Source organism: Aptenodytes patagonicus, chromosome 3 (assembly GCF_965638725.1).
Source record: "Aptenodytes patagonicus chromosome 3, bAptPat1.pri.cur, whole genome shotgun sequence".
NCBI lineage: Eukaryota > Metazoa > Chordata > Aves > Sphenisciformes > Spheniscidae > Aptenodytes > Aptenodytes patagonicus.
The window spans coordinates 85,059,404-85,130,938 of record NC_134951.1 but is presented as its reverse complement, the minus strand read 5'-3'; the positions used below and the strand labels follow the sequence as shown (position 1 = coordinate 85,130,938).

Here is a 71,535-nt window from a genome sequence, read left to right as displayed (position 1 = left end):
GGGGGACAGCCAGCCCCGTGTCCTGGCCGTGACCTGGCCGGGCGCAAGCGCCTCAGAAAGACATGGAGGACGCAAGCAGTCTATGCAGGTGATGTCTCCAGGCTACAGCCACAGTGACCACGGGACTTACCGAGCTGGCGGTTGCATCCAGGTCAACGTGTTTAATAAGCACAGTCTGACATTAATCATGTTGCCCTGTTTCAGTCAGTCAGGGTGCTGCACGTGGCCCTCGCATAGTTAATCCCCTTGTGCTGCTATAGGAAAGGGAACACGTGCTTGACACCAACGGTGCAACCCTCGGGTACAATTAAACATCAGGAACTACTCAAACATTTGTAGGGTTTCCTTTTTATGCACATCTGTTTGTTGACCTTTGGGAGAGAGACTCTTTCGTGGCCAGTTTTCAGTGGTAAGAAGCTGCTGTCACAAAAAGCCGCTGTCACAGCTGGCGCGATACCAAAGATGGAGCTGGGAGATTGAACTGTTGCTGGAAGGGGTTCGCCCTAGTCCGCATGGGGCAATGCGGGGAAGTTTGCTCTGCTGTCACCCTTGTTTTATCTGTTCAGTGGGTAAATAAAGGACTTCAATCTTCGCAGCTGCAAGCTCAGCAGCTTTCTCCACCACATCATTCACTTGAAGATAAAAACGATTGTGGAGAGTCCCAGATCTCTGGTGCAAGCTGTTATTTGATTTATTTATTGGCACAGGGTTCTAAAACAGGGTAGGTGCTTTTTTGCAGATAGGAGGAGACACAATTCCCTGGCTTTGAAGGCTGACAGCAAATATGTAGCGTACATAAAGAACACTAATACAGAAACAGAGAGACAGAAAGAAAGCTTGCAACATGAGATTAAGTGGTTGCTTATGGTTGTTATACAAGTCTTGGTTGTTTGAACACAGAGATGCATATGTACACATATGTATTCCTTATGCATGCACCTCTGTACTAAAGATGTCATATGTACAAACAGCAAAATGGAGGCTTGAAGATTTATGCAATGGGAATTAAGAAAAATCCAGCATTTCCTGGCCAAGGTACCAGATCTAACCATGGCTCTAAATTATTACAGTGCTCAAAATAGTACAAAGGGCTGCAATATAATCACTGCAGAAAGCAGTCAGGGTGCAAGGGACAGAACAAGCACCACTCTAAAGAGCAAAAATGTCTTCCATTGCCCCATGAATAGCGTCTGCATCTGAAAGAGCAGATCCCTGCTCTGCAAGCAGAGTAGTGCGTGGTGGAAGGCATGCAGAGTACCAGCCAACTGCAGGCACCAATTAATGAGTTACCTTTGATGAAGCTCCCGCTCTGCAGACAGTCCCTTTTTGCAATGGTGAGTTTACCATGACTGACTCACCTGCATGATCTCAACCAGCTCCTCTACTAAGCCCTTTTATAACTCAGTGCATTGATTGCCTTCTTTTTAACCCTTGCTACAGCCCCTCAAGAGTGAAGGGTGCTCTCCTGCCTCTTGCTCTTGAAGGGGTTGCTGTGGTGGATGTGGACTTTTCCTAATACCAGAGCATCTTGGCAAGGGTTTCTTCTGGCCTTTACTTTGTGTTGTCACCTTTTTAAGAAACCATCTGAGACTTGTGTGTGCTCTTTGATTTAAAAAATGCAAGAAATAATATTATATCGAGAGATGTAAAAATTAAATGGGTGCCCTGTTTCTCATCTAAGTGGACTGGTGGTGTATAAGAGGTGTTTGAGGGTATTTCTAGAGGGCCATGACACTAGCTGCAATCACTGAGAAGGCCTTCTGAGTTATGGGCTATTATTTAAGACTTTGGACCATGTAATTGTTTCCTTTCTTCCTGAGATTAAAGATAGAAAAAGCAATACTGTCTCTTTAGACAGAAGTAATGGACATTCAAAGCCTTTTCTGCCACTTGGGCAGAAAAGCCAGATGTTTTAGTCACTAGATCCTGTAAGTGGGTGAGAAGAGATGCTGTGCTGCCCCATCAAAATGCCACAGTCATGGCACAGCCACATCCTCTGCCTTGCCTGTGGTGGGCAGCAGGCGGGACACTGCTGGCCATTTGCAGCAGGTGGACTAAATGGCTGCACCCGAGTTAATGATGGCAAATCCTAAGGTAAAATTGCAGCCATACAAATTTGTCTGTCCCTTTTTTGTGGTTTTCTCAAGTGAAAGCCTTAGAGGGGCCTCTGGGGTTGTGGCTTTTGCCTAAGAGCAAATGCGCATTTATTGCACTGACTTAATATTCAAGCCACGTTTGCTCTTGCTCCCCCACTGCCCTCCTCCTTCCCCGTAGGCTGAAGTCATGCATCAAGCAGTGACTCCCAGTGCCTGACACCAGCGAGCACCTTGCACTGACTCAGCCAGGAGCAGCTCCAACTCAAACTCTGGAGCAGAAGGGGGTAATGGCACGGAGGGTGAGAGGCACTCCTCCAGCACCACCCAGCACTTCTGCCTTTCTTCAGCCAAGCACTCTGCTTCCTCCTCTTTTGAAGTAAATCCCTGGTTGCCAGTGAAGTCAGAGGGAGCTGTGCCTTTGGCCTCAGCCGGGGAACAGGAGTTGGCCCACGGCCTGCCTGGACCCTCTGCTTTCTGGTTGCACTCCTGGACCTGCAAAGCTGCCACCCTAAATTTTAGCCAAAGGTAAATTTACTTGGCCCTCCAGTAGCTTAGCTTCACATTGACATCTGACATGTCCTTGCTGATACCGGCTGACACCCAGCCTGGCCACCACTGGCCCCCTGAACCTCTTCCTCACCACCTCCCCTCTCTGTCCTTCCACATCCCTCCCACAAGCAGCAGAGCCCGCGCTGCCCACCGGACCTGCAGCCCAGGGCCAGCTGGGGCTCAGCCCTTGCGCGAGCACACCTGCCTGTTTTCCAGACCGTTTTAAGGATCTGACCTTTCCTCTCTGCTCTCATTCCAAGATTTTCCTCCAGGCCCTTGTCACCTGGAGTCTGGATCACCGCTGCGCCCCTGGCCCCAGCAGCTGTAGCCTTGCCTCCTGCAAGTTCCCACGGAAAAGTCCTTGTACTGGCTTGCCAATGGGGCTGCCTCACCCCTCTTTGGAGCTCACACCACTGTATTGACAAAGGCCGGTAATGACTTGGCTGTGTGTTGGTGCTCTGCTAATGCTGACCTCCATCTTTGTTGTGCCAAAGGGCCAAGTTTTCCTGCCAGCTAAGTAGCTTCCCTCATGTTCACCATTTTATTTCCTCTCTTGCATCTCTTTCAGGGAAGGAGAAACAAAGGCGGAGAAGGAGTGCCCATGACAAGGTGGCCTTGCCCTGCCGCAGAGCTCCCCACACTAGAGGTCCTCCCTGCTGAATACGGGGAGGCGCGAGGTGAGCTGCGTTTCACTGCTCACAGTGCAACGTTCAGCGGTGCCCTGCTCCTTCATCTTGACATATATGAGGTCTGTATGGAACTGTATGATCCTCTCTTTACAGCATGTCCCAGTGTGGTTTTGCGGGGACTGCATTTTCTCCCTTGCCCCACATTCATCCCACCCTGCATACAGTGCATGCTCTGGACCTCACGATACAGGGGCAGCCCTACAGCAGCACAGCCCTTTTCCCTAACTACACTGTGGCTGCAGCACCCACCCCTGGTCCTGGCACAGTATTCACAGAGACTATCAATCACTCCTGCCTCATCTCAGCACCATTTCTAGCGTGACAGAGTCACTAGCTCTGCAAGCAAATCACCGCAATACATTACCAGCATCGAGTTGGTTTCCCTCTGCAGGAAAATGTAGACTCAGGTGCCCAAGGCAGCACTGTTCTCCTGGACTCCCCATTTCCCTCTTGCATTTTACCTTGCTGCCTCATGTTCTCCTTATCCATCATGCATTTCTGCACTTCGCCCTTACCTCAGTTCCTCCAGCCATCTCCATCTATCCTGCTCTTGTAATGGCTGTATAATAACATTACTGAAGGATTTGTTTTCTTTTGCAGGTAACCTGTCCATAGTCCAGCTGAGTCAAATTTAAGCCTGACAATAAGGACTTGGTGAAAACCTAGAGAAAAAGACCTAGAGGAAGAAGAGGTCTCCTGAGTCATGATCAACAATCTACCATCAGTCCTCAGACATTTCTGTGAGCTTCAGTGGAGGTTAAATGCTCGTTGCAGATGCGCCTTTCTATAACAGAGTAGAAGATTGCATGGTTTACAAGATATTAAATGCATCTCACTCTGTATTACCTATTAACATTAGAGTCACTTCTAACGGTTCCTACAGATTTTTTAACAGTTGTATAGGACTTTTCCATAAGGACTCAAGTAATAGTTTAAGGACAGGGAAAAGAAAAAGAAGCTAATGAAGTAAATATAGACTGTAATTTTTTTACAGTTTCTTACAGTACAGTATTTTTAATAAAAAAAATATTGCCCTGGAGAAAGTAACCTTCCATTTGGCACAAAATACAACTCTGGGCAACAACCAGATCTGCATACATTTGCTTTCTCTTGCACAATGTCTTATGCCGCCTTCCTCCCTCCTCTAGAAAATGCACAATGAAATACAAGCAAATATATGTATTTTATTTTTGTTGTGAAACACTTCTTCTCATGAAAGAAAGGAAGCCTTGAGAGTGTTTCAGACTGTCTTTTATAGTTCCTGTAGCTATAACTAAAATGTGTTTTCAACATACATCACAGTGATATAACTATTTTCACATTTTGTACAGTGCCTTATTGTTCCTCCTACAGAAAAGTCCTATAGGATCCAATAGGAAATAACTCTTACATCCAGCTTCAAAGGCTACATTCTCATTTATAGCGAGAAAAGAAAAACATGAGAGCAGATGATGGCAAAGGAAGCTGGGGGCTGCAGACTCGGGCCATTTGAGAGTTCTGCCTCTGTGCAACACGCACATTTTGGTGAGGCTATGAAACCATTTCATCATGGGCTGCCAACAGAACTGCATCTGCCAGTCAGACCAGATTTACCCAGCTGGGTCACTGGAAGCCAGGGTGCAAATACCCAGGTTGTGCTGCATAGACTTTGACATGCGGCTGGTGGAGCCTGGCTGGTTTTCCACCCCTGTGATGGCAGAAAGGGTTGGCATCTCAGATGTTGCAAAGAAGGAGAAGCAGATGTCGTTAAGTGGTCTCTCAGGTCAGCTTTGCTCTACTATCCCACCCAGGGACCCCGTGCCCTCCAGCTGAGTGATAAGGGAGACATGTTTTGAGAAGGCTGGCTGTGGTGGTGCAAACATCCTCTGGCTGCTCCTCCGGCTGCAGGGGTAAAGTCTAACCGCAGCCAGACACAGTCGTAACGAGAAAGAGGAGCGCAGAGGCAGAACAGCCTGGGCTTGGGATGGAGGAGCTGCCTGGCTGACTCCTCTGACAGGGACTTATGGCATGACTGTCCCATGAAACTAAAGCACAGCACTGCCTGGAAATGTATGACCACAGGGTGAACCGGGGAGAGCTGTCAGCAGCAAGAATGGCAAGAGGAGATGGGGCTGTTTGACTTGGCTCTGGGATTGGTAAACCGAAGGGTATGTCAGTAAATGTAAAAATGTCACTCTAATAATAGTAACTGACATTGCTGCTCCTTCTTTCATCAGAAATCCCAAACACTCAGTGGGGTGATAGGAAGAAGATTGTTTAACCCACCAGGGGCAGGTGGACACCTCTGAAACAACAGCATGGGAAGTCTGGGCACAGGAACACGTAAGACATGAGTGCAGAACCCTCAAGAAAACCCCAGAAACACTGGGCTCACCTTCATTTTCAGCAACCAGCAGCAGGAGAGTTTGAGCCATGCAAAAAGACAGAATGCAGTTTTAGGTCTAGCCAAAAAGGCAGCTGTTCCCGGTGCATCAGATTTTAGATCAGATTCACACAGAGTCTGTTTGGAGGAAAAGGATCAGGAATATTATTAGTGCTTTCTGTGGGGCAGTAAGAACACAACCTTCTCCAAGCCTGCCGTGACATGGAGCAGTATTTTGCTGTCGCTGGTGGATGAAATTGCACATCAGCAGAATGATGATCAGCTGTCCTAAGGGTTTTGTTTTCTTGCCTTTTAGACCTTATTGATCCTCTTCACAAAATCAAGCTCTCAGGCTTGACCGCTGCCCATGGTGAAAGCTACGCTATGGAAATGACAAAAGTGGCTCTGTGAAAGCCCTGTTCTGAAATGATGCCCGTGCACTACTTTACCAGCAAGTGCCACTCACGCCCACTGAGCAGCCAGGATGCCTGGGAGTGCTGAGAACCTGCTGCTCCTGCTGGAGCTCACTCGCAGGAGCTCTGGGACAGGGACAGTGACATTGACAGGGCGGCATGCCGTGGCACAGCTGCTCCCTGTCTCCTGGCCTGCAGCACACGCTGCACTTCGCTGACGCTGACGTGGAGGCAAAAGCTTTCTGAGCAACCCCCCTTTGCTATACCCCCGAGGGAAGCCTCCCTGCACTATGGATGCTCAGCACTTCTAAAAACAAATGCACAGCTGGCAAAGTACATACACAGACATGCACTTTTTTCCTCAGTCTGGGCCTATGGATGTATCAGGTCCAATAGATGTGCCACTTTGTTTGGTTTTGTTTGAAAAGAGCTTGGAGACCAACTAGCATGCACTTATTAGAGATGCCCATACTTCTGGCTATGTGTCAGTGCTAAGATGCAGAGCTAATATCCTGGCAGTAAGCATAGAGACAGCTTGCACCTCTGAGAGATATCCTTAGACAGCAAGGAGTTTATGTGCTGTTTGCACTTGAAAGGATTCTCTTTGCAACCACAAATAGAAGCCTGCATGTATATAAAGGGCTGAGAAGTTGCTGTGTGATTCTGCAATGATGAAAGACGCTAGGCCAGCATGCTCTGAAGTTTGCCAGCCAAATGCAGACAGGGCTTTTTCTCCCTTTGTTCCTGCTCCCCACATATCTTGCACCGAGTGATTTATTTATTAAGAATATTACGTTTCATTCAGCTTAGTATAAACCCAGAGAGTGCTGAAAAAGGGGAAGGCAATACATGAGTAACTTCTGGCTGCTGCCCTCTGTTGCATCTGCAGCTTGCTGTTAGGACAAACACGTATAAGCAGAAAAGCTGTGTGAGCAAAGAGGCAAACAATAAAGTTCTATTAGAGAAAAAGCATCACCACTGTGTACTGGAAGGTACATTGAAATCAATGCTAATAGCTTCCTTGGAAAGACTTTACAAGGTAAATGTTCCTGAGAAGTGCCTAGCAGATAGGTGTTCTGACTCACAGGAGGAGGCTGTAGCGTTCATGACTCCCAGCTACTTACTGATACCACTCGGATGAGACAAGCAGAGGTTTCTTATTTTTTGAGCTAGAGAAAGATGTCAGTTCCAGTGTTTTCAGTGCTCATAATTTAATTCTGACTCTTACAATATTCTTTTTTCCCCTTAAAGTCTTTTCACTTGGAGTCCTGTGAGTGTATCAGAATCAGGGCTTTCATTTCTTGCAAGGAGGAAGCTTGCAGTTCTCATGTTTTATGGGGGAAATCTTTAAAATATGGCCCAAAAGCTCAAAAAAAGTGCCCAAAACCAAACACACACACACAAAAAATCAAGTAAAACCCAACAAATACCTTCATCTGGCAAGGCTGAAGCTATATACACACATCTTTTTGTCTGCTTGAAGCAACTGACGGAGCTCTAATCTGTACATCATAGTCACTCTGGTTCAGAATAGCAAAACTATTTTAATTTGTAGAAAAGATGACTCCAAACCTTTGCTTCAGCCCATCGTCCCATAGAACATCTAGGCACAATTTGAGGTTTTGTCTCCTGCGCTTCCCCTCCAACCTGCTGAGGTTTCCCTGGTGCTGACCTGTGACAGCCTGGTTCTCCCCCTTGCTGCTGTGGTATTGCTCCTGCTGCTGCCTCCCAGCCGGCCGCGCTGGCAGCCGTGTCCGGGGATGGTCCTCCCCAAGAGGAGTGGAAGGCTTCCAAGGCTGGAAGAGGAGTGCCAAGCCTGGCAGAGCAACAGGCAAGGACAAAATGCCAAGGAGCCCAAACTCCTCCCAGGCATCCAACACTAGCGCTCTGATTGCCATCTTTTAAAAAGTCCTGCACTATTAAACTCTTGGTAACCAAGGCATCTGATGGAGGGACATCAAAGATGTCACCACTATGTGCCTTTTAACTCTTAAAGGTTCCCTAAAACATGACATAAACATCCCTCTAAGTGCAGCAGTGAAGTTTTCTTTAGTCATATTGTAGGACCAGAGGGACTCCAGACTTCACATTTTTATTATCTTACTTTCATGCAGCATTAATTTTGTGTAGAAGAGAGGTGCTGGAAAGAAGCACAACAGTGCTGCTGCATAAAATGAAAAGATGTTTTTGTATGCTGGGAGCAGGCTTAGTACAACAAAACCAGCTCTGGTGTACAGCAACCACAGCTCCTGGTGCACTGAAAGTTTGGGTATGCTAAAAAATGGGGGTGCTGACACACTGGTCTGCACCATTCCAGCACAAAACTTGCTCTCCGCTTAGGTCTTTCACGTCAAGGGGATTATGTTATCCTCAGGGACGAGAATGGACCCAGCCCTGTCTCCCAGTGCTCTGGGCAGGGCAGTGACAGCTTCCCTGGCTAATCATCACCAACCTTTAATTTTCTTTCCTCGGTGGCACGATGCATCATACCCCACTGCTCAGAATAAAATTGTTTCCAATGGATTAAGGCAGTTAGTTAGACATCGCACCTAACGGCAGAGGACTGTGCTCTCTCCCTTCCCAGCACCAGCAGAACTTTGCGTTGTGAGCTAGAAACATGTCTGCTATCAAGGACTAAGGAAGCAATTCAGGAATACCTGTAAAATTCAGGAGCCTGCACATAATGCAGCCACAGAGGGCTTAGCCTCCTCCCCAGAGTGAGGTATGCCAAGCCACATCACCTGCTGCTGGTGGATGGACAGCAATGGCAAAAGGCAGTGGAGTCCAACTCTGGCCGTTGGACTCTACAGTTTGGGAGCAGGAGTTGTAGTAATACCATTTACCCTTTAGCTGCTACCTGTTGAACTGCTGGCTGATGCCAATGACTGTCATCCAGAAAAAAATGATACCAGTGAATTGCTCAGTTAGTGTTAACGAGCCTTGAGTAATCTAAATTTTCAGGATAATTAGGCTGCCCCCATCTTTGGGCTTGTACCACAGCATTCTGCCTCTACAGCACTGAAATATAGTCTTGTCCTGTGTTAACCCCGAGCTGCCCAGCTTATTCTGCAAAGGCATCAATAGTGCGGCACCAGAAGAAACTCTGACTCCCATTTAGATAGCGCTATTTCCCTAAATTATGGTCCCCAGGGCTGTACCCAGATTATTAAACAAATAGATCAAGGACTGCTCACTGGCACTGAGGACAGGTGGCCCAACGTAGCCCATATCTGCCTGGCTAAACTCTCCTTTCCAGGAAAAGGGCATGGCTGCCTCCAAACTGCCTGTTGGGAATGATCTGGGACATCCATATCCTAAGTCATACCTTGGGTAGATCCATAAGTCTAAGAAAACTATTCACATGAGCACTCAGATTATGCCTCCTTTTTTCTAACAGACCTCTTGAATCCAAATCTCCTTTCATAATGGTGTAAACCAATACTATAAAGCATGAACACAGGAAACAATGAATAAAGCCCTGTTCTCCTGTGGCATAAGCAAGTTTCTCTTCTCTAGGCATCTAGGGAAAAGATGATTTTTTTCATTTTGTTTTCTTCTCCATTTTTCAGTTTTGCAATTAGTAAAATCATTAGTATTATCCAAACGCAATTCACAGAATGCTTTCAGATTAACGATGACTGATTGGATATGTATCCACCCTAAGCTCTTGGCCTTGCTTTCCTTTACATGCCAGCATAAATCAGTGAAATCGCTATATAAAACCAGTGTGAGATCAGAAACAAGTCTATGTGCAGTGGCCATTATTAAAAGGAAAAAAAAAAGTGCTCCCTTCCCATTATATCACATAGCATTGTTTGCCAAACAACATGCCATGTTGCCTTCAGGCACATGATTAATGCCAATGCAGTCCCAATAAAGCTTACAAAGCGCACAGCCCCAGTCTCCCTGGAGAGTTAGCAACAACAACGAGCAAAGCCTAAACGATGCTGTTCTTCATTTCTCAGTCACCAGGGACTTCCAGCCTTTTCCTCATTTCTGAGTATTAATCTTTATTTCTTTTTCAGAGTAATGACATTTCTCAGCATATTTATATTTTTATCAGCTGGCTACATCCAGAAGACACTGAGCATTCATTTCAGCTGTCTTGTTGAAAGGATTTTGCCTTGGAGTGCCACCTCCATTTCCCTTTTTCCAATTTGCTTATTCTTTTATTTGCATATTGTTTTCTAATTTGTTGCGGTCTGGGTTTTCTCTGCTATAAATACCAACCCCCAGCTCCTTTGCTGGGGCAAAGGGCTTTCTTTCAAAGTTATCTAAGGTGTCTTTTATGTGCAGCACTAGGTGCAAGTCCCTTTGTGACCGGGGTAGTGGCTAGTTAGGGCTAGAACCAGCTAGAACATCAGTTTTCAATACAGGGAGGAACAACAGTAAGCCTAGATTTATACTAACACATGGCCAAATCCAAATGATTTTACCCAGGCAGAACCCCCAGGGGCCAAATTCTCATTTACACGAAAACCTCTTTATACCAGTCTGGCAGTGGAAAGAGACATTACAGCGGCTACAGATATTTAAGGGCCATTTCCAGTGCCAGAACATTGTAAATCCTTCATTGAAGGATCAGCTCCCAACTCCCATGCATTTGGCCTGACTCTGAAGTTACAGTGTTGACCCGCTGTGGCTTTTATTCCTGGACACTTTACAACGTCAATCAAGGCACTTCACCAACCAGGCATTTCACTGCCTGTTCAGAGGCAGCCATTTGCAGTGATTGTATGTGGGTGCAACAGTAACATCTCTAAAGTCTGTAGGCCAAGAAGTCAAAAATACCCTTTGATCCTCCAGGGGCGATTTTTGGTATGCAAAAAAATGTAGCTGCTCGCCCTAACATCTAGCAGCACCCTAGGATTTCAGGAACCGCAGTCTCCCCAGTGGCCACACATTGCCCTTCCCAGCGGTGGGGGGAAGGCAGGCGTGGAGGTGCAGGGTGTGTGCTGCTGGCACGCTGCGGGACCCGTCCCAAACCTCCAGCCTCAGGCCGCTGGGATGGATAGAGCTGATGGGCAGAGTATGTATGTTTACTTTATTCATCTGTGCCTGCTTCTGTTTTCTGAGATAGATAGATAGATAGATAGATAGATAGATAGATAGATAGATAGATAGATAAACAGTATGTGTGTGTGTGCATTAATAGCATGCTTTCTTTGAGTGAATGAAATATGCTTTCGTTAACAATCGACTAAATCGAGTGTGGCTATTCTTTCTTTTACTCATTCTTGAACATGCTTATTAGAAAACCCTTGCTGATCAGGCTTCTAATAAAAACTCCTAGCTGCAGTTTCCTGGGGAGCATTGCATACGCACTGGAGAATGATGGGGAATCAGGCACTGAAATCTTTGGTGGTATAGCTCTGGGGGAATAAATTCAAATTCAGTATGTTTTGTACTGTCAGCAAGATCTGACATGATGCAAGACACTAAAAGTGTAGTCAAGTCTAATGTTTTAGGGCATTAGTTGAGCATGTGCAGGTGGTGAGACAAACAGGTAGCATCATTTCACTGGATGTATGAATTTTAAAGGAGTGTGAGTAAAGAGAACTGCTCCTTTTTACTGCACCATCCACTGTCTATCCCTGGAGGCAGAAAACAAGATGTGATGAGCCAAGAGTCTGATCTGGGGTGGCAGATCCATCTTTACCATGGGAAAACAGATACTTCACTATGAAATGACATCATCTTTAATAGCGTGGGATCTGTCACTGGCAGTTGTAAACAGAGACTGATTTACAAGCCAAGCAGCCTTCTCAGACAACAAGACTTGATTCAAATTTGCAATCCTAGACCTCTGTAGAAGAGATCTTAAAGTACCCTGACTTTATGTAACTCCTTCTTTTAAAGTTACCGAGCAAAGAATTTCTCCAGGCTCAGCAAATCTTCTGACCCTCTCACTTGGCGATTTCTAATCTAACAAAAGTTACTTGGGAAAATCTCCCTGATGCTGGGGTCTTTAAAATGAAGGCTGACGTGCAGGTGGGGGCCAGTTCTGCAGCACCTAAGGCTCCTGCTCATTTCATGCTATGTCATACGTAGGGCTCTAGCACGCCCCTGTAACACATTGTGACTAATTTTGGACCCTGAGTACAGATTTGAGTTCCAGCAGTTGAAGCCCATGCCATGAGCCTCACGCCTCCCTGGGGCTGGGGACACGGCTTGTGCCTTCACAGCCCCTGCGACACAGCCTGTTTCCTGCTGCAGGGCTTTGCATGCCAGGCTGTGCTGATGTGATCTGCCAGCCCTAATCTCCTTCCTGTATAGTCACGAAGGGGGAGAGCGACAGAGGTGCTGCCTTGCAATTGCAAGGGCCGTCCTGCAAATCACCCTACAAGCCAGCCCGCTCCTTAGGGGCCACCAAGAGCCATGGCCCTTTGCACCGGAGATGTCTGATGTGTCCCCCACTGTGGTGCCCTATCCGGTGCTATCTCACAGAGCACATAAGGTGGTGCTCAAGACAAATGTGTTACAGCATCTCTCTGCGAATGTGGTTGTGTGCAGATATGAGAAAATTGTCATCATAAGGCAAGCTGCCTGTTATATCAATGCCTTCTAGTACTAGAGCCTTCCAACTGAGCAATCGTAACAGCGTAGGAGTGGCTTTATTTGGCTTAGCTTAGGTGCCTCCAAATCTGACATAAAATAAAACAGCATAGGCCTTCTCATATTAAAATAGCTTATATTACTAGACTGCTATAAACTTACACCTGAAATTATAGCAAACATATTTATGTGCCAGTATCTTACTTCCACGCAAGACAGTAGCATTTCAAAGAGAGACTCAAAATCAGCTCCTGTAAATTTTAGAGACTGTTCCCATGAAAGGGTTTATTAAATAAACCCTAAGAACAAAAAGGAGGCAGATGACCCTTTATGGAAGAGTATTACTGATGATCTTTACCCTGTAGGAGGATGACAGTGGAAAGCTTAAGCAGTACTAGCGCTGCAGTTGAATTTTGAAACACTGCCACCTTATGTCAGCTTAGCAAGGAGGCACAATTCAGGCCAGCCTCCCAGTGCCCTTGGTAGACATTCCTCTGGTGTTTGCCTGGCAGCATATGGCACAGCAGCCTCGCTCCCAGAGGCACTGTTGTCCACGTTATTGTTGTTATTTTTTAACTGAAAATCATTAATAATGTCCATACAGTTTTATGAACACAGAGCCAGCGCGCACCCTCCCTTTGCAGGTTAAGCATCCAGAAAAAAATGAGCTATAAAGCCAGATACTGGTATTTGCTATTTCATATTGGTATCTGTGTTGCATTGGATACATTGGCATCTCTTGAGAAGGTGTGAGGCACTAGAGGATCATTCGTCCTTCTTTCTGACTCTGCAGAAAGGCTTCAGGGGAAAGCTGGACATTGACGGACACTCCCAGGGTGCCAAGGCCATGACTCCAAAGGAGGGGTGCCCCCACAGCTGCCTCTGTTGTCACATCCTGCAGCGGGGCTTGCTTTATTTTCCACTACTCCTGAGCAAGAACTGAAGTTTCTCTCTTCCATATCAGAGACAAGCAGTGAGTGACTTCTGGCATGGTTATTGGTTTTAATATAGAGCAGAGAGTTAAAATGGGTGCTGTGTTTTTGCAGTCAATAGGAATGTTTCTGTATATAATACTTTGTTTATCCAACTCTTCTGTGAAAGGACTTTTTTTTGTACCTGACCCATGTTGAGCAGTGGTTACATTGCAGGCTGAAGAGCAGGATTGAGACTCTATGTCTCTATTGCTGGCTAAAACTTCAACAGAAAGCAACCAAACTCCTTAGGAAGAACAGAGCTTGGGGATCTGCATCCAGTGGGAGCTGGGTCCGTCCAGACTGCTGCAATGGGAGCATCAGCCCTATCAGCAAAGTCGGTGCTGAGGTTCCCCTCCCAGGAAGACCTGGGGACTGGCCTGAGGTGCCCTCTTCATACAAGATCCTGTCTGAAAACAAGCCACTTGGGTTTTGGACAGTTTTCAGCCTGTTTAGCTTTCAGAGCCAGCTCACAACACAATCACTCTAGTGGCGGTTCAAGGTGATCAGAGAGGGAAGAAAAGGTATGAACCAGGGACAGAAAGGAACATTTTCTCCGTTATCTTCTCTGGGTGGTGTCTTCTCTGATTTTTTGTGCTTGTTTGTACCAGGTTTGTTGTGTTTCAATGCAGATGAAGTGGAAGTCCCAGTACTTAGATTTGGTATGCCAGGGCACCCAAAAAAGTGAGAGTGAGACACCTAAGTAGTTCCTCTGTACAAGGGAAGTCTGCTGATGCTGGCTGGACCTGCCCTGAGGACAGAGAAGGCTACACAGTCATGCACTACCTGCTGCAGTGTTTGAGTGTGCATGCATGGGCTGAATTAAGTGGGCCTGTGGAAAGGGCTAGAGGTCCCCCAGCATCCTCTCCTGCCGTCCCCCGAGTCGGTCTGTATATGCTCATCTTATACATATATGTATGTGTATTATTCACACACACAGGGGTTGCAGAATCAGCCCCTATTTGGATATACAGTAAGGTGCCCCGTTCAGTAAAAACGCCTAAGTGTGGGTTTAACTTCATGCTCTTAACACTAGGCGTAATGTCAGTTTATGCTCACTTTAGGAGGCATAATTCTCTCTTCACCTCGAGTAGTCACCTGCTTGATCCCCTCTTCCAGCCTCTCTGAGACAGTCTGGCACCTACAGAGCCTGCAAACACATTGCACAAGGCACCGAGCCTTGAAGTGTTCCTTTGGCTCCTGTGAGCCCTCGGCGGGACGACTCCTGACACTGGTCAGCTTGCTCCCCAGGCCCTGGGGAGTGCAGCCGTGCCCTGGCGCCAGCTGGCTGTAGGTAAGTGGTAAGGGGCTTGTAGGACACAGGAGGGGAATCCAAAGTGAAACGGGACAAGTGTCGATAAATAAAACCTGGAGGAGCCATGAGATGGCACTGGGGAACTGCACAGCACACGGCAGAGCAGGCAGATTAAGGACCTAATTAAAACAAAACCCAGGCCCTGGCCCAGACCTAGCAGCCCCACCTAGGCAACTAGCCCAGGCTCCAAGTATATATAAACAGGCTTGAAAGTTTTGTCAACAGTCTGGAGGTGTGGATTAAGGGCAAAGCAGCATCTCAATGCTGAATAGAGAGGTGTTTAAAATCTGCCTTAAGTTATGGAGGTGCTTACACGCTTCCCAGAACAGGTGCCAGGGACAGCCTCAGCCCCTGGGAGGTTGCCTTTTCCAGTCGCCACTCACCCTTCAGAGGGTCCTCATGGACAAAACTCCCTCATTCTCAGTTTGATGGAGAATCCTGCATGGAAAAGTAGGAAAGGTGGAAGGTGGGAGCCAGCTGGCCAGTCTCAGGCCAGCTTAAAATGTCAGGGAACCACATCCTCCAGTAGCAAATATTTCAGACCTAGAGACAAGAATTTCTGCCATGGAAAACCAAAGAATAATCTGCCCATCTGCCCGTGGGGAAAGTCTTTTCCAAATTCTAGTCTGTTAGTAGCTGCCTTAGGTCATGTAGCACAGTGATTTATATTTCCCATTACCGTATCAAATGTAACAGTTTTCATTATCTACCTAAATGGTTAACTCTTCTTGACATTCAGCCTCTATTATGGGACAGATCCTGATACATTGTAGCTGCTTTGGGCCATTCTGTTCATCTCCAGTACCCAGAAATCTGGATTATCCTGCTAGATGTGGCATTTCCAGGTGGAATAGATGCAACTGCCCTTCCCATCCCTCCATGCTAGGGTTGCTTGTGCCCTCTGTACAGCTTTCAGGGATTTCTGCAAGAAATAAACTTGTCTGATGCAGTCATTCTCTGCTGTCTTTTTGACAGTAGATTGTCAGAGAAAGCAGAACCAAAATGAAGACCTAACTTCCAGAATGGTGGTTTGCAGATATCCATGCTTGAAATCATACGGCTGGATATGTAGGTATAGTTAATACCTTTGCCTGAACAAACAGGTTTTCCTGCTGCAATGAGACAAGTCTCCCATGCAGGTATCTAGAAGTTCCTTTTGCACAGTGGAAACGTCTGGTAGTAGGTGGATTAAATAAGCCAGAAACTGAGCTGGGAGGAGAGGAAGGAGACAAGGATAGGAAGGAAGCAAAGCTAGCAATTAGGCCCAGAGAGCTGTTACCATGCAGGCTGAAGTGGGAGGAGAGGGAGTGAAACATTGTTTGTTTGGGTTGTCACGAAGAAGAGAAAATAGAAGCCATGGCAAAGAGGGAAGAACAATATAGATGAGTTCAAGTACTCTTTGAATCTGCATACCAGTTTTGAGACTGAAAAAGCTCACACCAGACCAGGACCTCTCTATGAACTCATCACAGTGCCATCCTATTTTCTGAAGGCAGGAGAAGAGTGATGATCCCCACTTCAAAGCAAGATAAGTCCTGGCACCTCGGAGGCTCCCCGACACAAGCATATCCACATGCACACACAAGCAAACAATGAGCACACACATGCACACAGCATGACAGGAGAATGTTCAGAATTCCATTTAGCATCTCAAGAAACCTAGGGATTACAGACTGGACTGTGAAAATAAATCTGTGCAGACTGCACTGCTATTGAAAATCTATGCCCACCAGCCGCTTGGTAGCCATCTGTCCTTGCCACTGAATACCAAGCAGGAGTGCTCCATATATGCTTGCCCAATTGCAATTCTGCTCACCTTAAGTTTGGGAGAAGTAGCAAACACCATCAGAATGACAAGCTGACAGCATCAATACTGCAACAATATGCTGCGGGAGAAGGAAAAGGAGAGAAAGAAAGGGCATTTCCAAAAGAGATCAAGACGTGATGCTGACATTATCACACCCCAGGGAGAGGGCTGAAACCATCGAACTTATTTCAATTTAAAACCTTAGGTTCATTCAGATTTCCATTCCCAAAGGTAAGCAGCCAATTTCCTTTCTCGATGAATAATTCAGCCTTGCTGTGTATTTACTATTTCATATGTCATCTCCACCTTAGTGTGTAACAGTTCATTTTGGACAATATCTCCTCAACGTTCTGGAAAATATCTTTCTCTTTCCTATTACAAAACATTTGCAAATTTCTTCAGTTTCTAGATCAAAGCTATTGGAGGGAGTCCAGGAAAAGTGGGGTTTTTTTAGCCTGTGGCTGTATATCAATCAGTAGGTCACCAAAGGTTTCTGGATCAAATGTTAACACTGCTTAGGGAGATGTCCATAAGTTACTGAACATTTCAGCACAGGAAGGAGGAAGCAAAGACTGACTCAAATCAAATCCAGGATTTCTTGTTTTCAGTAAGACAGAACCAAATCCTTTCACAACTTTGCCAAAACCCATGATTGAAGGCACATGGAAACACATGTCGTAGCTTAATGTAGCTGTCCCTGAAGTCCACGAAGACATCCTTGTCAGGTTTTTGTGGTCTTTGGCTCAGACACAAAATGCAGACAAAGTGCTGATCAGAAAAGGACTGTGCAGAACTCAGTAGAGAAATGAAACCCTATCGGGGCAGGCTGATAGGTTAGAGATCAAGCTAAACTGGGTGTGATCTTTTCCAAAATGCAAGTTGGAAGGAAGTTTTTTATTCCTAGAGAAAAAAGCTCTGAAAATTTTGGAGCCAGGTCCAAATTACCTCAAAATTTGGGAGATATTTGGGTTTGGGACTCTGTCTCATATTAATCCTAAGTATAAATAAGGGGAGAACTGAGAGAAGGAGTCCTTTCAGTAATCTAGTCACTGATGCTGAGCACAAGCTAAAGGAAACTGGAAATCTGAACCAGATCCCAAACTTTGTGTTCAAGCTTGAAATTAAATTTCTCTCCCATTAAGTTCTAGCTCTTCCGAGTGTGAAATAAACCACATTAACTGAGCCAAGAAAATCAAAAGGAGACATCCTTCTCATGCCAGGCTGGTGCTGATGGGATGAGAAGCTGCTTGCATAAGACAAGCTTGCTTTATACTCCCTGCAACCGATAAAATAAAGGCCTAGCTATACTAGCATTTTAGATTATAATGGAGGTATAATTTGCAAAGGTCTAGTCGAAGGCTGTGTCTTTCTCTCTTCTTATACCAGGACTACGACAGCCTTATAGAAACCGATCTGGAACTTGTTGGAAGCTCCATTTATGACCTGGACCAAAGTGCCTCCCCCCCCCCGCCCAGTTCATAGAAGTTCAGATAAGGATCTGCTATTTCTGTCTTTAAGCCTAGAGCTGACTGCTGTCAGTCTCATCAAATGTGTAACATGCTCGAGAACTTGTACAGGGCAGAATTTTGCCAGAGGGCAGAATCCAGCCCCGGGTATAAAAGCTCAAAAAATCCAGGGCGGAGAAAAGCAGGCCTCGCAGTGAGGCATCCCTGAAAGCAGTAATAAAAAGGTAATCTTCCTTCCTTCCCATAAAATAAAGCAACAAATGGTATTTGCAGTGCTGACAGAACTTGCTGTTTGCTGAGGGTGAGATATAGCCATTGGCTGTTTATCTAATGCAGATAAATAAGCAGATATCAGAGTAAAGGTCAATGAAGTATTTGTCCTATCCCTAAATTACACAAGAGTGTGTCATCATGTGGATCATAGCTCAGCACAGCTACCCTGGCTTGTGTTTTAGGAGAGCTCGTTCCTTTCATCCCAGAAGTGAACATTCCTGCTTTTGACATGTAAAGGGGTATCAAACAAATTTCAGGAGGCACCTCCCAGAGAGAGAGCTCCCTAACGTTGTCATGGGAAAAGGGCTGCTGGCCAAAACAACAACTGTGTCAGCAGCACACGTACATATTCAGAAAGTACATTTTATTAATCCATGATTTTGTAGTCAGAGAATGTCAGACAGCAAACACAGAAAACCCCTCCACATACTTTACCCAAATACGTGGCCCAGCATAGTCCGGGAGGAGAGAAGGAGTGAGGAGGGAGGAGTTTTACGTGACTGAAAGAGCTTTTTTTCAGTGTGTGGCCGTACTAAATATGAGAAACATGAGTAAGAGCCATGGGAGAATGTGAGGAAATCCCTTTGGAGCAGTTAGAGGTCAAACCCTGTTTCCTTAGACACAAATCTAAATAGAGGGTGCGCACTAGTGAACCTGAGCACAGATGTGGTCCAGTGGCTCCGTACTGGCTGGGATGAACATGGCTGGACACAAATGCCAGTGCACCACTCGCACCTCTCTGAGACAGTTCTCCTGGGCTCCTACGATACATTGGTTTTTGCTTCCTCACATTGCAGCAAAGTCTTCCTGGGGAATCACTACATTGAATAGGATATGGAAATGATGATTCCTACTCTTTATTTGACAACTGCCGTAGTGCCCTGAGGCCCCAGCTGCGGCTGGAGCTCCGCCATGCAAGGCATCATGCCACGTGGAGCAAACACCCTTCCTGGCTTTCAGCATCGCTCTCTGCCCCAAGGAAGAGTCATTCCCAGGGGATCCTCTGCAGCCCCATGCTCCCCCTGCTCAAGGCAAGAGCCTTTAGGTGGGCTCAGGACTCCAGCACAAGCTCTGCTCCAGGAGATGTGTCCATGAGCCCATCTTCTGGCTTTGCCTCACTCTGTTCAGCATCTCTGACTTCCCAGGCTCTCAGCAAAAAATAAACATAACTGCTTCATGCTTCTGTGACTTCACACAGCAAAATTCCTCCTGCAGCTGGCTCTGTGCCCTGTATTACATCACTAGAAGGTGGAATAATACAAGGCTAGGTCTATCTTCATACATTGTAAAGACATTTGGGACAATAATGTTTTCCAAGCCTCCTTCACTCATTTTCGGGAGGCAGGAACTACAAGCCTTGGAAAACCAGATGCTCAGGCATATAATTCAGGCACAAGGCTGGTGCAGTGAATCAAAGACAATGCGGGAAAGGATCTTGACTCTCATTACCATGAATGAGAGAAAGCTGAAACCTGTGGCTCAAGCCCCTCAAGAATTTATGCTCTGATATAACTGAAACCTCCCAGGAGATGTTGGGTCAAGATAGAAGAAATAGACAATTTATGGCATTCCTAACATATCCATCTCCTCCCCCAGTGTGTAGCTGGCATTTACGTTAGCAGTGGATTTTACTCAGACAAATTACTTTTCCTGCAAGCTGCTATGATGATTCCTGTTTCTTTGCATGAGAAATAAGAATACATACAACAACAGAGAAGTCAGATGGGATGGAGTAGGAACTGGAGAAAACTTCATCTAAAAATGATGTGTATCCACAGCAGCAAGTTATCACAGACCAGTAACTTCAGCTAGGGAGAAAAATGGTAGAGCATTTACATGGTGCCAGCTGAACAGATGTAGTTGTTCAAAGAACCAACATTTACAAGACACGCCAGAACTGTTACAAAAACATCTTCTAAGGACCAACATCTTCTCCCCCGAGACAGAAGATGAGACATCACTTGTTACTTTCTTTTTGAAAAGGTCCTGCCACAGAAACATCCACATTTCAGAGGGGTGCTGGTGGCCTGACGCCAGCAAGATCCGCAGATGTCAGGTGACATCCGCGTGGTGGATGCACTAAGGTGCTGGGTTCTTCCAGCGGGTAGGATGCTCTGCGTGTGCTGTGGTTAAGAAAACACTACTGTCACCAGAAAACAGCTTTCCAAAATGGGAAGCTTGCCCTTGCTGCCTGTCTGGCCCAAACCCAGACTTTGAAAGTTATCACAAGCCACAGCGTTTCTTCCTCAGCTTCGGTGTAAAAGATCTGCACTCCGCCCCAACTATCTGCCTAGATTATTCAAATCACTTACAGTGCCCAAGAGTGACCAGCATCCCAAAGTTGGCCTTGTTGCACCCCAGTGACACCTCTTGCAGGCACACGTGAGAGCAAGGCATCACTCAGTCCCCAAAGCGGAAGGCCATGCCCCCCAGGCAATCAGAAACGGGTCCCTCATACAGCAGAGCAGAAAATAACCCACTAGAAAATCACAGCCTTCTGTTTTACCAATTAACACTTCCTGATTTAGCTGCTCCAAGACAATTGCTGAGTTATTTGTGGGGTTTTTTTTTCCTCCTCCACTGTGGCAGCTGCTACTTCTTTGCTTTTTCCGAGTCTGCTTTCTGGCCACCGTTCGGCAGCTGGCCAGCCAGGGAGCAGGGGGACGCTGGAGTAGCAGGTTACATGTGCTTTCCCACAGCCTCACTTCTGAGGAATTACTAACATTGACTAAATAGAAACACTTTGTGAATTTGACAGACATATATGCTGAACGTGCTTTCACAAAAGCTAGAAAAATTGGGTCCCAGGAATTTTACAACTTTCTCTTAATTAGTCAAATTGCATGAAATAAGATTTAGATTTCATTTCAAGCTTTATCTCTTTGCGCATAAAGATATAATTTATTCAGTACGATCAAAAAATATCTTTAAACTTGCTAATTTTCTATAAACCTTTCAGAAAGCAAGAGCTAGCAGATCTGTGAAGGACATTCTGTTTAAGGCATTTATGTTTAATAAGAGATAGATGCAGCAGCATTTTTGTCCTTAATAAATGTAATGTTATTAGAGGTTTTTCAGTTTACTAGGATACTAATGAGGGTTTATTTGAATGATGATATATTTATGATTTCTGTATTTGACAATCAGCTTTGAAAATGAAGTGGTGGTTAGAAGAGATGCGTAATTATGTGCATCTACAGGGGGAGATCCGTGTGTTTTATACATAGACGAGACAAGCCTTGCCTTTAAAAGCAGCTGCTGGCCCCAGCCGGGGCATCACTAGAACTAAAGTTTGGGAGCATTTTTAGGAGCATTTGAGGAACTGTCCTTTAGGGGTGACGCTGATGATTCCTGATTCCAACCATAGTGGCCAGATGTCTGGAACTACTGGAAGCCCAGTTTAAATGACCTGTTTTCTATGAGCCTTATTTTTTGGATGGGTGGATCAAATTAATCATATTATTAAAACAATGGCGAGGAAACCGATGACTGCAAGCACAGGGCATTGGTCCAGGGAGAATTAGATAATTAATTGCAGTTGCTATAAACTGACTTGGGCACACCTGCTAAACTGGAGAAGCCAAAGCAATATTTATTTTGACACATTTTTGTGGGAGGATGCTTGGAAAGCTAAGGATATCGTAACATTACTAGTTTATGTAGTTTTAAGTCTGAATTGTCCACAAATGATTGAATTTCACTGAGCTGTTAATACATGAGACTTACATGTATCCAATTAGGGCTATTAAAAGCAAGAATGTGGTGGATAATGTTTCCAATGTTAATTAATTGAAATAGTATCAGTTGGAGAATGCCTCCCCAGAAGCTGCCTCAACCAGCCCCTACCAGCTATGATTTATAGCCACTTGGCCTGGTGGTGTGGAAATTTTAAAGACTGAATAGCTGCTGCAAGCTTATTCTTTAGCAGTGAAATTAGGCTATAATTCTATACAATTCGTTAGGAATGAAATAAAGAAATATTTTTCTTTTAATAATGATGTTGTTTTAGAATGTTGTAAGGATTTGCAAGTTGAAGCCCAAAGGATTTCTGTGATGATTACTTGAAGCAAGCAGGGGGCAGCCTCTCGAAGTTTATTAATTTCAGTGGTTACTGTGAAGAAAAAAGTCACCAAGGAAAAAAAGAAAGGTTCACAAATCTGGAATGTACTTTTTCAGCATGAGCTGGGGCAGGGGCGGGGGTTTCCTATGTTTTGCCAAATACGAAGAACATGTATTAAGAGTCTATAAATTGGGAAATACTTGAAAAAGCCTGAAACAGGAAAAGAGTCTCATTATAGGATGGTGTGGTGAGGGGCGGGTTTCCTTTCAACCCTATGAAAGTTTTGAGGCAAAACCACCAAGACATCCAGGGGGTGCTCTCTGAATAAAATTCTCATTTTAGCTCAGTTTTGAGCTATAGGATTTGCTTATTTTTAAAGATTTTTAGATAGCAGCACCTGCTGTATACATTTATGGTTAAGAAGAACCTTTTCTGGAAATGCAGATGAAAACTATTAGACAAAGTTCTATGTGTAAAATGCATCAGCCACAAAAGACAAACTTGTAATGGATTCAGTTTATAATACGTCATCTGCCTAATGAAAGGGGATTAGGATCATTATTCAGCCAAATATAAATGGATAGGGAAATAAATCATTTACTTAGTTGATAATAGCTAAGATAACGTGCTAAAGTTTTACAACTTAAGAATAAAAGATCTCTTTCTAATTTTATTATTTAAATAATTTTAAAATAATTATACTCACACAGTTTTATTATCTGCCATGGTGTTGCAGCACATAATTAAAGAACTATTTGCATTTTGGCAACCCTCACACTTTATCCAAACACAGTTCTTGCTGTTGGGACAGGAAGACCCTGTCTGTGTCATTCTGGACTTTTTACCTCTACGTGTGTGATTCATGAGATGCTGGTATTTATGCACAACCGGACATTTCTGGTCAGTCTGAAACCAGCATCTATAAGACTGAGGATGAATTCAATGCCTCCCTTTAAGTGTATAGCAGGAAGATACAAACACGGCTATCCAGCTTCACTTTGGCGTGCTGGGTTTAGAGTGACAACTAAAAGGTAAGCCCTGCAAGCTAAGAGAAAAACAATTATCAGAAGAATTAATTAGAAGAATTCTGGTCCACCGTGTGTGATGTGCCCCAAAAAAACTGGCAAAGAAAAACACCCAAGTAAAGGTATAATTAGCATGTGGGTATTTACTGTTTAAAATACAACAAAGGCCGACAGAAAGGTTCAGCAACTACTGTTAGCTTTCATTTAAAATTTTAGTAAGCCCTAAGTGAATTGTACCTGCATGATTTAACTTGCAATATTAACAATTGATTGACTAGAAATCTTTCTAGCAACAGAAATGAATAATAACATGACACTAGCAAAATCTGATTACTGTTACAGGACCAAAGTTGTTACCAACAAGATTAAAGATTGAAGATGTATTAAAATTTCTTTCCAAAGAAAGGCTGCCTATCAGTATGTAATCCTGTTATCGGTCCAGCCAGGAGGGTCTCTCCCAACCCTGAGAGAATACTCTAATTCTGCAGAAATACAGGTTGGGAATATTTAGAGGTGAGATATTCAGCTAATGTCAGTGAATTTCATTGTAGGCATGTAAGTTACCCAGAAAGGTTATAGGAAGCCTTTTTCCTAGTTAGGAAGGAAAATGGAAACGCACTGGTTTTATAAGTTTACTAGAATTCCTTTTGGTTAGTCATGAAGACAAGATAATATGAAAATATAGTGATTTATATTTTGTGGAAGCCATTTGTAGAGCAACAAGGTATTAATTGCCTTGACTAAAAGTTACTTGGAAAGGGATAATGTAAAATAGAGAAAGCAGGGCCTAAACAGCATATTTGGGAGGAGGGCTCTTTTAAACCCTCCTAAGGGTGACACTTCTAGACTGCCCACCACAACACTGCTGCCTGGCCGTGTTGGGGTAACCCAGGTAAACAACTGCTTTGCTGATAGCAATAAAGAAAGTTACCTCTATATTTCAGTTTCAATGAATCCCTGAGGTTTCTGTAATAATTTTAACATGATAGGTCAGAAATGAAGCTGGCAAAGGCAAGAGTTGTTAATTAGCTGGTTTTTAATCTGAGGATAATCCAGTGCTATCTTTGTTAATGTCTCCAACAGAGAAAGCTTCGATCTCCTGCCTCTGGACTTCTGAGTGATTTGTGTCGGGAATTTTTTAAGTATCTACAAATTGTTTATTCGGACCCAGGGCCTTCTCCCATCAGTATGAACCATGAGCATCATTTCAGTTATCCCATTAGAAGAAGATCACAACTGGAAGCCTAGGCCCAAGAGCTTAAATCTTGTTACAAGACTTTTAATATAATTCTAGTGTTGACAGGCTGTAGGAAAATCTCCTTAAAAGTCTCCTTTTACAATCTCGGGAGAACTGACATTTTTGTTACTACTAACAAAAATACTCTGAGCCCTTGCACAGAGGAAATGTACCCAAGCATGCACAAGGTGCAGGCCACAGTGTAAAGCATCCTGAGCTGTGGAGTTTTCTCCCATGAGAAACAAGAGCGGGCTTGCACTATGTACCCTCAAAACAGGATGCAGATTCTCTTTTTGAACGTATGCAGCAGAAACCACCTAGGAGATCATCCAAAACAACCTTGCATGAGCTCCCAAAGGAGGGATTGAAAACAGCCTTTTTCTGTCTTAATCAGCGTGAATCTCCTCGATGTACAAGGTGCTTAAACACTGCTGTAAAAGATGCGTTACAAAATATAGAGTTAGGCATGCTAGACCAATCGTAGCTTCTGCACAACTAACTCTCACTACTGCTTCAGGAAGTAAATCCACTGGATTTATACTTTTATAGGATTTCCATTAAGTCCTGTGCTGTTTACATTGGCTTTATATTTAAGGACCTTATGCAGACCTAAATCTGATTTCTGGAACTTAGAGAGGGATTGTGTGTCTCAGCTGTAGTAAAATTTAATCCTGAGCCAAAACTTTGAGCACAGTCAGTGATCTGCAGAGTATGGGCATCACCCCATTAGCTAAGTGGTGTCAGAAAATTATCCTCTCTGGTCTCCCAGAAGCTAACCTACACTGCTTCTGTTACATTGAATTGCTTTAATTGACTTTGTCCATCTAGACAATGTTGAAATCAACACACAAGCAGAGCTTTCATGGCTTAATTGACAAAAGCCTGCAAATATGTATTTGTATAGCTTTAAAGAATGATGAGTTGCTCCTGTAGAGAGCATCTGTGACTTAGGTGATCTTAGCTGTGACTAGGATTTTGCTCAGTTCCATTTCTTTTTCACTTTACTTTCCAGCACAGAAAACCTCTTCTCTTCTTCTGTTTATACAGAAAAGCATCCTATATTCTCAGGCAACACTTCATCCACTCAGCAAGAGAAGTACTCAATTTATGCTTTGAGCTCAGCAGGATTTTCTCCTTTTTTTTTTTTTAAACTCATTTTCTTCCTATTGCCATGGACTGACATTGGCATGACCTTCCATGGAACAGCCCAAGAGCTTTGCTGGCTTACGCTCCCTGTCCCTTCAAAGGAGAAGCGGTGTGAGAGCTTCCAAGCCGCCTGCTGCAAGACAACCCGTGTATCTGGCAAACGGCCCCTGAACCCTTGTTCCTCCTCTGCTGAAGCGGAGGTCAACAGGTGTGGTCAAGAGTGAAAAAACATTGTTCGGATACATATGTGCCAGCTGTCTGAGGAGGCCGCCATGCCGTTAGGAGGTCACTTGCCAGGTTATGGAGGTCAGGTACCAAACCCCATGCCTGGCACAGCACCAGCGCCTATGATGAGGACCCGACCAGCCTGGCCCCAGTGCCATCCTGACAGATGGGCACATGTGCAAGCATCCAAGTAGATGTAGGCAGGGTACCTGTTTTGGGGTGCCTTAATGAGCATCTGTTCTGAATTCCTGTGCCTGTGGCTGAAGGGAGGTGCCGTCCCCGATCCCAGTCAGTACGCAGCTGCAGAAAAGCTACGAGCTGAATTCTGCACCCTGAGTACCTGCTTCAGGGACATTTACAATGCCAGAGTGGTCCAAAGGGACCTTGATACATGAGAATCAGGCTTAAACACGTGCTTTTAACCAGAAGGAGGTGCTGCCCTCATGTCTGAGAAAGGGAATTTGCCCTTCTGGGGCAGTTGTAATGGGCAGCAAGAGGCATTGTGAAGAGCTGGTGCCTCTGATGTACCCAGTTGTAGGCATTGCTGTAGGTACAATGCACCTGAAGGACTAAAAGGAACAAAAACATTCAGCTGGCTTTGAAAGAGAAACAGTGAGGGTCGAGTCTTCTGGCAGACTTAAAAATTCTGTAACATCTACTGAACATATCTGCCTCATTTGTCTTCAACCTCTCCTCTAACTAGTGATAACAGATCTGTGTGGGTTCTGTGTGACAACAACAGCTAGGAAACTAGATAAGATCGTCAAACACATTTTGTATAAGCCATCAATAACAATATTCAGTCACTAGCACCCTGGGCTGGATGGAAATCCATGCCCATTCATTTCAATCAACATGTCAGTTTGATGATGTATTTTAAAAAAAAAGGAGAAAGGAAGGAAGGAAGCTTCTTCATAGACCACAAGTATTTTCAAACAACTTCTTTTCCAAAAAATACTATGGAAAAGAACAGCCACAAGGCAAAACTAGCTACAAGGTTATCTCGAAGTGAAGGTGAACCCGGCAGAAACACAGCCATGAAAAATTATGTGCACGGCCAGAGACAGAATTGCATTTTGGGAACCGAGATTCACTTGCTGCACAAATATTGTTATATTTAGGCACAGATTCTTCCTTCAGACACTCTTGAACATGTCTAGCTTTCCTCCTTGTAGCACAAGGGAGCTTGCACACCTCATCCACATGGGGCAGCTCAGTCACCTCTGTCCCAGCAAACTCCACGGTGAATTCCTTGTCTTTTATACCAAAAATATTGTGCATAAAAAGCGACTTTAGACCTCGGATGTTCTGAATTTTATGTGTACCTAAAAAAAAATATCCAAAGTCTGATCCCTTAATAGGTGATCAATTACTAAGAGATCTTCTTTTGTGGAATGCTTCACAAGTATATGATAGCAAGTTGAAAAATGCTAATCTTGCAGCTTTTAAGACAGAAATATTCTGTGGCTTCAGAGAAATTTAGCACATATTCAGCAGCGAAAGGCTCAACACTCCCTGCAGACCAGTCTTCTCAAACCATCTTGGCACAGATCACATCTCCGGGCTCATGCACAGCCACATCAAGATTTTAGCCCTAGAGACATCCCCTCACGCACATGCATGGCTGCCTCCTCTTCTCCCAGGCCTCTTCCAGCTGCTGAGCTCTCCTTACAGCCATGACAGGTGTCCAATGTGCCCTTCTCTGGCCTCTTACTTGGCATAATATCACCACGTCCAGGAGGGACAGCAATGTCGGGAAAGCATTAAATGCAGTTGCAGCTCATCTTAACAACGCTGTGGCTGAAAACCGCAGCACCTCATGACCAGAGGGCTCTTTTGCCAGTCAGGGAGCTCTCTCCACTGAGCACAGCTTAGCACTGCCAGCCTGTGTCCCACCAGGTCTCCCTCTCATCGCATCCATGCACACAACAAAACAAACATATTCCAGGAGCTTCACAGTCTGGTTAGATTATTTAAATGAAAGCAGCTTTCAGAGGCAAGGATGTCACTACAGACTGCGTGTTTAAAAGTATGTAACAGCTCAGCAAGGAAGATAAGCATATTAAAATTTGGCTTTAATCGCCAAACCTGAACAAAAGGTTGCCCATTATAATTCCAATGGCATGATGAACTGCCAGTAGCAGGCCTAGATGCTGCAAAATAATATACCATCAGCCGACTGCACACACCTCCTGGCTGCTTCCAAAAGCAGCAGCAGGCAGAGCCTGCTGTGAGTATGTTGGCAGCAATGGGTCACTGGGGAGGCAGGAAGGCAGGGGACAGCCGAAGGGCACAGGCCCAAGGGATTCAGTGGTTTTCCCCACCAGCCTGGTGCCTCATCTCTGTCCCTCCGCCATCTGTGCAAGCAAGGCCTGGAGAAGAGGATGATGAAGCCAGACCCCTTGGGGTGGGGTTTGACAGTTCCTAATTTTAGGTATCTAAAAGTCATTTTTTCAAAGTCTGCATTGGGCTCCCTCTATAACAGAGCCAATGGAGAGAAGGTGATCCATTCTGTCCTCAGACGGATGATGGTGATCCCTGGGCTGAAGCCCTCTCTGGAGGTGCCTCTCATTCTGCACCATCTGTGATGATGACCAGATGACCAGTGTGTGTTTAGGCTACACCTGAACAAGGGGCATGGGAGTACTTCCATGGGCCCTGGCCCATGGCCACTGCTACTTGCAGCCCCCACTACAGCATGGCACAGGCATCGTGGTACATTTTGGACAAGTCCCTGATTCAGCTGGTTGGGAGACAAGCACATAGTAAGCATGAGATCGTACATCCACCACTTGGTTATCTGTAACACAGTACGTGACAAGACAAATTCCTCCTCGAGCACGCAGCTCACTCACTAACCCAGACAGAGGCACTACTTGCTGAGCCATCCACGTGAACCATGCAGGTTCCCACCCGTGTCCAGAGCCAGCCTTCATTGCTTCCTCGTGCTGCATTCAAAGCAACTGAAGCTGCAGAATCGAATCAAAACTGCTATATTGCATCTTCGAGGATATTCGCTTGAGAAACAGGACCCAAATGAGCAACCTTTTCATTATATGTGAGTTCTCCTGAGCAGGGAGAACCGCTTTGACCTTGAAAGGGGGAACACTCACGTGGCCTTGAGTGTCACTGAGTAATCTATTAACAAATCTTCTAGTTCAAGTACGTGGTATTAAAAATATCAAACCCCTCAGCCATTCCCTATTGTTAAAAGTGAACAAATGCAGCCAGTTACATCCCACTATCGCTGTATTTCACCAACAGAGCAGTTCATCGGTGACACCATGAGGCTAACTTCATAAAACACAAGTGAGTGTCACACAAACCTGTCGGTGTTCTAGGCACTGTCAATGAGTAATGCATTTTTATAACAGGTCCCAAATTTCTGTTGTCTTCATTTTCCTGTGCCTCTCTTGACATGCTGAAATTAAGTATTTAGGCCCCTTCACTCCATTTACATGATTCTTGCAAACTTAAATCACCAATTGTTTTTGAAAGCTGTGGCCTATATTCTGATTTCCTCTAAAATCTTTTTTTTCTATAGTATGCATTTCTCTTCTCAATATAGGGCTTCTATATACCTTTTTGCTAGTAAAAATGCATTAATATGTTTCCCTGGACAAAACACCTAAAAATGTTATATAGGGTTCTGCAAGACAAAAAGAGATGGTACCCAATCCCACATTAGGGCAAATTTGTACTTCTGCAGTATAGCATAAAGCTATCCTAAAATGAGCTTATCCCGGCTTCTGGTGATTCTTCACGAATACCAGGTTGCGCAGTGTGGCTGACTTCTCCCTACTGCTGGTGAAGAGAACATGATAAAAGGAAAAAGAAGATAGCTAGCATACAGCATGCCAGACTCTAGCCGCCATCAGCTGCCAGTACGGTCGTGTAGCTTGTGGGCTTCATATTTATTCTTGGAAAAGTTCACCATGGGGCAAGATAAAGGAGTTCAATTACAGCACCAATGTACCTTTGCAGTCATCTTCTTCACCAGCTCCCATCACTTTGGGCTAACAGCTGAGGGACTAGCCCATGATTTTCAAAGTATCCAACCCATAAACTTCCATGCGTAACTGCAATTACATTAACTGAAAAGTATGTTCAAGGTTGAGGGCAGTTTCCGTGGAAGCTGAAGATGACTGTTCAGATGATGTCAGCTGTTTTCAGATAAAGTCAGTGGGCCAATGATGCTGAGTACAAGAGCTCACAGAAATCTCAGAGGTTTCTCAGAGCATCAGTCACCTATCTTCATATTTCATTTGGCTTGTTGGAGCCAAATTCATTGCTGCTTCAAATCCAGCTGAAGCCTGCAGCTTCCACATACACTGGGTTGCTTTCCATATCCAGCACACCAGAAACAGGAAAGTGTGGCAGAATACATTATTCCCCATTTACCTCAGACTCGCAGTTTGGACTGTAGGCCACACAGCCATAACTAATAGAGAAAATACACGTGTAGTGTCAGGCTGCTGTAGCGCCTTTCGCATATTGGCCTTGTAGTGCCACCTTCAGACCAAACCAAGACATGCCCTATCACTCTCTCAAGTAATAGCCCATCCCAGCCTCCAGCCCCAGCCAGAAGCCCTCAGCCCACGGTGAAGGTGGATCCAAAACATGGCCCAACTTCAGATCCAGACTGAGCTTTGTTTCCCTATGATATGGCAAAGGAAAACAGAAGGACCTGGACACTTGCAATGCTAGCTCATTAACAGCAGTGTCCAAACGTGCAAAGTCCTAGAAGTCAGGTTATTTTATTTTGGAAGGAAGCTTTCACAGAATACCCCCATCCTGAGTCTGGCTCTGAGGAGATCTTGTGGGTCCTCTTCCATTCCTAAGGTATTGGACACTAATATTATGGTACACTGGCTAGTAAAAACTAGTAAAAAATTAGATTAGCATTTTTAGAGAAACCTCAGCATGATGTTCTGGGCAGCAATTTCACAACCACAACCAATTATAGGCACAATAATTGTGGTGAAACTAATGTGGGGAACAAATGATAGTATTTAAATGCCTGATCTGCAGATAGAATTTGACATAATATGTATTTTGACATAATATATCTGTTTTTACATGACCCAGAAGTTTCTAGCAGGCATAAACAACAGAAACCATAAATCAGAAGATGAACTAAACATTTGGCTTTTGGTTTTCTTCACCCTTATACTCAAGATGGACACAGATGAGGTCAGTTCTCGCTATTTGTTTTTTGATTACTCAGAAATTATGATCTTATTAACATACAGTACCCTATATTCTCAAATCACTGAGGTATCAGCTATATACTTTCTAACCTAGTGCAATCTTTCTTCATTTTTTCTGAATTTTACCCTTTGATCTAATTTCCCCTATAATAAACACCCAATCCTATTAATCTGTCATGTTCTCCTGTCTTTGCTGTACCATCCTTCCAACCTCCATCTTCCTCTTCAGTATTACTAATAGCTTTCATAGAAAGCTTTACAGTTTTAATGTATTTTATTGGCATGTACGTGTAAACTAATTGAGAGTGGTTGGAGGCAGAGGAGTGTGGCGTTAGCACAATGACATATTTATCAAATATAGCCTCCACCTAGGCAAGACCATCTTGCAAGATGCACATAATAAAAACAAGATCTGAAGAGACTAATGTCTTTTAGCTTAAAGTACTGTTTATACAGTGCAAGATGTCTAAATCTCCATGCTCTTACTGATGTAACGACGTATTTTTAGTGATCTAGTAAAATCTGTCTACTTCTGTGTTAACCAATCTTGGGGGATTTTTTTGTTAACAGTTTTGGTTTGGGGTTTTTGGTTTGGGGTTTTTTTGAGCAAAAATAACCAACATCTATCAGGGATTTGGTGACGTTAGACCAAACTTCTTTAAGGCCCAACCTTACCATCAAAACATACCATTCTGGAGGACAGCTTTCAGGCACAAAGCTCTGGTCTGTCACATACTGGGATCCATGCAAGCTCACGTGAAGACCCCTCAGCTTCCTCCAGTGTTCTGGAGACCCAATGCCCCAGAGAAATGCTCGCATGTGACATTTTAGACCTCAATATCCGCTGTGCGTCAGGGCTATGATAACTTTGGGAACCTGCGTATATAACCTGTAATTACTGTTAATAGTATGAACTCATTAAGGAGTTGGTTCTTTGAAAACTGTAGCAAGTCTGTATGTATCCACAACATCAAGAATAATCAGCAGATTCTCTGAGGGGTTCTTGGTGCTGGCTCACCGTGTATTGTTTCACTGATTAGATAGGAACTTAAAAGCTGACCTTTGACCAGCAATAGTCTGGGTGAGGAAATGGCTGGGACAGGCAGAGGCAGTTTTTCCTACAGCTTGGGAGATGATGAAGTGGAAAGAATGAGAAGTTGTGAGCAACAAGATTAAAACCCAGAAACAACAGAAGAGGATTTTTTAAAAGGACTGGCAGAGAGAAGAATGTGGAGGACACACAGGAAGTATTGTCTGGGGAGGGAAAAGATGGACAGGCTGTTGTGGTGGAGTCTTAGTGCCCCTCACCACCAGACTAACCAGGATCACAGGGGAGTTAATCAGACATCAAAGAAATAATAATATACATCAAGTGCTATTGCACTCAGGAAGTTTATTCAACAATCTGACTTTCCTTGGGGTTTATCTTGGAGGTAAGAAAAGCAATGGTGGTCAGGAGCTCTGCAAAAAAACCACAAATCCCTGCCTCTTAGCTTATATATACCATGTCCCTCAAAAAGATTTGCAGCAAAAGGCTCAGCCTTTGGCTGAAATGCTGGCAACTGGGGGGGAGGTGATTTCAAAGAATCTGAGGTAGACATTTTAGGACTCAAGCTGGACAGTGGGATAGAGTTTTCAGGAGGAACTGTCACAGGGAGGTTCCGCACCAGGGAAAAAATGTTTGCGTGCTCACTCGCAGGAAAGTCAACTGCAACCGACTCAGATTCGAGGCAATTAAAATGTGCCAGAACTGAGGGACTATTCCTCCCTCCCGAGGGTGGCCTGGCGAGCGGTCTGCCCAGTGGCCAGACAGAAGCACCTCGCCCCCCGCAGCAGCCTCCCCTAAGAGCGGAGGGGCACTTCTTAATCATGCAAACACCATTCAACTTCCAGCGCAGGCATCGGAGCGGCACGGGGTATGTTCGGATGAGGGAGTGTTTTGTGAACACGGACACGACCGGCGTGGCGGCCGCCACCCCTCACACCCCGTCCCCGCCTTGGCCGGGGGCGGGGGACGGGGTGTCACGTAGGCCGCGCTCGCGCCCCCCGCCCCGCCCCAACGGCTCCGCGGCTCTACGGCCCCGCACGTGCGCCTTGTTTTGGTGGCGGCCGCTGGGGGGAGGCGGGGCCGCCGGCCGCCAGCCCGCCGCGCCTGCGCGGGTAGGCGAGGCTCGCGCACACCACCCACCCCCACCCCCCCTCCGCCGTCGCCGCCGGAGGGCGAGGCGGCCTGGGCGCGCGTGCGCAGCTGCGGCCGTTGCTGGCGGGGCCGAGCCGGGCCGGGGCGCCGGTGGCCTGTCCGCTTCCCTCCCGGCCCGCCCGCCCGCCCGCTCGGCTCTGCCGCGCCGCGAGCCTCCGCCGGTCAGCACCCGGGCAGGGGACGAGAGGGGGGGCTCGCCGCTCCCGAAATGTCGCAGACTGCCATGTCCGAGACCTACGGTAGGAGCCGGGGGCGGGGCGGGGCGGGGTGGGAGGACCCTGCTCTTCCCCCTCCCCTCCGGAGGAGCGGGCCCGGGTCCGGGCAGTCACCTCCCGAGGAGCGGGGTGACGGCCGCGGAGAGCGGGGAGGCGGCGGAGCAGGGGCTGAGCCGGTGTGGCATGAGCCGTGAAGTTGCAGGCTGTGGCGGCTCTCGGGGCTCAGGCGGGTTTCTCTCCCCCGGTTGGCGTGCTTGTCTTTTTTGCCTGTTCCCGTGAGCTGTGTGCACCGCGGTGCCCTACCCCTCCCTTTGTTGCCCGGGCTGACACGACAGTGAGCGTTCACAATTATCTTTCGTGTTGTGGAAGTGTTGACTCGAAATGTGAGTGAGATCTCGGCGAGGGAACTTAGACACTACTTGTTATGGTTACAAGGGAATTCAGGACGAAAGTTGCAGTGCATGTCCCCTGGGAGAAGCTGCATGCCTCTTTAATTGGAGATTGTGTTCTTTTGCGGATCAAGTTAGGCTTTCAGTCCTGTTGTCTTAGAAGTGCAAGCATCAAAAAGAACTGATTGTGAGAGTGCGTGAGAGAAAAAGAGTAGTGAATATGTTCATATGTCCCTATGTTGGCATGGACATCTAACTACTACTAGTAGAAAAACATCCGAAGGAGTTAAGTCGGAGTGCTGGCACTGACAGGGTGTGTCAGTGCCTTACAGGGAAGCATCGAAGTGAGGAGTCGAAAAGGTAAGCAGAGCTATATCGCTGGCTAGGTGGAGGAGATGGGAAGTGACTGAATAGTATTCATTTCTCTTCTTTATAACTTTGTTTGAAACAATTCTGTTTGCTTGAATCAATTTGCTTTTCCTCCCCTTTCCATAACATACAGTTCTGTAATATTTTGCAGTATAAAAATGCCATCATACATGTAAACATTTTCAAAGCCCATATGATTGGCTGTTGGAGAGTAAGATCAGAATTGAATACTGTGATAAACCCTTTCACTTGTCATTTTCTAGCTTTGTTGCAACATCTTCTCTTCAGTAGCTGTTCAGACTTTAGAGCTGGACTTGCATCCTCTTGCTTTTAGAGGAGAGTCTTGAAAATAAGGAATGGTTTGGACAATTACAGGAGAATTGGGCACAACAACTCTGCTAACTGCAATAGCCATCAGGAGTTCTTACTAGTAGGCTAACTTACCTGATTGTTTCTGCTGTGTAAATCAGTTTATTTTCAATACTCTGGTCATCAGTGCTTAAGATGTTTTGTCCCACTGGTCAGTGCTTTGGCGTACAGCAAATGCACGGAACTAAGGGGCAAAATGAGACAAGAGCGTGGGGCAGCCCTTGAAGTGCAAATGTTAGGATATCAAGACCCTGCTTACTTTTTTCATACTTTCTTGAAACATGTAAAACTTATATGTAGAAACCAGAGAGGTGTGCTCTGTTGATTTAGATGTGAGATTGAGCTAATTCTTCATGCTCTGAACTCTTGTGATCAAGAACTGGGATCACCTTGGCTGTGCTTATAGTGGGATTGGTGGTCTCTAAGCAAATGAGTGGGTAGACAACCAGAGATGACAGAATTTCAGCAGTGCTTCTCTTTTGATGCTCTAATAGTAAGCAAGCTAAATAGATGATTGTGTCTTAAACAAGTACATTTCAACATTTTTTGCATTGTTCCAGTGATGCAAAATAGCAATTGTAAGCCCACTGTAGCTGTTGATACTTTCCAGTTGTTTTGATGTCCTAGAAAACCAGCCCTTAAAATCGAAGGTTTACAGTTGTTGTGGTCTGTTCCTTTTATTTGTTTAATTCTTGTTTGGTATATTTCTCTCTTGAGTTTCAATATTTGTTCTATTTGTACAGAAGCTACAAAAATTCTGAGCTAGAATACTTAAGAGTGTCAAGGTTTAGAGTAGATAGAAGAATAAAAACTAAGTTATAACATAAAACTTAACAATGGCTATACCATCTCTGACCATAACAGTAACCAGTATCTAATTTTGCAGTGTCCTGTCCACATATATAGCAGCCCAATTGACAGTTCAAAGTAAATGGTGTGATAAAATCATGGATCTTCTGTGCTTGATGAACTCTCTGGGATTTATCTGCTCACTGTCCTAACAAAGAGTGGTTTGTTTCTGACCAGCTGTTACAGTGATCATCAAGGATGATAGAAGTATTAGGGCAGTTTCCCCCTGGTGACTGAGATCAGTGGTCACTCTATGGCCTCAGTGCTACAGGAATCCCTGTAGCTACTGCCCTTGTAGATGCTTATTCATGAATTGGGTTTTCTTCATATCGCCTGGATTATGACCCATCCTAATTATGTAACCTCAAGCTTTTCATCCCATACAGGTAGGCTCAGGAAAGTAGTTGGGGTTTTTTGTTCTTTTTTTAATGTCATTTTGCTGTCTGACTTTTATATGACTTTAATTTTGCTGTGAGGTTTCAACTTCTCTTCCCTTTGAAAGGAGTGGTATTTTTTTCAATACTTTTCTCAGTCTATGAGAAGAAAAGAGCCTTTCCTCTGATCTGTCCTTTCTGCCTGTCATACTTCATTATCCACGTCAATTAATTTACATGTCTCTTCCTGGATTTATTCCTCCCTGTGTTCTCTTCTCTGTCTCAAATTCTGTCTGCTTTGAACTTTTTCTGTTCACCCAGACTTACCAACTATTTCTGTCTCTTGCTGTGGTTCTTATCTCTTTTCAAATGAAGGTCTGTAGCTTCTCGTAGTCTTGGCACTAAATTCTTTGTTTGCAATCCACATTTTCTCTCCTGTAGATCTATTTCATCAGCTGTGTATCTTCTGCTCTTGGCTTTCTAATCTGTTTATCCCTTTCCTATGTGATTAATTTATTTCCCTTACGAAGTGCCAAAACCAAACCAATCCTGAATAGAAGAAAACTCCATGAATTTTAAGACTGTGTTTAGAAAGAACATTTTACTGCTGCTTTTGGGAGAGGAGGGTCATTCTTTAAAAAGTTTATCTTGTAACATTGGAAACAAATCTCTTATTCATAGGAAAATTATTCTAACTCGAGTTTTCTGAGATGCAGTGGCCTCTCTGTAGATAGTTACCATGTAACAACACACGCAAGCTCCCTCCTGCTTCCCAGTGCAAAATGTACATGGTTTTGTGTTATGGTAAATATAGACTGACTTAAAAATCGCTTACCCTTATAATAGGTAAATGCAAAGCAACCTTTGGATTTTAAATGATAGAAGGAGAGAAGACAGGTTGTACCACCTTTGAGTAAATGTGACATGTAAGATTCCAGTCAAATCTCTTCAGTCCCTACTTCTCTGTGTTTCCTCCACCAGTATCTACTACTGCCAGTCTGGTCACATGAGTTCATCAATCCCTCTCATTGTCAGAGAATGTATGGTCTTTCTGTCTGTTTTAAAATACTCCTTTTTGGTCTGGACAATTTGATTCATTCTTTTCTCCCCATCCCCCCCACTTATCTGATGGTCTCTGCATTTATCACCCTGGCTTTCAGTTTATTTAAAACCTGATTTTATTGCTTAGAGGGCATAGCTCTTTTGCTTGTAAGGAAGCAGATCTTCCCTCTTTCAAGCATTTATTATGCAGATTGGAGTAGAGCTAGGTTTATCTGTTCTACCTGTTTATCGTGTTAACTCTTATTGCTAGAGAAAGGAGTAAGCAGGGAGAATAGCTCCTCTTTTCTCTCATTTAGAGACAGCATATGCCAGTAGCAGTGCTTCAGAGCACTCTTTCCTTATGCAGACTGCTGCAAAATAGAAGATGTCTAACTACTAGAAGAGACTTTTTCATGGTGTGAATGAGAGAGTTTCCAAAGGGTCAGCATTAGTGAATATAAGTTCTACTCTTTATCAAGGAGTTGGAAGAAGACCAGACTGAGATTGAGGATGCAATTTGGTCTTTCCGCCCCCCCGCCCCCCTTCTGTATTATCAAGCATATAAGAAACGATTTAATTCTCACTACATTTTAAAGATTAAGCTGCAGTAGCTCAGAAGCTGTTCAATTATTCCTTCTGCTGAAGTAAACTTAAGTCAAAGGAGGAGGTTGGATGTCTGGGGGTGGTTTCCACATCAACCATCTGTTTTTGCTGGTACTTGAGTCAAAGCCCACAATTGTCTCCCTTCTCCTTTCCCCTCAGTCCCCCTTCTTCACCCCCCCGCCCCCAAACACATAGTTTAGCTGCTGGTGCATCTTTGGGGTGGAGCCACAGTTTTACTCCTTTTCACCTGTGCTAGAAATTAAGTTTTGTTCCCTGTACCTCCTACACAGTTTGGGATCAGGTGATGCATGTAGCTTATAGAGGGGAGTAAGCTGATTCTTTATATTGCCTTATTTCCTTAAACAGCCGTGCTGTGCGATCTTTCATCTCTTTATGCTTTCTCTAGTTCATGTCTTGTAACCCTTTCGCCTTTTGGCACAGAGTTCAGTTTTCTTCCTAAATCCTTTCTGTGTAATGATGATCTTATTTACAGGCAAAGTACTTTAACTTTCTAGACCTTTTCAGTAGCCAGCATGGTAGCGAGCATTTGTAACATCTGAATGATGTTGCTTTTCAGCTTTTCCATGAAGGAGGAACAACAGAATTCAAAAGAAAAACTTCTCTAGGGTGACAGCCTTGGCAGCTAATTGGAATGTTGGAGCTCAGAGCTGCTTTGTCAATTGCCAAACAAACAAAAAAAAAAGCTATGAAATGACTTAACTCCTCTGGGAAGAGGACACCAAAAAGAAAAACTAGAGCAATTAAGCAGTAGTGCAAACACTAGAATGAGTTGCATTTGGTGAAATTGCAAAGAATGAATATATAAAAGTTTTTCCCGAGTGTGAGTACACAGTAATGTTACAGTTGGGCTAAAAGAAGCTATCTGTCCAATCTCATTCAGTTTCTGTGTTTCTGAATGGTGCTAAATTTTTAGATACATCTGTACAGTTCAAAGAGAAGATATTTCATGTCCTAAATCAAGCAATAAAAAAACTTACAAAAATGTAATTGATGTGGTTCCTGTTATCATACAGAATGACATTATAAGAAAGAAGTTCCAGAATAACAGAATAAAAAATGTTCTCCCTGTTCTTACCTGGTATTACCTTACTCATTAATATGCTAGGCTGTGAACTTAAAAACTTGTTAAATATGGGTATTTTGACTTTTGGTATTGGCAAATCCTTTTTCTTGTCCTTCCTTGCAGTTGATTAAATGTGCAAAGTATGCCATAGTTCCTGAAACATGTTATCCACTGCTTGTGGATAAACCGTTAACATAAGTCTAAAAGTCTTTTGCTATTTTGAACAATTTACATAAAATTGGAGTTTAAACTGATAAAAGCAGTTACTTTGAAGTTACATTCACAAATGTGTCATTTACGAGTCTACATGTGTTTGGAAACATTGCTGCCTTCTTTGGTGCAGAAAGGTTTTGATTTTTTTTATTATAAGATATTGATATTTCCATTCTGTGGTAGAGAAATGTGTTTTATTCTTACTTTCATACTGTAAACAAGTGAATTGTAATTGCAGTTTCAAGTTTCACCTTAGAAAACCTGTTTGCTATTTTGCCAGAGGGAAATATTTTTTTTTGTCTACTAAGTAAGCAGGTATTGAATCGGCATTTAAGTGATTTATCTGTAGGAAAGATTTGCTTTTAAAGTTGTGTGGCACAGTAGGATCTTGACAGGAATTGGGAGTCTATTATAAAGTGCTGCTAGAATATGTTACCAGTTTAAAGACACGAATATAAAATCCCCAAATATCACTCTTGCTTTCAGAGCAAAATATAAAGCACCTCAACTTAAAACACCTCAGGAAAAATACACTGCTGTTCTGAAGCTATTGCAGATCAGTCCCTGGCAGCGACACCGTTGTTTCAGTTTCTCACTGGCCTGCAGCCTGTCTGCGCAGAACGGAGCAGCATGTTAAATTTGCTCTTCAGCATGGTTTTGTGGGTTGCACAAGTATGGCTTCGTGAACCATGTTTAAGAACCAGTGCTTACAATCACAGAGCAAATTGGTGTAGGAAGAGAGATTTGGTTTTATTCTTTTCCTGGTTTCGTTAGACAGTAGCTGTTATACTACTGTCAATAATACGAGTCTTCCATGGAAAAAAGGAAGGTAGACGTGAATTTTGTAGTTGTTTTTAACAAGAAAATCTGACAAACAGCATTCGCCAGATACATAGGAGAACCGGTTTTAACTGGATTTCAGATTTATTTTTGGAAGAACTGCAGAGACCAAACCCAGATTATTTTAATAGTGACTATGTCTCAGAACATCTCGCATTTTGAGAAACTCTGTGAAAGTGGTAAAACCAGTGAGATTACACACACCCACGGTAGTTTAAATATACAAAAAGGTACACAAGGCAGCTAACTAGTGATATTTGGTCCATAAAAAGAGAAACTTGGCTTTCTTTCAGAGGTGAATTTTTTCTTAACCTAACACTTTGGGGCTATTTATGATACCTACATTTCATACTAACAGGGAAGATTTGATAGAATGAAGCATTCTCAGCTTCAGCGTGCTTTGCAGTTGAGATGACATGAAGGGCCCTTCTTTACGGGAGCTAACATGCAAAATTTTCACAACCTGAAGCAAAATCCTTTTTGTAACTATTTTTTTCATCCAGAAAGCATGAGCAGCTGGGTGGGGGCGTGAAGAATGAGAGGAGTTTGGAACAGAATGTCTTGAGCGTGTAAATGGTCATATTTGTGAGAAAGAAACAGCAATCTTTTTCTGAGAAGGGTAGAATACAGAATCTATACCAAGCCTGTTGCAACATTTGAAACAAGAAAAATCATGCAAAGGTAAAATGTAAAAAAGCAAAAATCCTTAGTAAAACACTACCTCATTTTAAATATGAATAAAATTTGGAAAACAGGTGAAGGCAAAGGATGGTGGATGTTCCCAGGATTCATAGCCCTCTGTTTTGCTATTGACTTTTCAACAGTGGGAATTTTCTTACCATATGAGAAACTTGCTTGCTGCTTTTACCATTGCTAGGGTGTGTTTATGATGTACCATAACAAATAACAATTCCTGTGTGAAATGGAATGAGCACGTAGATTTGTGTGCATGTTAAATTCAATTTGTAAAACTAAAGACTCAAACAAGATTCTGATAGAGTAATGTATCAGTGCTTTGACTTGCTTAGCATAGTCTAATTTTTTTTATTCTGCCATCCTCTGGGCCAACATCTGTGTAACCCATTTGACAGCTCTGAACATTGTTAATGAAACCGATGTTAAGTTTTTATTTTTGTTGATATTGCAAACTTAATCCTTTTCATTGCGTGCTTACCTGATGTCTTCTGGAGACCTGCTATGTTTGTAAGAGAAACTGCAATAAAGTTGTAAAGATGACTGTAAAAAATGCTGTTGCTGGTAGAAAAATAAATAGTGAATCTTGCACGAACTGTCAAGGTTGCCTTGATGGCTCTATATTAGGGGAAGCAATTGTAAACTTTCTAATCACAGTTTATCAGCGTATATGTTTGAGAGTGGTAAGACAAGGAAGCTTTCTTCAGTCTTTAGCCAAACTGAAACCAGATCTGGGGAGGTAGTATTAAAGCATTACATGTAACTGTTAAAACAATACAAATGGACCATAAATCTTGAATACATGTATTACTAATGAACACTGATGTAAATGGCTTATAAATAGGTAAAGTGCCAGAAGTACCTGTATCTTGATTTACCATGTGGAGGAAGTGTGAAAGCAGGCATCCCAGAATAAAAATTACTTCTTGCCTGTAAATTTTGTAGAAAAATATTGTAGTTCTTCCAGCTTTACAAGTATTAAAACGAAGTATGAGTATTAAGCAGTTAATATAGAGAAGTTCAAATTAATGTGACTAAAATAAAAAAAATACAAACATTTTTAAAAGTACAAACACATATAGATTTTAAGAAACTACATCATTATATAGGGCATTTTTACTGGCTGCAGCTAATAGCTTACGTACCCTTAAAACAGGTTGCTGGAATACAAGCCAACCATATACCTGTAATTCAGCCTATTTTAACTGAATTCGGATTCAGCCATTTCCATCTTTCATTGTCATTCTTGTATCTCCATAAACAAATAGCATTCTTAGCTCTTACTTTGTAGCATCACTATTGTAGCATCACTATTGAATACACTGGGCTATTCTTCAGATTTATTGTTATTTTGCTAATTTTGTCATCTATTCCCTTATCTTTGAAATAACAGCTACTAGAGAATAGCTGGCTTGTGTACTTGGTCTTGTGACAAAAATGTGAGTGTGTACTAAAATCTAGCAATTTTTTTTGTCTTTCCATCTTCAGATTTTCTGTTTAAGTTCTTGGTCATAGGGAATGCTGGAACTGGAAAATCCTGTTTACTACACCAATTTATTGAAAAGAAATGTAAGTATATGTGAGCACGGTAAGAGTTCTCCATTGCTTTGTACCACAGATGAAGGCTCTGCTACATGAGTATCTACTCTTTGTATGGAAGTTCCCATAATTCTTTTATTTGTATAGATGAGGATTTTGACTGAGAATTATGTTCAGAACCATGCTGTAAATCTTTATTCTCACTGTTTGCCTCTAATCAAAAGCCTGATATTGAGCAGTATTCCCTATTACTATCAAATAAATGTTAACAGGGTGTTGATAAAAATACAGGCTTACTTTTTGTGAGAATTATACCTTGCAGCTATAAGCTTCCCTAGATACATAGTAGAGACTTGGATCTTTTAGAAAAAATACTGAGCAGATGAAAGAAAAGTTGAATTGCTTGAGTAGATTTAGAAAGCCTGTTGGATAGAACTCAAATCTCCCAACATCTAGTCTCTTTCTAAATAAATAGATACTCCACATTCTTTGTTAAGGACTGTGTCCTATCATAAATACTGGTAGAGACTCCATTGTAAATGTTACTTAGAGATGAATAGGTGATATAAAGAAAATTTCCTGTTGGGTAGTGCATTTAGCTCATGATTAGACAAAAATAACATGCATTTAGAAACCTTTGTAAATCTAAGGTGGCTGTTATCTTTCTCAACCTTATCTCTTGAGGAATAGCTCTGGGATAATAATGTGTAATCGCTAAGGAACATGGCATGATTCTATGATGGAACTTGAATCGTGACCTTGCTTCTAGTATGGGCAGTTGTATATTGCTGAGAATCTGTGATACATAAAGTACTGTGAACAGTGTACATAAAGCAAGTATCTCAACTTCATACTTTAAAGAAGAAGTAGCTCTTGCTTATTCACGGGCAAGACTGTGTCTTTTTGTGTTCTGCTTTTCCGTGAATTTTAATTTTAAATTGCATCAAAGTATTAGAAAACACAGTTTGAAAAAAAAAGTGTACAAAAGTTATCTTGTCATTTATTAATGTGAAATGGGAATGATTTGATTAAGGCAGGCCTTTCTAGTAGTAATTTTGAGTTGAATAAGCTGTTCAAAAATTTTAAGAATGTTTATTTCTGCATGGTGGCAGTAGGCTTATGAGTGGCACTGAATTTGATGGTTCAGGAAGTAGTTTGTAATTTGAACACTGAGGAGTTTTGATTATACCTAAATTGGATTATGTAAAAACTAATTATTCGCTCTAAATATTCTCCAAATAAGTCTGTCTTTATTTCTTTTTTGTAGTCAAAGATGACTCAAATCATACTATAGGAGTGGAATTTGGTTCAAAGATCATAAATGTTGGTGGTAAATATGTAAAATTGCAGATATGGGATACAGCAGGACAAGAGAGATTCAGGTACCCTTTTCAATCATTTTATCAAGTGTTTGTTATTAAATTGTTGCTGTGGGTGTTGAGTATTATTTATCACTGCTTATAAGTAGGCATAGTTTCTTGGTCAGTGGAATTGTTTGTCTCCTTTCATATTATTAACTAGGCCAGATCTTCCAACTTGGACATAGCGACATAGATCCATTGATTTCAGTAAAGCAATGCTGCCTTGCAGTATCTGAGGTTCTGCCCTTGCTTTCGTTGGGTATTTTCTGTGATGGTTAAGGTATATGAGTAGAATATGTGGCTAAAAGTTTGTTCACCAGTCAAACTCAGAAAAGTTTTTTAAGTAACTGTGTGTGCTTAACTCTGTGTTTAGAAGACCTTCTATTGGTTGGAATAAGTAAATGCCAGGAAGTTGTAAGCTGTTCAAAATCTGCATGAGAACAGTTTCATAGTATAATATTATTTTATTAGAGGGGAAAAAAAATCCGTTGTCAAGTTCACTTGGCTAAATACACTTCTGGAAAGACTTAGATCTTTTAAGTTTCTTAAAGAAAAAGCAATGTATTTGTCAGCTTAGAACCACCAAAGTACTTTTAATGCTGTATTTTAATTGTCATACATCTGAGGCATAGATCAAACTCAGTAAAGATCTAATGTACTCCTGAGTACATTCACCATCAAATAGGACATCAGTTTTTTATATTTTTGGGGGATGGGGTGTGTGGGAGAGGTTTCTTTGATTTGGGGCAGGGGGGCAGTGGTTAACAAAGGTGAGTATGGTGGTAGAAGTCTGAGTAATGGGCAGCAATCCAGGTAAATGTCCTCTATTAGACAAGTTCTTTGAATACATCTGTGACTAGGTAAAGCTGGGCAGTGCTATGTAGTCTCCATTAATGAGATCTCTTCAGTGTGTTGGCCAGATATCCTGGGATTCTGAGAAGTTTGGAGGCTCTGTACTTTTAGAGGCTTGTGCAAATTCTGCTCTTTCAAGTTCAAAGTGTTCACAGACTTGCAGGTCCTTCTTTTCCTGTTGCTTTTTATAGTCTATCTAATTATTTTATTTTTAAGGCTGATCACACCTCTGCGTACTTAGCAGTTACTTTTCCTCTTCCTTTACCTTTTGAAGGATGCTTTGCTTTGATTTCCTTGCCTCCTCCTCTTCAACTTAAGGACTCTTAAATTGTGCAATTACAGCTACTTTGCTCATTCTCTCCTCAGTGCTGAGAGTTCAAACATAAGTTAATTATGCTGTTTTCATGCCACCGATACCGCCATCAGCTCCCAGTTCTGTATCAGGCCATATAGTGTGATGATATGTGTAGCTTCAGCAGCATGCAGGTCATAATGGACTTTGAGAATCACTGTACAGCTATACTTAGTGAAAGTGCTTCGTCAAAAGTCTATTTGTAAACAGTCTGCTGCTGCACAGCTGATAATGTTGTCTAACACACATTTTATTTCAAATATGTAAATGAGAATTCTGTTTCATAATATATGCATTTCATATGCATTATATTAACCCAGATTTGAAACAATGACAATATTACAGAAATGTACATCTGTAATTCTATTTCAGGTCTGTAACAAGGAGTTACTATAGAGGAGCTGCAGGTGCTTTGCTTGTCTATGATATAACCAGGTAAGAAAACTAGCAACTCTTTTGCTTATAGACTACCAGATACAATTAACACGTAACGATTCCCCCCAGAAGTGACTAATCCTCTAACGAAGAATGGGCAGGAAGAAAATAAGTATAAAAAGTACTTTTGTTTTAGTGCGTATTTAAGTTTTGGAACTTGCTTACATGAGATATTATGAATGTAATAAATGTAAACAGTCTGAAAGGGTTAGACAAATACATGGAAATAGGCTCACCAGTAGCTGTTCTAATCATGGCAGACCACATGCAACCACTGCCTCAGGAAGCCTTGCAGCAGAAACTAAGAGCAGACTTTAGCCACTTTTCACCAAGGTGGTACACCCCTGTTTGTGTACCAGGAAACTCCTTATTAGTATGCTGGTATAACAGGTCATCCTCTGGAGAAGCTAGCTCTACCTACACATTCCTTAACTGTAGCCCAAAATTCTGTTCATCTCTGCATCTTTTAATATTTTAATATTACAGGCAGCCAATAGAATTAGCATTACACATTTCCACATTTTTTCCTGGCCACCATTGACTGATACTTGTCAGATAAGTTTCATGTTGGTTGATGATGGTTCGCTAGATCTGTTGCTTTTTGTCCTGTGAGTGGACTGTTCTCCTCTGAGCAGTCTTTGAAATCGGTGTTTTCTGCTTAAGGTCAGTTGGACTCACTTGTCAGTCGTACTGCTTGAAGGCTTTATCTCTGACCACCACTACAATGACTAATGGTGTGTGCAGGGTAACTGTCTGCGATATTATTGGTCTTGACGCAAATGTGAAAGTTCAGGCATGCAAGTCTCCACAAGTGTAGTAAATTCTTACAATCCCACCTGAAACTTAAGTATCAGTTGAATTCCATGTTGAACAATAACGCATTCTGTTATCCCAAAATTTCATGCACAAAAGGCTGAAACTAGATTAGTGCTTAAAACTTCAGCTTTTCACATTAACAGGGTATTTTATAATTGTGTATATTTATTTATATATTGTGGTTGATTTAGTTTTGCTTTTTAAAAACTTTAAGCTTTAAACTGTTTAAACAGTTTCATGAAGGAACTTGATACTCTTCCCAGTTCGTAGCTGGCATATTGAGATGTGTAGGTCACTTGGCTGACTAGCAGCAATTTGTGGTTTGCCACAAAGACAGATTTGCCTTCTGAGTTTTAGTTCAGTGATCTGTTCACTAGAAATGAGTGTGTCCTAATAAAGGATGTCATTTTCTACATAGCCGGGAAACCTACAATGCGCTTACTAATTGGTTGACAGATGCAAGAATGTTAGCAAGTCAAAATATTGTGATAATACTGTGTGGAAACAAAAAGGATCTTGATGCAGATCGTGAAGTTACTTTTCTAGAAGCATCCCGGTTTGCACAAGAAAATGGTAAGTAGTACAAAATCTTCATGTAGCATTCAAAGATGCTTAATACTTAAAATAATTTTTTTTTGTGCAGTTAGGGAGTACTTTGCCCGCTGTACCTTTTCAGATATCTACAGAAATGGGAGTTCTGTCTGTACATGAGGCATAGAGAGAGGATAGTGCCTGCAGTGAGAACTACATGTACTATTTAATTCTCATTACCAGCGATTCTTCCAGTCGCAGCTGCTACTTGAAGAATACCTTCTATGTGGAGATATATTCCCTAGGGAATGTAATACAACTTCAGGTATTGCGTTGCCTCTGAAGGGCTGAGGAGAAAATGAAGAGCATGATTTCCTAGTTTTCAGCATCTTACAGATTCTATAGATTATAGACAAGATTGGATGGGGTGTGCTGCAGTTGGAAGCAATGAGTTTTACTCATGGGAAACTGAGTTCAGTGCATGGCATGGATCCAGAGGACTATTACCTGGTCTGTAGTATTCAGAATTTCCAGTCTGAGGACACATATCTGTGGCAGCTAAAGCCAGTCTTAGTCTGAGCTTCTGTGCTGCGGTCCTGCCATCAGTAAAATCTGGTTTTGTTTTTATAAATCAATTATAAAAAGTCCTTTCTACCAACTGTTGCTGCTGGCTGTCCTTTTGATATAACTGTCTATTAATGGGAAACTATATGAAGTTCTTTGGTTTCATGCACTATTTTGCATGCACAGCCCAGGTTATTATCTTTGGATTCCAACTTTCTAGGATTAATGTATAAATTTCAGAGGAAGGTTTTTTGTGGTTTTGGCATCAAAAGCTAATTTTTCCAGACGATACTATTTGACAGTAGTTCTCCCTAAGAAAATTCTTACTGTTTCTAGCTTTCATGCTTTGAATTACTATATCAGATATTCCAGACTTGTTTTGAGATTGTTTTTCTGGTGTCAAATGCAGAGCTGATGTTCTTGGAAACAAGTGCACTAACGGGGGAAAATGTTGAAGAGGCCTTTGTACAGTGTGCAAGAAAAATACTCAATAAAATTGAATCAGGTAAATTGAGATTTATATTCTTTTAATGCTTTTTTCTCCGAAAACTAAAAGTACACCTGGAAATATTGCCATTCAAAGTTCTCTAATAGAATTAACCCAAAGAACGAAAATTTCATTGTGGTAAAATAACCCATTTGGTTTATAGCTGCTTCCCGTACGTTTTAATAGGAATGGGCATCTAAGTCCGATCTGTATATCTAAAAGGTGTGAATTCTGGATGTTTTTACACAGTGTTTACCTTAACAGTCAGCTCTGAGTGTAGGCTGTGCATTCTGTGGATTGCTGTGTCCCTACAAACATCAAGCCTGACATTAGACAGGTTTAGCAATGCAGAATAAAAACCTAGTATCAGGGCAGACATAACTTTTAATTCTGCTTCTCATATGTAGCAGGAAATACAGTCAAGAGAATTTGAACAATATGAACAACTGAAAATTTCAAGGATGTTTCCTAGCAACTGTGTTTCTCTGAAGTGACCTTCCTGCCTCTCAGTTAAAACCATTTTTACTTTTGGAGATCTAGAAATATACCAGAAGCTTCTCAGCGCAAGTGGGCAGGTTTCTATCGGAGGCAGGCTCCTAAGTGTTAGGTGTCGTTACAGCTAATGTGCATTCCAGTTTTCCTCTCTTACCTTCTAGTTGTTTGATATCTTCAAAGTTTTAAGTATTGGCCATATTGAAAAGTCTGTCTCAGACTCCAATTACGCATTTTGAATGCCAAACAAATTTTTAGATGAAAAGAATGTGGTATTTTCATAGGAATTTCCTTATTACTGCATCAAATCAATGCCAAACAGCAGCTTTCATTTTAAACAAACAAAAAGAAAACAAACCAAAAAGCAAAGTATAGCTAATTTCTCCTGATACTGTAGTTCCATGATTAATTTGAAGAGGCATTACCACAACAGAAGTAAGTCCTGTTTTCTGTGAGCTGCTCCTGTTTTCTTTGTGCCAGCACACATGCATTGAATCCTGGAAAAATTGAGACTGGAAAGAGCCTATGGAGGTCTCCAGTCCAGCCTCCTGTTTAAAGCACGTTCAGGTTCAACGTGAGAGCCAAGTTGCCCGGGGCTTGTTGAGGCACATTTTGAGATGCTCCAGGAACAGAGATTCCACAGCCCCTCTGGGCAATGTGTCCCAGTGCCAACCAATTGCTGCTATCTACTTAGTCAGTTCCCAGCCTGTACCCGTGCTTGGGTTTGTTCCATCACAGGTGCAGAGCTCTGCATGTGTAGTTGCTGAATTTCATGAGGTTCCTGCTGGCCTGTTCCTCTAGCTTGACCAAGGTCTTTTCTGAATGGCAGCCCTACCCTCGAGCTATCAACTGGTCCCCTCAACATGCTGTCATCTGCTAACTTACAGAGGGCACACATGTGTGCAATGAACCTGAATAAGTGATCTGAATTATTCAGAGGGATTTTTTTTTTTTTAAGAAACCTAAATGTTTCTAATCTTGGCCAGTCCACCATACAGCCGTAAGAACATTTCTGAAGGCACAGGGTAAGGACTGGGCAAAAATAGATACCAGAAGTAGGGAAGGTTGAGATCATTTCCTCTGGGGGCAGTGCTTTATGGAATCATACCGTCAGATTGATCCATTTTTGTTTGGCTTGGTATGTACAGTACTTCTTTCTTTGCATATTAGTCTCTGAAAGCAGAGTTTAATAGTGTTCGCAGAAAACGTTTTGGACATTTCCTTTGTTAGAAGTAGTGCGAATACATTTCTTGTACCAGCCTAACTCGGAGACAAACTGCTCTGTCATTGTGATTAAGGGCACATGGTTGAAATTACGGGAGAAGATGATCCAGGCTTGGAATTGCCTAAAAGTAAACAGAATTGCAATAGATCTCTCCATAACTAGAGTAGAATATCATTACGCATTTTTATCTACTGTTGTCAGTTAAATTGGAATGTATTATTTGCAAGTGATCCATCTTCTTGTGACCATTTTGTTTCTCATCAGGAGAACTGGATCCAGAAAGAATGGGCTCAGGTATTCAGTATGGAGATGCTGCCTTGAGACAGCTGAGATCACCACGTAGAGCACAAGCACAAAGTGCTCAAGAATGTGGGTGTTAAAGAAACAAAATACAAAATTCCAAATACTCACTTTAGATACAGAAGGTAAGACTACAAAAATCTCAGGGTATTGGGTAAATTACCATATTTCATAAATGTGCTGTATTGAGTGCTTGGCTTTTTCACAGTTAGCCTGTAAAGTAACATAGAATATAGTGAAATAATGCACAGTAGAATGGATTTTTTTTTTAATACACTTTGATTTTTTTTTTCTTCCTACCATCTGCCCACTAAAGCAAGACTAGTGCTCTTACTGAAGTATTTATAGATCTTTGCTTACTCTGAGTAATGCTCTGGAAAACATTGAAAAATTCTGTATTCCTGAAATGCATTATTGCCCAAATAGTTACCTAATGCACTGTAGAGAAGGTGAACCATTTCTGTTGTATCGTGGACAAATACTACTAGAAATGAGAATTCACAATGTATGGTGCAGTATCTTGTCCAAAGCTATTATATAGTCCAAAGCTATATTGTCCAAAGCTATTATATAGTCTGTCCTGAAAATAGGAAATTTAAAGACTGAGACTTGAAAATTAAAGGTAATACTGGATTTCAAACTTACGCTTTTTTTTTTCCTACCTAAAACCAGCCCAAAGTGGTTCTGATTCCTGTCTGCTATGAGCAGAAATGTCAACAAGAAAATAGCAGCACTGTCATCTGAAGTAGCTCTTCTAGGGCTGTTGCAGCCTGTGGAACGGGTGTGCAGTCTTCTAAAAGTCTTCCAAAGACATTCTTCAGAGGAAGTGAGGAACAGATTTTTCCCTTTAGCAGTAGTAGGGGAAGAGACCTAAAGTCACATAACCTACTCCCAAGAACAGCTTGGTGGTTAGTCTTTCTTACAAACAGTTGTCCTTAAGACATCTCTCAGTATTCATGTATTTTACATAACTCCTTGCAGTATGTAAGTGGCTGTTAGGACAGTCCTTTCTCCCTCACTCAATGAGGGTAATTAAGGAATTGCTGTGTAGTTAATTATTCTGATATCATTAATCCTTATTTCTCTAATACAAGGAGAGCAATATCAAATTAAACAAGTACTGCAGGCATAGTTACTGCATCATTTTTACTGTATTCATTTTTCATCAGTTTGAGCAGTGCACACCAGCAGAAGCTTTACAGAATGTTAAATAAGGCAGCATGTAAGTCTACATTCTCATATTTTGTTCTATATTCCGGGAGCTTAGCTCCCAATTAGAGCTCAGGATTTTAAATGGATAGGGATCCTTGAACTGCTTTTCTCCCTTATTTTCCTCCTATAAAATATCATCCTTCAACTAAGAGACTGCTGGAAAAGGGTGTTAATTTAGTCCAGCTTCGGCACAGCTCTGCAGGAGTGAATAGTTATTGATCTTATTTCAGGAGTCGAGTTTTCAGATTGATCAGATGTAGGTAATTGATGGAGTTCTTGTGTATTTTACAGCTGTCCTTGCAAATGGTGTTTGAAGAAACAGAAAAGCTTGAAGGCTATGCAGTTTTTAAAAACATCTTTCCACTATCTACAAACAGAGCAGACCACTGCTGACAGAAAGGTGTACCGTGTGGTGTGGGGCAGGAATGTTCACGTGACACAAAAGTCTGCAAAGCGAACTTGATAATTCAGTGGACAATATTAAGACTCATACCTGTATGTAAACATTTTCCATTACCTATCTTTGTTCCTTCACCTCTAGTTTAAAGCATTGCTATATAGTGTAAATAATGTAACAGTAAATTTACAAAGCATGGTATACTTACGTATGCTGATAGAATGTTGCACTACAGTTTAATATTTTATTTTTTTATCATATAAACAAATTTAACTGAGGTAGGCTTTGTCATGTTTGTTTGTTGCACAATAGTTTATATTTATGACCTGAATTACAGAACCATTGGCACTGTCAGTGAGGGGTTGTTGTTTTACTTTTTCCTACTTAGTTGGCCACATTCTAACAAGCTGTTGATGTGACTGATTCTCAGCATATGGTTAGGACCCATACTTAAGTTTACTAATATGTCAAGTTGGAAAAGTAATTTTTATTGACGTTCACATATTCTATTTTATCACAGTTCTTAAATAACTTCTGAAGCTCTTTTATCCAACTTCAAAAGTTTAGAAAAAATAAGTCTCTCAAATGGCTGTTGACTGACTTGGATTTTTTTTCTTGGTCCTGACGTTTTGTATAGCACTGGCATCATGAAGGTGGAATGTATATGTGAACAGAACTGTGCATCTTCTGTGTGTGTTGTGATTCTAGGGCAGGGGCACGGGCTTATGGAGAATTATCACAGTAGGAGTTCTCCTAACCTCTTATCACAAACAGAGCAATCAGCTGTGGAAATATGATCTCTGTTGAAGCATACCTGGTGAGGTACAAACTGAACCCAAACAGGTTCTTCTAAAGTATCCTGAATGTATGAAATTTAAAATACTAATTTCTTTTTCTTAAACATTTGTGAAGTACAAGTAAGAACTTGAATTTTAAAATTACACTTTAAAATTGGGAACTTAGAGTCTGTCTTGCTGGAGCTCTACCTTTGAACTTCATGTGAGTGCACTGTACGTAACGCTGTCCACATTGCCCCCAGGAGACTCATGTGATGGAAGGAAAAAAATCAAGCGTACTACTTATGTAGTTCGTTCTTCCTGTGAAACTCATCAAGGGGAATTTCAGCCTTAGTACTGATATTTTTTTTTTCCTGTGTTTAAAACATGCAATTCAGACTTTCTCTCCTGCCCTCTTTCTATTGTGGGGAAGAGGCATGGGGCAAGAGGTTAGGAATCCTGTCCTCATTCCTCAGCTGGAGACAGAAGAGGAAGAGACTTGCAGAGAGTCCAAGAGGGAGGACTGAACCACAAGTACTGTGTTTCACTTTTACAGTGCCATGACAACTGATCAGGTAAGAGACCTGTGGCTTTTGTTTTGCCAGGTAAGGAGCTGCAGAACTAAGCTAGTGTTTCTGGAGGAAGCTGAATTCAACCAATCGAAGGGGGCAATTTCACTGGCACTGATGGAAATCACTAGTGACATTTTTACTTAGTTACTTGTATAACTAGAAATGGGATGTCTCCTTGGAAGTGCAAATTAACACGAAATAATTAATTTGATTAGAAGCCAGTATGGAAATTCAGAGGTCATACATGCTTTATTGTTTTCTATATATGAATCTTTTCTATTTAAGGGTCACTTGTCAAATGCATGTTTAAAAACTAAACCAGAAAACTAAACCTATGCTGTAATTTAGAGGGCAGTTAAAGCACAAGAGCAAAGCAAGAATGCTACACAGAGGTATACCATCTTTCATGGAATTGGAATTGTGTTTAAAACTCTTCCCTTTGTCCTGACATTTTTGGTTCAAATGGATGCTTATCTGAAAATTACACACCTTAGGTCATCTCTGAATTAAAAGGAATTAAGTTTGCTTTGTACTTGAAAAGCCTAGGTTTAGTTTTACAAAGGCTGTTGGGTCCAAAGACTTTTATGTTACATCTCTCCCCTATGTATCTTGTTATATTTAGGATTGGATTTGGTACATAACTGGTAAGTTATTCCCAAGGAGTATTCTCTTCCTGGTGAGAGTGTAATGTATTTCTGAAGCACCTTAATAATTGTGCATTTACCAGAACATGAAAGAACTCCAAAGAAACTTACCTGTCTTAATCCTCACTCAATTTATTTTGGAAGTAATTACCAAAAGCAAGTCCTGGGAGGTAGATATTGGATGTAGTTGTCTCCTCCACCAGTCAAAATGGCATATTATTAAACTGAGAGGCATTGTGTTTCTGCCAGATGTGGGGAGGGTGTTGGTTCCAAAATCCCAAACCAGTTCTGGAATGCTGGGAAAAGATGAGATTTTGGGGAGTCTGTTCCCACCCTTACCACAATCTAATCAGGTTTCTTCGTACACTGACAAAAGTGAAAGCTGAGTGTGCACTTATCAGCTGGGACATAGCACAAGTAAAGCTAAAGGTCTCTCTCCTGTCACTGTTACAATGGTTGAAGTGGCATTGGCTGTTGATCAAAACTACTTCTCATTATTAAAGGAGCAGGGGACTGTTAACCAATTTTGTTGCTTTTAAATAGAAATTTTAGGGGTTTGGCAGGGATTTTCTTATGCTTCTTCCTGTCCTTTTCCCTTTACATATAAGACTGGCCTCTTTTGTATACTTGGTTCTTATGATAATTTTGTCAAGTGTCTGTCGTTAAGAAGCAGTAAGCACAGTTTTATTCTTTCTTTAACCAACTGTCTTAAGCTGTCCCCCTTCCTACCTGGAAGGAAAGAATAGTGTCGTCATAATGAGTTTTGACATTTTTACCACTTTTTTAATGTATACTCTTACTGTATACACATTAACCAGGTTAATGTGCATGTTTTGTAGTATCACAACCTTTTATGCTGCATCTCACTAACATTTTAAAAGGAAACTTTCTAAAATGGCCACTCCTGAGGGAAATACTGTTGGAAGCAATAGCTCTCATCAGTGCAAGCTATACTGCTTACTATTTCTCCTCTGAGGGTTTTTTATTTCTGAAAATAAACATCATGCTAATAACAGCCCTAGAGTAGATTTTAAGCTTTAGCATTATAGTTCACACTGCAAACCAAACCTAGTTCACCTAAACAGTAAGTGGTTAAACAGTAATAGGATAAATTATGTATGTATGTTTTTAGTGTAAAATTCTTACTTTACCAAAGCGAGATGGCTTGGAGTTTTACATGAAATAATACTGGGTACCTATATCCTAGGATTTATTGGATGTGGAGCTTTAGCTGTTCAGACCTTTAAAAGATTTAAATGTCTTATTAAAGCCACTGTCTTGCCTTTTAATGAGTCTGTTGGCCTACACTACTTCATTTAATGCTTGTATCTAGCACCAAATAAAGAATCTTTCCTGACTTTCTAGGTGTCTTACAGCAAATTCTATTTACCTGTACAAGTTTTGCCTGCTAGGTGAAGTCTGTAACATGACAAACCTTAAATCATCTTGAAAAAACACTTCTGCTAAATTCATTGCATAGTCAGTATGTGGCTAGGAAAGCAGCAGCAGCTGCTAAAGGAGCTGGAGTGCTTCAGTGTATTTCTGGAACAGGGCCTTCATTGCACTCTCTGGTAGCAGCTTTGCCTGTGGCATGGGGGCCCCAACCCTGCAACACTACTTCTGCCACCCCCTGTTAGAGAGGAACAATACATCACTTCCCTTCTGTGTGCCCTTGAGAGGTTAGGGCTGCAAAGGTGCACTTACTTTCCCTGTGTCAGTCTGAGATGGATCTGTCTAGATCTCTCAGAGAATGTGGCTTCAGAAGTTAATGCTTTAAAAACCTAAAGTAAGGGGAAAAATACAGAATGCATTTGCATTTACAACTTCTCCAGACTATTAGGCAATTCATAGTTGACCCATCTCTTGTCTGTTCTTTGTATTCAACTAGGTACCTTATGGTGCAAAAGTACACAGCTTCCATAAATCCTTAAAAAATTAATGCTATAAAAAAACCTGATTACTCATTTGCATTATATTCTATATGCTGAAAGAATTAAACACTGTAAAAATCTCAAGACATATACTGTAAATCCACAGAGTAGAAATACCAGGTAGCTTTGTTTCCTTCATTTACTGTAGAACCAGCAGCATGTGGAACTTCAGTGTAGCCATCCTTTAATAGCTTAACTTTTCCTATTTGCAAGATTATACTTGTTCTTAGTGATGTAGCTTCCTGATTTTTCCCATGTTACCCTCTTAGAATTTTGGAAGAAATTAATATTCCCAAAGGCTTCAGCATGCATAGCACTTCAGATAGCTGCTATAATTTAGGCTCTATTTTTTCCTTGTTAGTGGTAGAAAAAGCCAGTCAGATTGGGAAAGGGTATTAAGAATATGTGGGAGGGTTACAGGAGGAACATAGGGGAGAAGCTCAGCTCTCAGCTGGACTTGTAACTGTAATCTATCCCTTTACCCAACACCAGTAAGAACTTTCCAAAGAGAATATATGGGAGAAGGAGAAGCTACAGTTTGCATGCAGAGTATAAAGCATCCTGTAATGGAAGACCTGAGATCCCAAAAAGACAGTATGAGCAGTCAAGGTACTTTGTATCACTCATTTTATTCTCATATACAAGTTGACACTACACTATTAAATATAGACAATACAGAAGCATTAAAAACAAATACTGTTTAGAAACTTTAAAAAAAACACATATTGCTTCAAGCTTAGATGGTATTTCCCTATAATTTTTAAAGTGAATTCAGTGCTAACAATAGCTGAGGCAGCTTCCCATTCCATTGTACCCCTAATTTTCTAGGGGCTACTGTCAAGGTGTTGAGTCAGGCTCCATATATGGCTTTGTGCTGAGTACACTGAGCTGGAAAATAAACTGGAACATCCAGGTTACCACACATAAGGCCCTCAGATTGCTAGCTTTTGGTCCCTATCACAGTAAAAAAAAAAGAGTCAGAGGCCTTATAATTCAGTGGCACTGCATTACACCATAAAAAAAAAAAGAGAAAGATACACTTCCCTACATGTTAAAGATTTGATTAAAATGTACATTTGCTACCTGGATAAAATTCTTACCAAAAATTCAGGTCTGTCACTCAGTTTTGTTAAGTTTAGCTCCAAGTTTAGCTATCACCTTGACTATCTCAGCTTCCAGTGAAAAAGTCTGTAATTCATAGTTGCAAAGATGTGACAGCAGTGACTGAACAGGCATGCTACTGTATTTTACAGGGACATTCTTATGCAGTTTTCATTGTAACATTTACATTGTAAACACTAGTCTTCACAACACTATAGTTAAATTGCAGCATTACACATTATAAAAAGTCTTGTTTCACTTAGCTAAGTACTTTCAGAAACAAAAAGGAATAAACAGTTATTTTAATGAAGACTTTGGACAACTGAGTATTTACTGTGTTCTTACAAACAAAGTTCTACTTCTAAAACAGGAGTGAGAAGTGTTCATCACTTGGCTGAATTCAAGAGTCCATGCAAGACAAAGTTTAGAACTTCCTTAATTGATAGGGTGACATTCACTAGGTTTTCCATTTTTAGTGAGTCCAATTTGATGCAAAACAGCTACCTCCTGTAAGAATCTATGGAATATAGTTAAAGCTTTTACACTTGAGAAGTTCTGCTTTCCAAGTCAATTGGCTTTTCATTTGTTAGCATCAAAACACTAGAATAACAGTTTTCCAGACTTCAGCCTGGCACATGCCAAATATTTTGCATATACAACTTGCAGTGATCAGAACTGTGCTATTTCACATAGTCTAAGCAAACCTACTAGCCTTTTTTTTAGTCAAATAATGCCCAAATGCAGGAAGGCTACCAGATTTGCAGAATAATTTACCCCTCACTTCAGGCATTATATTACTTAAACCAAGATAGTACCAACATAGCACCCAGGATTATTTTTAGCTACCGACCATTTGAAAGAGCATGACAGTGACTCACATGACCTGATCAGTTTCAATACCATCTTTAGCAAATTGTTTCAGTGGGGAACAGCTCTTGACCAGACAAGGATAAGAACTAGATCATTTCCTCAGTACACAGCAGCCTTAACGATTTGAAAATTCTCATGCTCTATAGAACACCTGAACAAGCCTGTTTGAGATGTTTTAAGTTTGGTACCCAGTATCCAAGGCAGAAGACATTTAAGCCTTCTATAATTATTGGAAAGACCAACATCTAATGGGAGATCCATCTTATCCAAAAATGGGTACTTAAGGCAGGCACATAGTCATCTTGGCTCCTTCATTCTCAGTGGGAAAAGAAGTGTAGAAGCTGTCTTTGAAAGCATGGCAAGATGAGTCCTGCCCTAGACGATCAAGGAAACTGTTTAATGTGACAAAATGCACTGAGGGCATAGTCCATCTGCTGTAGTTACATAAAGCCTACAGAGCCTGTGGGCAACAGGAACAGGCAGAGTTTTTATTGAATAAGGCTGTTAAACACTACTGAGTTAGTGGTTTGATACTGTTCAAAGCTAGGGTGGATTTCTGAATTGAAACAGCATCAGAAGCAACTTAGGCATATTTACAACAGCTATGTAAAGAGGAAAACAGCATAAAAGGAAATTAAAAGAACCTCATATGGAATAAAGGCATCCTCTGGAATAGTTTGCCTCAGTTTTGGGCACTGTTCTAAAGTTTTAGGAAGTTCTAGCCTGTGGTTTACCTAAAAGTTGGAATACAGTAATTTTGCTATGTTTAAAACATACTTAATCATACTTTGCATTCCCAGACTTAAAAGCTGTAAGATCTCTAGTAGGTATCCTGAACAAGAGTTGTCTGTATTTTTATAGCTTTATGCTTAAAAGGCAGGTAAATCAGATTATAATTTCATGGATTCTAGGACTTCCTAGCAAGATTAAAATTGAGAGTAATGAAACCTTTACTAATGTGATGTAATGTAATTAACACTAGGAGGCAGCAGACTGGGTCCCTTTGCATGATTACTTTCTTTCAATAACACAATGAAACTTTTCACTAAGCAAGTAACTCTGTGTTGCAGTAGTAATTCTAGAGTCCTGCTTACTCACTGAGATTGTGGAATGAAGCTAAGACTAGCGCAGGTTTCTGCTGCAGAAGTGCAAGTGTGCTTCCTGTGAGAAGGTGTCCAGTCTGTAAAACACAAGCTTCAAAACAGTTAAACTGAGATAACCAGCATATGTAACTAACACACAACACATCTGAACAAAACTTTGAAGCTCTCAACTATAGCAATAATCTGCCTAAAGCTTAGTCACCAAACTGAAAAAATTAATTTACAGCAGCTTGAGAAAAAAAAACCACTGAGGATCTCACAAACAATGACTGTCTTACTATGTAGAAGTAGGACCTACAAAGTGAGAGTGTTCAAACTCTGTTATATATTCTTGTTTACTAAAGGGTACCTCTCTCCTTTTTCCCCTAGCCCCCTCACCCCCTCCAGTGAGGAGTTCTGCACCAATTTTGAGGCAGAAGGCTTCTCAGGACTTGATCTACAAGTTTTATCAATGTGATTTTCAAGTTTAAAACCTTTAACAGTGTACATGTACAATACCACTAAATGGAATGCATATTGCACTCTGACCCCCACTGAGAATAATAGATATTCTTAAGTGTTAAAAATAGACTTCACTAGACAGGAGCCAGCCCTCTCCTTCAACAAACTGGCATTTACATGATTAAGCATAGAGTAAGTGTGACCACAAGCTCAGTACAGTGGTACAACTTGATACTGGTAGAACAAGCAACTGCTTATTGAGCAGCAGCTATCTGGTAATGATTGTCTACATCAGTTATTTGGTACAACAGGCACAGCAACACAGCAAAACAATCCTGTAGCTGTTTCTTGCCCTGAAAATTAGTAGTTTGTTCTAATGACGTTAGAAACAGCGATAAAAGTTAGCATCAGCAGATTCACTAATCAAACAAGGTTTTTTGAAAGTTTCTATATACAGACAATACTTGGTATTTGCCTGCCTACAGCATTTACATTTATTAGTGCTGTTTACCAGATCCACTGGCTTTCCTGTTGCCTGTCTTAATATACTTATTTTGGTAGAAGTATTAAATCAAATAGTAATTAAATCAAATGCAAAGGCACCTCCATCACACCTTTAAAGCCTTTCCTCAACACCACCTCCCCATGACTTGGACTTTTAAAATAAGGGACAACAGATTATTTGTAACCAAGATCAAAAAAGTGTTTGCTTTGATTCCCTGTATGCTAAGGTTCACCCCTCCCGCCCCCAAAACAAGTCAACTGAAGCATTAGAAAGATTCCCAAAAGGGGAATTGTTTAAAAGTTTGGGTAGCTATATCTAAAAGCCTCTTCAAATGTTGTGGCTCCAACAATACACCCCACTGTGAGGTAGGTAGCCAAGATAAAAATATTGTAAGAAATATTTTAACAGCTGGAAACTCCCTATAAAAACCTTGCATAAGTAATTTGGTTCCTTGCACCAGTGTCCTGATATGCATAACTTCTTTTGAAGATGCCTAAGGGAATCCAAATTCACCGAGCTCTTGCTGAGTAGCATCTCATATACTCTGTCATCCAAGGGTTGTCTGGTGGGGAGGGCTTTATTCGCCAAGCTTTCTCTGCTTCCGCTGATCGCACTCGTCTCTGAGAAAGCTTCCTTTTCTCCACTTGTCTCCTGTTCTTTGCTCGTAGAGCAGATTCATGAATCTAAAAGACCAGAGTTAGTATTATAGCAGGAAAACAGCCTAGGAACCCCCCCTAAGAAAGCTTTGTTTCTTAATCTTACTGACGTATTGTAAAAACCTCAATTCTCCTATTTCTACCATTTTAAATTCTTAAATACTCTTCAATATGCCCAAGCATCCCTTAAAACCTAAGCCATAGTAGTAAGACAAATCCCTAGAGACTCCTTACTAGAGACTGAAGAACTTAACTTTGAGAACATGCTGCAGGCACACCTACATACATTTTTACATTAATAGTTATCATATATTCCCCAAATTTAAGAGCCAGCTACTATGTTTGCTTGCTTCTATCTCCAGATTTAAAACCCTGTCTTCCATCTCAATTCCAGGAAAGTAACACCTTTCAAACATTCGAGAAAAGTTGACCTAGCCAGGCAGTAAGTAGTCAGTTCCCACTTAAAGAAACATTCTTAGTGACAAAGCACTACATAATTGGAAGTGTTCCGGAAGTGTCCTGCCCATTCACTCCAAACTCAAGAGCTGATCTTAGGGGTTCTGTAACTGTTTCTAGCATAAGAAATGTTAAAGTCTTGAAGTATAAATATCTCTGTTCAAGTCTGGCATCAACCTCTATTAGGCTTCAAGATAAAGCACTAGTCAACTAGTCCCACCACTGACCAAAGCTTATCAATCCAGTAACAGTATCCATTATCAGGAAGGGCAGCTTCTTTCAAGAGCTGCAAGGCCCAAACTCCTCGTTTCCCTCAAAGTGTTGAGCTGTCCAGGAAGGAAAAGACTATGCTTCAAACCCCTTCCAAAACAGCCCATCAGAAGTCAGCTCTGTCTTATACATCAAGAACACCACCCACCTTAGTCCTCAGATATCTTGGGTCATAGATTCAGACTCTACATTAGTAGCAAGATAAAGACAAGACACTGGCAGGGATACATTAATGATTGCATTTTACCAGCCTAGGAGAGTTATAGAAAAGAAATGGCTCTATTGTAACACTCCAACCTTAGTGTTTCTTGGTAAGCCAGGAAACAGACCCCATTATCACAGGATTCTGGTGCTGTCCATGAATTTTATTTCTATTATTTTGCTAATATTTACACCAACCCTGCAATCCATCAGCCATCTGATAGACCATTCTTCTGTCAGCAAAAAGTTCCCTGCTGGCAACCTGCTGAAATGAGCTGCTAGACAGACATTTTAGCAGCAAAGCATTCATACCTTCTCAGCAAGGCTCCTATTCCTAGGGAGTGCCCCAGGAAAAGTCACTCTTTCACAGCACAAGCACTACCCCAGTGTTTATATACCTGCCTGCTGTGGGATGCCTGGTGCTAACTGCCTGCTGCTTTTTTCTTGTTTTCATGAAGTTCAGAATGCAGAAAAACATTTATGACAGCCAGTTTTGCTGGTAGCGCTGTAACAGCCAGAAACAAGATAGCCAAGTTTTAATCAGAACTTGCAAGTATTAGTCAAACATGGGAAGTTTCAAAACCGAGTAACAGTTAAGAGCTATTTGATTTGGACATGTCAAACCTCTTCGGGTTTGTTGCTAGCATTTTTTTTTTTTAAATTTATTGCTAGAATCTCCATGCACTCAAATAAAGGCATCCCTGAGAAGTTTTACCTAGATATAGATAAGACATATAGACATATGTCTTATCCACATACTAAGTAGTCACTGCCCTTTAACAAAACAGAAGCTTTTACTTACTTCATTTGCTGAAGCAGAAGCACAGACATTGTGAGTTTTCTGGCTTCCAGTATCTGTCTGTCTTTCTCCCCACCCGTACAGAGCAAATGGATGTTTATTCTCCTTCGGTGCATCTGTCTTTTGAGGACTTTTGACAGATCTTCGATCATCACGACTAGACAAGGCACTTCGACTCGGACGTCGTCCTGTACGGCTGGTTTTGTCTGCTTCCTTTACAGAAGTGTGTTCTACAGTTTTTTCTTGCTCTTCCTTCTGCTGCTTTTCTTGATCTTCTCTTTCTTTCTCTAAAGAAAAAATAAAGTTATGCTTTAAGCTCCCAATGACAGCATATTAATGTCTGATTTGCACAGCCTCTCTTACTATCTCATTGAAGCTGTGCTTTTTTTAGAAATGGAAGAAGTCATTACTTCCTTAGCAACAGATACATACCTTGCTTAAATGCCTGCCTTCTTTCTTTAGTGACTACAATATTTCCAAGCTCACCCCTCTGTACATCAGCTTCCACATACTTAAACATGCCTTTCACTAGTGAGACTACACAGATAACCAATAGCTCCAGGCAGTATTTTAAAGACTGTTTCCAGTGATCTTCTGTCTTCACTGTTTCATCCTTCCATCTTTCAGACAGCTAACAGATGGACTGCTGAATGCCATGTAGATGCTGCCAGCCAGCGATGAAGTCTGATAAGAGTATGTGCAATATTAAATCCCTCATATTATAAGCTTCCACTGAAAGAAAAAAGTGATTCATTTTCAGGCTCCCTGATTATGGTTTTCTGTTTATAGAGGAGAGGGAAGTATGAAGCAAAGACTTACAAAGTGATAGACATCACCCTCACTATCTGTTCTGTGAAGTATGTTTTACATTTAAAGTACCACTCTCTACAGACAGTACTCTCCAAAGCTCACTTGCCCCCAACACATGCTTTTTAAACCTTCCATAGCAAGGGGCCAGCATTTGTCCTCCAGGCATTGGGTATGTAGAGTAGCATTTGTGAGGGAGAATTTAAAGTCTGTATCATTGTTAACTTGCAGATGTAGACCAACACTGAAGGCTGAATCAGCATTATATAAGACATTAAATAATAAAAACACAGGGAAACAACTGTTCCATCAGATCTAATCTTCTTGCATTACAGAGCTATGGAGGAACTAGTTTTCCTTTGTGGTGCCTCACAGCTAGCAGTTCTTGACACTTCCTGCATACTACTTCTTATATACAAAAGTTTGGGTCTTAGACTTCAGATGAAGGAAGCCAGTATCTGGTAGAGCATTGCAATACTTCATAAATCTAAGAGAAAGGCTGCTAAGAAAGGCTGTAAGTAAGCCTTACAATAAGGTTACCTTATAACATTACAATAAGTTTATAAGTTGTTTTGGACAAGTCTGGTTTATAACATCATTAAATATAGTCAAGTGAATGCCCATGGATAACAATTACTGACTGGAAGAGAACAGCCAAAGATTTTTCCCACCTTTGAGATCTGCAAGGTGTTACAAACTGGTGACAAGAAGTCTTGGACTATTCTGTTAATACTAATCTAATCTAAACTAATATCTTTATCAATGGTCTGGATGAGGGGATCAAGTGCACCCTCAGTAAGTTTGCAGACGACACCAAGTTGGGCAGGAGTATTGATCTGCTTGAGGGTAGGAAGGCTCTGCAGAGGGACCTGGACAGGCTGGATCGATGGGCCCAGGCCAACTGTATGAGGTTCAACAAGGCCAAGTGCTGAATCCTGCACTTCGGCCACAACAACCCCATGCAACCCTGCAGGCTCACGGAAGAGTGGCTGGAAAGCTGCCTGTCAGAAAAGGACCTGGGGGTGCTGGTTGACAGTCAGCTGAACATGAGCCAGCAGCATGCCCAGGTGGCCAAGAAGGCCAATGGCATCCTGGCCTGTATCAGAAATAGTGTGGCCAGCAGGAGTAAGGAAGTGATCGTGCCCCTGTACTCAGCACTGGTGAGGCCGCACCTCGAATACTGTGTTCAGTTTTGGGCCCCTCACTACAAGAAAGACATTGAGGTGCTGGAGCATGTCCAAAGAAGGGCAACGAAGCTGGTGAAGGGTCTAGAGCACAAGTCTTATGAGGATCAGCTGAGGGAACTGGGACTGTTCAGCCTGGAGAAAAGGAGGCTGAGGGGAGACCTTATCATGCTCTACAACTACCTGAAAGGAGGTTGTAGTGAGGTGGGTGTCAGTCTCTCCTCCCAAGTAACTAGCAATAGGACAAGAGGAAATGGCCTCAAGTTGCACCAGGGGAGGTTTAGATTGGACATGAGGAAAAATTTCTTTACTGAAAGAGTGGTTAAACATTGGAACAAGCTGCCCAGGGAAGTGGTTGAGTCACCATCCCTGGAGGTATTAAAAAGCCATGGAGACATGGTGCTTAGGGACATGATTTAGTGGTGGACTTGGCAGTGCTAGGTTAACAGTTGGGCTCGATGATCTTAAAGGTCTTTTCCAACCTAAATGATTCTATGATTCTAATCAAATACACTGCTTACAGTACATTAGTGAAATATGACTTTGGAAAAAAGTAAATACACAGAACCATGTTTTAGTTCTCCATCCTGCAAATCTTCCAACAGTAGTGTGGACAAGTTGGAGGTGTATGCTAGACACTGAGCATGACCCCTAAGCATTGTGCACACAAGCAGACATTGTGATCTGGAGTATGTGACTTTTAGGTCAACGATGCCTTTTATATAAAAGGCAACTAAAGCCTTTTATTAACCTAACAGCACAGCAGTCCACTCTTAAGTGATTCTCTTCAAGTGTCTACCTTTGAGCATTAGGTGCTGCCTTCTGCTGGACACACACAGTGATACAGTCAAACTGCTGACATAAACACACTGAACTTGCAAGTTTCCTGCCACACCATCTGTTTCTGGCTGTGGTAGGGACCAGCTGCAAGCTACCTCTGTTCCAAGTCTCAGCACTTTCAGCCACCACCAGTATACACTGGTGTGTATGGAGGGAATTCCTCCACTGGTATAGAAGGAGTTCATCTAGTTTAAGGCTTGCCTACAGATTGAGAGATTGACCACAAACAACTAGAACAAATTTTACCCAAGTGTCTTCATTAAAAGCGGAAGGGCTTGCCAATCCTGTGACACAATAGCAATCATTCTTGCTAATTGCCATGATTTAGCTAGTCAAGCAAGTACATGCCCAATCTGACACTGCTTTAATTTTGTTTCTGTATCCATCCAGCTCTGATGAAATGGAAGTTACCTGCCTGGCACACTGGTTAAGCATCTAGTTCAGCATCCATTTACTCTTGCACTCACTTTGCACTTGTAGGGTAAAGACATGAAGACTTGCCACATGCCCCAGCATTCCCATAAGGCGAGCCTCATACTCTCTCTTGCTAGCCATTAGTCTTGCCAGCACGTTTTCTACTTGCTGCCAACCAGCACAGAGGCCCTGGTGCTGGGCCCTTTTCAGGCTAGCACATACCTTGCAAGCTGTGCAGGTGCAGTATTGAGCTACAGATGATACTGCAGTATAGCTGAGTATTTGGTTAAGAGTAGCCATCAGCATTGAAGTATTTGGAGCTGTATTTGTTAAGAATTCAGTTGAGTGCCCCCACAAAACAACCAAGAAGAGTAGTAGTCTTTTGGATGTGAGGAAAAATTTCTTTACTGAAGGAGTAGTTAAACATTGGAACAGGCTGCCCAGGGAAGTGGTTGAGTCACCATCCCTGGAAGTATTTAAGACACATAGATGAGGCGCTTAGGGACATGGTTTAGTGGGCGTGGTGGTGTTGGGTTGATGGTTGGACTTGATGATCTTAGAGGTCTTTTCCAACCTTAATGATTTTATGACTCTAGTCAAGGCCAAAGGAGCAACAGAGCGAGAACAAAAAAAGGCCAGACGAATTTCACATATCTAAATATTGGGTGCACAAAGTTTCAGTCATTATAGCCAAGGCTGGATAAAAAGCAAGCAGCAGTGACCTCAATGTGGTAAAAGACCTGCTTTGCATAGTGTCCTGGGCTCTGGGACACACAGCTTCACCTCTAACAAGGCAGCTCATTCATGACAGCTGCAATAGGCAGCACAGACCTATCCCCTTGCAAAATATTACCCATGCACCTCTCTGCACAGCCCACTCCTAAGAAGGACTGGCTAGGTCCCCTTTTGTGTAAAAGAGGCCATTATCAGAAGGAAGCACTGTTTTGAGAAACTAAAACACTGACAGGGGACATACTGCTGTCAATTCTGAAACAGGAGTGCTTTTATTTTGGGGAAGCTGTTCCATCCTCCGTTCAAGGGAAAATGGCATCTTCCTTCTCTACAAAGGAGAATGGAGCAACACAGAGTTCATGAGGAGCAGAGGTGGCATTTAGACGCTTAAAAATATGGGGAAGTGGAGACTCTGCAATTGCACAGATACTCTAGCTTTAAGATACTACTTCCAGGCAACAGACATGCCTGGGGATGCTGCTCACTAGGATATAGTTCCAGCTGGTGCAGAAATGATTGAGCCAGCTTGTCCCAAAATAGCAATAAAAGCATATGGATAAATGGCACAGAGTCCTGCGCACAGTCTTACAGTAAATGCTGTATGCCAGAGCGTACTATAGCACCTTATGAGCACCTGCTATTAGAGCAGGTATTTCAATGAATTCACTCCTACAGTGCATTTATACAGAACTCAGTTGGTGAAGGCCCAAGGCAGATATCTTTAACAGTTATTTAAGCCTTTTATTTAAAGCTGTAGTTTATATCCAAACCATTTTGTTAGGCACCCCTTTTCACAGGAAGGTAGAAAAGCAGCAGTTGATAGCAGGGAAGGAGTTAGACCCAGCTGCTCAGGGAGCCCAGCCACCAGCAACACCTACCCATCTCCTTCCCATGCAGTGTGCCAGCTCCAGCAGACACGGGAAATGAACTGACTGGCTGCAGCATTACAGGGATTAAACAGGAGAGGGAAAAAGCTAGGAACATTTAAAACTGCATCATGGATGCTAAGCAGAGTACACTGGACAGGAGGGGATTAAGTGCTTAGCAGGCAGAACAAGGCCGCCAGGCCCACCCAATATGGCTGTTGAAAGCTCCTGCCCAGAAGAGGTCACATAACCCTGCTGCATTGCCCAGCTTGCATAACAGCTCCCCTCCAGGGCTCAAGCAGGAAAAGCTCAAGTGGAGCTTCTTTCCCTCCCACAGTACTTCATGCCCTACAAGGCAGACTGGAATCCCATTTCAGAGGCTCTGCTGACTTGCTAGAAGTATGAACAACCTTCTGATTAGGTCCCACAGGTCGTAGGGATCAACAGTATTATCTCTATATAGAGATGTTTGCTCCTTACAGCACTACCTCAGGTTCAGGAGAAGCACTTTGTGCTTAAACTGCCATGGGCAGAACTCCAAGTTTCCTGCTTTTGTACAAACACCTCTCCAAACAGGGCAGGTCTCCAAGGCCTCTTGAAGGGGGCATATACTCAGCTGTGGGTATGAACTGACTACAACTGGGTAGAAAGTAGTTACTACAGCTGAAACATTGCAACATCATCACTTAAAGACAGATCCTGTATGAGGCAGTATTGGAGCTACCAGCAACCAAAGAATGGAGCAATTTTGAACCACAGTACTATAAACCCCTAAACTGACACTGTTGCCTTCTTCCCCCACCACAAGCTACTCCTTCCCATGTTCTCGGGCCAGCAAATACACCTACAACATCATGGCAGACAAGATCAAGGAACAAGTTTGAAATTGCATCTTCTACTGAGTTGCACTAATCCAGATCAGTCACTTTCCAACTACTGTGTGCCAACTGCTTTGATACCAGCTTGTCACTGCTGTCATTTAAGACCTCTGCACAAAAATGCTGAAGGCGAAATGGCAATAAGGATTGAAAGATGCCTTCATCCTGCGTGTGTGCAGCAGTATCATTTCACAAACAACAGGTCTGACAGCAGTGCTGCTGCCAAGAGCTCCTGTCTTTCACTTACCAGCCCATTGGGTTCCGTTGACAGTTTCGAGGATGTGTCAACTAGACCAGTTGATTTAGGTCAAGATTTTGTTGGATTATGTTTAAATAATCCACCCATCTGTGCCTGGGCACGTTCTACAGTACAGTCCCACAAGCAGTTGCTGCAAGTGAAGGGCCAGAAGGAATTAGCCCAAAGTTGCCACCAGGCACACCTTAGTATCACTCAGCTATAGCTTACACATGAGATAGTGACAAAAGACATTTGTCTACATGCTATCTCAGGTGTTCACATTGGTAGTACTTTAGACCAACACCACTAAACCTTAAAGTCAAGCTGCATACATCAGCTTTCTCTACACACACCAGAAGCATTTACAAACTGCTTTACAAATGCACACAGGCTCATCTTAATGAGGGAAAGAAGCAACAGTGGCCACAAACACCATTACAAACTGGCTTTACCTCAGATACTAGGCAATATTAGTGCTGGCCAGACGTACTTGGCCACAAGCACTGTCAGTACCACTCAGCCAGAAATCAGGTTTCCCACAGAACAGAGGGAGGCAGCAGTAGCCAGGTAACAACCAGGATGCTGCAGCTTGTGGGTGGATATCAGATTCAGAAGACAAAAGATGTCATCGACATGAGCACGCTCGGCTACCCCCACAGCACTTCAGTGTAATTAAGTTCTTCCAGAAAAAAGCAGTTGAATAATGGAAGATTCACAGAGTGGTAGTTTCTATGTTATCTCCTCTGCATGTTTTAAATAGCCAGCCACTAAGCAAAAGAAAAATAAGTCCTTATAACTGTCCAATACTAAATGAGTTGCTTGCTTACGTATATTAGTGTGCACACTAATATACAAGAAGTTTCCACTTAATCCAGCTGCCTAAGCAGTTGTTTTCAGTCCTTTTGCTAAGGACTTGCAAAGCTCTTAAATACTGGCAGAACTTAGAAAAACATTTATCCTAAGCCACTTGGCAAAGAAATGCATGTTAAGTAGCACTTTTTCCCCCATTGTAAGTGTAAAATAGCAAGGACCTAATAGAACATTCCCTTACAGCAGCCATGGCAAAGTTGCATCAGCTATAGAGGCACAATTGCCCGAAACCCCATAGACTGACAGGCCACTGTTGCTCCACAGTCCCTTTGCCACTGGGATACAGTAAGTGAGGACACAACTATGCATGCACTGGATAGTCACACACACCATCGCTGACCACAGAAAGCGCCTGCATGAGCAGCACAGCCACAGCTATCAAGCTTTTATCCACTGCCAAAACTGACCTTACCAGAATCGGGCTACCAAGTCACTCCAGACAGATCTCTTCCCAGAGAGTCAGGGAGAGCAACAGGGAGCAGGCCAAGGACTGAGCAGAGTCCCTTGGCCAGCAGCCTCTAGCCATGGCAACTGCCAGTCCCATCTAGAATGTAGCAGGCTACCTGCTCCACCCCGCTGGCTCAACGAGCAGAAGAATGAAATTCTGGCCCCTACCACAACTGCCCAAGATTGGCACATGTTCTAACTGCATCAGAAAAGGTGAAAGTGCCAAGTTCTGAGTGCAGCTTCAACAGCTTCCACCCCCTTCTCACTAGAAGCCAAGCCTTTAGACTGCCCATCAGAACACATCACCTTTTCCCATGCAACCAATTCCCTCTTCTTTTGCAATTCCTTAGTGCTTCTTCTCACTGAGATGCTACATACATACTTCTTCCACATGCACACACTCCCCAGTCTAACTTCCTCCAGGCCCCCTTGAGGAAAGCAAGATTAGACCCATTAATACTTTGTTACATACTGGTTAACCGGGGTGCTTCCATCCCTGCACAGCTTTGGAGAAGTGCAGTGCATTACCCTGACAGCCAGCAGCTGTGCGCACCCCCATATGAGGGCTGGGTACCACAGTCCCACCCAGCCACGAGGACTACAGCTCACTGCAAAGCCCCACATCACTACCATGCTGTGAAACACCAGGCCTCTTGAACAGATGACAGCACAGCCAAAGCTTGTGTAACACTGTATTCTTAAGGACAATGAATGCAGTTTAGCCTTGAATATCAGAATACAGATCATTCTGGTAAACTCAGGCCCCAAGGGACATTGAAACAGATTAATTAGTCTCCCCACTCCAAACGAGCACATCTAACCCCAGAACAACTCCCAGGCAGCATGAGGCTTAATGGAACAATTCTCAAGGATTTTCCCTGCTACTGTGCAACAGATATACAGCCGATTCAAAATACATTGCAAAACGCCAATCAATGGCTGCCAGATAAAGTTTTCTTTCATTATAGGTAAGAAACAATATCCTATGGGATAAAAAAACCACCAACTTTGGAAGCTTGACAGTGTTGTTACCTGTCTACCCACTCTACGTAGTTAATTCTTGAGACATCAAAAGGCAAGATACGCTAGAAGAGAGCAAAATACTATTAGCTCTGCACTTGCTTAAGCCTACGGAGTTGTCTGCACTCAGCTACAAACCCAAGACCAAGCCTCAGGTAGTGTTAAAAACCAAGTGTTCAGCTGAGACAGATTACATGTGCAGATCCAGGAAAGTAATTGCGTTAAGTGCCAGTCACTGCCACACAGTCCCACTTGCTGCTGCCACTGCTTTTGCCAGAAAACCTGCTTATATAATGGCAGAGATGCTCTGCTCCCATGGCAACAGTTTACATAAGCGGCTGTGACTCAGGATGAGAGCTGCCACCACTTGGCTCTTTAACGAGACGCCTCCGATGCCGCAGCTACGGCTTCTCTGCAGGCCTAGCAAGGACCTGATCAATGGCACTTTTATCACCTTCAGTCAGGCAGAGCCAGCACTTTGGAAAGTCACTGGGGCCCCAGCTGATGAAAGGCTTCACCCCCGAGCCCTCGCTGGTCCGGTTTTTCTACACACCTCGTTTGGAGGGCACCAAGCGGGAAGCCTCGCACACCTCCCCGTCTGCCCGACACGAACCCCGACGCCTCCTTTCCTCAGCACCGGCCCTGCAACACCACCGTCCTCCCTCAGGTACCGCCCGGGCCGGGCCCCCGCGCACACCCCTGCCCCGCGGGCGGCTAAGACGAGCAAACGGGGGCGACCGGTCGCCCCCCGCACGGTCACCCCGCAGGCTCCGGGCGCCGCCGGGGAACTAGGAGCGGTAGCCCGCACCTCGCCGGGGCCACCCGGACGGAGCCATCTTCGACGCCCCCCGCAGAGGAGGGGGCAGGACCTGCCTGGCCTCCGACGGCGGGCAGCTCGGGCAGCACGGCCCCGCCGGAGGGGAGCCGGGGCTCGGACCGCGGGCCCGCGCCCCCGAGCTCACCGGAGACACACATTCCCCCCCTTCCGCCGCCGCCGCCATTACCCCCGCTCCGTACCAGGGCTCGCCCGTCCCGCCTCGCTCGGCGCTGGTGCCGCCACCGCCTCCTCCTCCTCCTCCTGCGCGGCCGCGGGGCTGCCGGCGCCCGGTGGCGAGGGTGATCCGGCGGTGCTGCCGCCGCCGCTGCCGCCGCTGTCCTGCTCCCAGCCGTCCCACAGCCAGGGCCGGTGCGCCTGCTCCAGGAGGCGGCGGCTGAGGCGGTAGCGCAGTAGCTCCAGGTAGCAGGCGCCGCACGACTCCCACTTGGGCTCCTTGAAGCGCTTCATGTACTCCGTCTTCACGCGCCGCGCCGGCACCACCATGGCGGGGACGGGACGAGCCGGGATCCGCCGCCGGGATCCGCCGCCGGCCGAGCCCGCCCCCTCCCGCTGCAACGTTTAAATCCAAACAGCGGCGCCCGGCCCCGCCTCCGCCCGCCCCGCGCCAATCGCGGCGCGCCGCCGCCCCCTCCCCAACCGCCAGCACCTCGCTGGCGTCACGGCGCGCGCGGGCCCGTCACGCGGGGATGCCGCGGGGGGGGGGGGGGGATGGAGGGGAGAAGGGCTGCGCCGCCCCGAGCGGCAACAGCGCCGCCGGGAGGGGGGTGAAATAGCGGAGTGAAATAATGAAAAATGAAATAATGAAATGAAATGAAATGAAATGAAATGAAATGAAAACAAAACAGAATAAACCAGAAAAAAAAGTAAAATAAAAT

At 42.9% G+C, this 71,535-nt stretch overlaps 2 protein-coding genes across 4 annotated transcripts; one reads left to right on the top strand and one right to left on the bottom strand.

The window, feature by feature from the left end:
* The first annotated feature begins 33,736 nt into the window (after nt 1–33,736).
* Nucleotides 33,737–61,673, top strand: RAB4A (RAB4A, member RAS oncogene family). Of its 2 annotated transcripts, XR_012994964.1 has the most exons (9): nt 33,737–33,838; nt 42,127–42,207; nt 43,445–43,559; nt 45,115–45,177; nt 46,412–46,566; nt 47,498–47,593; nt 49,557–49,717; nt 51,096–52,552; nt 61,611–61,673. XR_012994964.1 is itself a non-coding variant. In XM_076334106.1 (8 exons), exons 1-7 carry the CDS (start codon nt 33,808–33,810, stop codon nt 49,670–49,672), a joined length of 657 nt encoding a protein of 218 aa, XP_076190221.1. In that variant the 5' UTR covers nt 33,737–33,807; the 3' UTR covers nt 49,673–49,717; nt 51,096–54,555. The 2 variants fall into 2 exon arrangements, 1 of the variants encoding a protein (XP_076190221.1); XM_076334106.1 differs by lacking the exon at nt 61,611–61,673 and having other exon boundaries at nt 51,096–54,555.
* CCSAP (centriole, cilia and spindle associated protein) lies at nt 55,735–71,184 on the bottom strand. 2 transcript variants are annotated; one of them, XM_076334104.1, is made up of 3 exons: nt 70,840–71,184; nt 61,530–61,813; nt 55,735–59,827 (listed from the first exon to the last, which is right to left on the bottom strand). In XM_076334104.1, exons 1-3 carry the CDS (start codon nt 71,141–71,143, stop codon nt 59,654–59,656), a joined length of 762 nt encoding a protein of 253 aa, XP_076190219.1. In that variant the 5' UTR covers nt 71,144–71,184; the 3' UTR covers nt 55,735–59,653. The 2 variants fall into 2 exon arrangements, with proteins under 2 accessions (XP_076190219.1, XP_076190220.1); XM_076334105.1 differs by lacking the exon at nt 55,735–59,827 and adding an exon at nt 60,129–61,232.
* Between the last annotated feature and the right edge of the window lie 351 nt (nt 71,185–71,535).

What these genes read in the sequence shown, in the direction of transcription:
- CCSAP (XM_076334104.1), bottom strand. Translation starts at nt 71,143, where the DNA reads ATGGTGGTGCCGGCGCGGCGCGTGAAGACGGAGTACATGAAGCGCTTC. An exon ending in GGCGGGACGGGCGAGCCCTG is followed by an intron (nt 61,814 to 70,839) that starts GTACGGAGCGGG and finishes TTTTTTCTTTAG; the next exon opens with AGAAAGAAAGAGAAGATCAA. An exon ending in CTTCTGCTTCAGCAAATGAA is followed by an intron (nt 59,828 to 61,529) that starts GTAAGTAAAAGC and finishes CTGGTCTTTTAG; the next exon opens with ATTCATGAATCTGCTCTACG.
- RAB4A (XM_076334106.1), top strand. Translation starts at nt 33,808, where the DNA reads ATGTCGCAGACTGCCATGTCCGAGACCTACG. An exon ending in CTTGTCTATGATATAACCAG is followed by an intron (nt 45,178 to 46,411) that starts GTAAGAAAACTA and finishes TTTTCTACATAG; the next exon opens with CCGGGAAACCTACAATGCGC. An exon ending in CCGGTTTGCACAAGAAAATG is followed by an intron (nt 46,567 to 47,497) that starts GTAAGTAGTACA and finishes TGTCAAATGCAG; the next exon opens with AGCTGATGTTCTTGGAAACA.